Source organism: Pagrus major, chromosome 21 (assembly GCF_040436345.1).
Source record: "Pagrus major chromosome 21, Pma_NU_1.0".
Lineage (NCBI taxonomy): Eukaryota > Metazoa > Chordata > Actinopteri > Spariformes > Sparidae > Pagrus > Pagrus major.
This window is the reverse complement of record NC_133235.1, coordinates 17,269,903-17,329,000: the sequence shown is the minus strand read 5'-3', so window position 1 is coordinate 17,329,000 and position 59,098 is coordinate 17,269,903. Positions and strand designations below refer to the sequence as shown.

The window sequence follows — 59,098 nt, the reverse complement described above, 5'->3', positions numbered from 1 at the left end:
CCACCGGAGGACAGCAGTTGTTGAAGTGATTAGTGGTCACAGCATTTAGTAAAGGCAAACTCTTTAATTACAGAAAACACCAATGGAGGTAAATACTTTGTCATCTGATAGCATCTTGGGTTAAGTAACCCCCCTTCTTCTCGCATCAACACCAAACATTAAGTGCGGGTAATGAAGCTGTAGCCCTGAGGTCCCTCTGTCTCCACTCATCAAGAATGACAATAGAAGTAAACCTCATTTGTATTGTTAAAAAACATTCAGGGAATATGAAACAAGGGTGTTTTTCAGGTGGGAATTTTGATTTAACAAATGCTAGCAAACAGAATTTGATCATTAATTCAGGTAAACTACATAAAGTACACAAAGAAGCCTCCTCTGCTGGAACAACACACATTTGTCACTTACTGTCAAGATGATTTTTTTTGAGACTGGTTAACATCCTGCTAAACATATAAAGTGGTAGAGCTCGCTTTAACCTGCCTCATCCAGCAGCAGCTCCTTTGATGTTGATTCAATTTAACATTCAAGCAGGTTTACTGTTCTCAACCTGCAGTGCTCAACAGGACGTAAAAAAAAAAACCTAGGTCTTCAAACAATAAACAGGTGAAGATAAAGCGAGTTGAAGCCAAAAACTATTAGAAAAGCTTTATGATACGTGGAGTAAGATTTGCCAGCTGGAGCTCCTCAGGCAGGTCTCTCCAAAGCCAAAAGGCAGCTCACCTTTGGTCTTTAACCTTGAAAGAGAAAAAAGTCTCAGGTTGCTTTAAGGAATTAATGGTCCAGAAAGAAAACCGGTGTCAAATGAAACAGCAATGACACAACAGTAATTAATTAAACTTTCCTTATCAAATTTAAAACACAAGAAGGGATATTGAAGGGTCATTTCTAATTAAGGTTAAGATTGTGGTTTTGGTGAAATGTTAATAAAGTTCACATTGTGTCTCGTGCCTTAGGGTAATGCTTAATATTAAAAACCCTTGTAATAAGTGTTAGTTAATAGGTAATAAGGCTTTTATAAGTCCTTATAAGATGCTTATTAGTGCTAAAAAGACAATATAAGCATTATTAATGGCATGATTAACATTTTTATTGTCATTTAATAACACATTTATCAGCACTTATACGAAACTTCGTGCAACGAACTGGCAACCACTTGAGGGGGTAGATGATTGGAACAATCAATTGACGTGAATGCAATGGAAGAGGGGAGACTCCTATCAGTAACACCTTTAACTGTTATGTTGCCATGTTATGTATAACCTATGAACTAATGCTTATTACAAGGACTTTAATATAAGCATTACCAACTTTATAATCAACCAAGACCACACCTTTCCTAAACGTTAACCAAGTGCTGCTGGTGTTTAAACATAACTGTAAGTTTTATCATTTTATCATGTTTTAGTTTCTGGATATTGTTCTGCAAAAGTTGATATTACAGAGAAAATAATTAGAATAATTGGTCATTGAAACTTTTACAAATGCTTCAAGTATGTGACTTGGCAGATGGGAGTGAAAACAACGCTTTCATTAACCAGGTGGCGTCATGTAACTTACAAAACATATCTGCGGTTGAACATTTGTAGTATATAAACCATTACTAGCTGACAGGTTGTTTGCGTAGAGGTTTCCAGACATCTGCTTTGATTTGCTGCCACTCCAATGCACTGGAGGTGTATTTGTTTGTGCTTCTCACGGAACAAAAAAAAAAAAAAGAAAAAGAAAACTGCACATGCAAAGCGTCTTCGCAGGAACCAGTTTATAGGTTACCACAGGTTTTTTCATAAAAAAGGCATTGCAAGAACAAAACAACAAACTATCTGCATGGTTAGATAGAAGCAGTACATGTTCTCTGTTCGGTGAAAACAAATTGCTGCCAACACATGTGAGGTTTTCTCACACTTTCTGTCAAAAACACACAAACAGGACACTGGTTTGAAGACAATAGGCAGTCAATCATATAGAAACTACTTTGTACTGCTGGAATATTCTGGATGCTTGTGCATCATTAAATGTGTGAGAAGATATGAGTGTGTGTATATGTCTGTGGTGCCGGCAGCTCGATTTTTTAGTATGAGTCACCATAACCGCAGCAATGGGTGTGCCGTTTATTATTCTCCCCCCCATCAAAATCTATTTACCAGAGATAACAGAATTTGGTCAAGATGGGAATTTGGATCTTGTGAAAGAGAAATTCTGTCCAAGCTAAGATTGTTTCTTTCTCATTCCCATTTTGTATTTTTAATGGGTCACTTATGTGACCTGGCTGACAGAATAATATTACTTTTGACTTCATTTCTCATTACCTTGGCTCTTTGAGAAACATTAAGCATCAAACCCCTGGATTTTCCTTTCTTCGGAATGAATATAAATAATTTCAGAACAAAAACCGATCCAATCAGTCAGCACTATACACTAAAATTTAATTTAGTGGAGATAAAACATAACTTGAATAGTTTGAGCAAATTTCTCTGACAATTGGACCTATAAACGCTGTTAGATAAGATAAACCACACAAGGAGACCTGCAGATCATTTCTCTGCGGCCTTACACAACTCCTTGGCATGGACTTAATCTCCTCCTGCTGCAGATTAGATTAAAAACTGGCACATCACCAGATTCAATAACTTCTATTGCAAATGTTTTATTTATTCTTAACCTGAGATAAGGCCTCGACTTTTGCAAACAGTTCGCTTTGGGTGATCGTGCGGATTGGAAACAAAAGCGACGTGCAGACTGACTGCAACCCTGCAGGTCACATGAACTTCATAGATGAAACATGTGATAATTACCTAACACTTGCTCTGTAGTCATCGTGTCTGATCCAAACTACGACAATGAGTGAAGACTAAAGTGAGCAGAGCTGTGAATACATGTCGGCCTTCAGAAGATGTGATGGACAGCAAGACGTTATGGAGACAAGTCGCAGCATAGCCGCTGCAGCAATTATCCCTTTTTATTCACGGCTCGTTTCACATTATAATACCTCATGATGAGTAATAAAAAAAATAGCATGTACCATGAGCAGTCTTGTTCTTTTTGCAAACAGCGAGACTGATGAGGAGAATGACTCTCACTCTCTCTGAGTTACTAATGATGCACTGATCATATACTTTGTAAATACAGCATAGAAGGTTCTGGATACAAACCTGCAGTAAATGAATGAATTATTTGGATTGCAGTCACATTCACCAAGAGGACGTGGAAATTAAGAACTAATTTACAAATTAGCAAAAATGGCATACCTAAAATAAAATGGTTATTGATCTCAACCGTTTTGATAAAAGTCCCTATTCAGGTCTCTTCTGCTGGGTAACTCTTTGAAGTTCACTCTCAAGTCAAAATTACTCAAAATGATAACGAACAACAGTTATAGGGGCACAAATACAGGATTGCAATCTTGTTTCCTACAATCTGGGTTCCACAAAAATTTGGACACTGAGGCTCTTTTCACTTTGCATGTTGCAGACATCAAATTCATGAGTGTATATTTGCAAAACAAACAAATAAAGTTTACCATTTTTGAACATTAAATATTTTGTCTTTGTGCTGTATTCAATAGAAAATAGGATTTGCAAGTCATTGCATTAAGTTTAATGTACACAATGTCCAAACTTTTGTGGAAAACGAGTAAATGAATAATAACAATAAGATGCACTTTTATTGATCCCCAATAGGAGAAATTCAATGCAGCAGCATTAGGGAAAAAACAGTATGCAAACAATAACAAAAAGTAGCTGTGTGAAGTAGGAATTAACTGAGAAAAGAATAAAATTATAATAAAATAAAAAATGTACTCTATAAGATAAAGTTGAATGGAAATGCTATATACAATAGATGGATCTGTGTGCATATACCTGTGCAATATTCTTATAAATGTGCAATGTGCAAAGATAATTTTGTTTGCAGAATAAGTCTGGTATTATTCTATTTTCTTAAGTCAACAAATGACATGAAAAGATAGAAAAGAAAACAGGTCACAATTATATAGTTTTACTTTTTTGAAAAAAGGCAAATTTCCTAAAACATCTAGGCACTGTAGCCACTACGACTCACTTATGAGTAAATGTTGCATTTGTTCTGGACTATTTTCAGCTGCGGATTAATACGCATTTGGTGGTCAAAGGAGAATTTCCGGCAGCAGGATGGTTAATGTGGGATTGACTGAAGCTAAATTACAGTGTTCAGTGAAGGAGCATGTCACCCAGAACTGCAGTGTGGCTCTTTTCAATAGATTCAATAGAGCTCTATGGCACAGAGGAATAAACTAGATGGCAGACAAAGCTTGTTATTAGAATGATTTATTGTCAGTTTTAGCCTTTAATAGAATTTGTTGATAATACCGAGCATGTATAATATCACCAGGCGTATCCTTTAAGGTACAGGAAGAGACAGCTACTTGTGTTTTTACTTTTAGTCACTGAAAAAAGGGAAAAAGTGACTTGTGCATGTTCTGCTGGCTTCATTTTTAAAAATAATAATGACCTTGCCTTCCTTCATTGTTGCAGGGCTGATCAGAACATGTACAGTATCTGTTAAAGGAGGGACAACCCAAATATTCTTATTATTCTCACCACACTCATGTCTAAAACATCTGAGAATTACTCATGCAGAGGTTAAAGATCCTATGACTAAGAATTTACTTTCCCCAAAGCACAAAATGGTCATAATACATTTTATATTAAAGGCTCTGATAGAGTTGACAACCAATCCCAATGACTCACAGATTAATTTGCCGGCCTCAGAGAGTTCTGGCTTTTAGAACTCACTCTCTGGCCAGTACTCCATTAAAGTGGAAGAAAAATGCTCCCTGGCGATAAGCATTTCAAGAAACTGCAATTAAAAAAAAATAAAAATAATGGTAATGCTGTTCTGGGTCATTATTTATTATTTCGTGACACAATCAAACACTTAACTATGCACGTACTATTTTATTCCAACAGTGGAAGACAATTTTGAGATAGCAACCAATGCTGCAACACATTTCTGGTTCAATAAATTAAAGGTTGAAGGAATCTTACTTTCATTGTTGCCTCACTTGTTGTTTCTTTTGTGAAAATCTGACTTTCGTGCTCATGTATGACACAGGCCATTATAATCTGACACACATTTATCTAAAACTTGTATTATGGATCGCATAATGTTCCTTTAATCCCTTATTAATGCAAAGACATTCACCGCAGAAAATCCATCTATTGTACAGTAAGTATCTTTAACTAGTTACACCTGTTATACAGAGAACATTGTGTGCCCCTCCGAGTCTTTTCTTGGATGATGTTGGAGCTGGAAACGCTCTCAACTCAAGTCAACGCCTACAGATCATAAAATCCCAAAACTGGACAATGAAGCTTGAGTTGTTAAAAATTTTATAGTGAAATACCCCTGCCTGTTCTCTCAGCCTCGTACGCACAAGCAGAAGTCAAACATTTACTGACCCTAAAAATAAATGTTTTCTGCCGATTGTATAATTACATGGCGCGGGGAGCGGGGATGTTAGCGTGTAATGCGATGCCGTTTTGTGTGTGTTTGTGAAGGGAAGGGGTTTGCGGAAAGGGGAGGGAGATGGGGCGGGGGAGCTTTGGTACAATATAATTAAAATAGGATGGCCTTCGCAGGGCTCAACTTGTTATTGTCTTTTCAACCTCAAAAAGACGGCATATAAAAATAGACATGTGGCAGAGGTTTTTCTTCGTCTTCCTCTATGTATTTTACAAAGATTAGATCAACAAATTCTGCTTTGAGGTGGTGACACTGATATACATCTTGTTATCTAGAGAAATGACAGCCTCAGCACTCGCTCAATCAAGTTTTTGTACCTGCACATACTAGTTTCATGTATGTCCGCTGTAAAGCTGTCAGCACAATAAATCCCCTCTCTTTAAAAAACTTCAGGTAAACCTTCAACCGTCGGTGTTCCCGGAGTTTCACCCCAGTCTGTCCAGTGCTTGGTTTTCCGACTTATGCAATTCCATCAGAGAGGTATTTTATTGAAGTGGTTGCCTATTTGCCCTCACATTAAACGCCTGAGGAATGTGTCCCTGGGTTTGCTGAGGTTGTTTTGATGTGCATTCAAAAAGCCCGTGTGTGCAGAAGGAGCTCATTCACAGCTCGCAGGGACTCAATGGCTTCATTTGTCCTTGAAGGTAAACACTCGCAGAGGAGGCCCTCAAATACGGCCTTTTCAAATGCCAAGGCCCCCTCGGCTCTCCATCTTATGTGACAATGAACAAATTCCTATTCAAAAGCACTTACTGTGCGATAGCGTAGCATTGTGGTGCCTTCAACACACCTGGGTAAATGAATGAAATGCATCACTGTTACACATGGCATGTTTACAGTTTACCTGAGCTGTAAACGTGACGTGTATGCACTTGCGTTGGTCGTGTGACTAGTTTCATTACTCAAAAACCAGTTTGACACATCATTCCAAAATGAAGACTGGGGATTAAAATACTTCTGTTGTGAAGTGTTGTCTGAGTTGGTGGTTCTCAACCTTTTTTGTCTACCCCTCACAACCCAGACAAGCTAAGTAGTCTACCCTTTCAACAACACCACACCCACCATGTTCAAGATCTTTTCGTATGGATGGATTATAAAATGGCTGTCACTGTAATGTACTGATGATGTAAGAAAAAAAGAAAAAAAGAAAAAAGAGGCAGCTGGCAGCAAGGAGCAGCTCCGGAGGATGAGTGACTCCAAGAAGGGCAGCAGAAGACCGAGAGGGAGGCCAAAGTGGTTGGCTTGTTTACCAGGGAAACTAAACCACTGTATCAGAACTGTAGGAAAAACAGAGCTAACCAGAGCTACACTATGAGTTGCAAGAAATCCAGTGGAATCCAAATACCGCAACCGAGCTAGTTATTTGAACTGTCTGTTACATTTAGCTAGCAATTTCAATGTTTTTTTCATTATTTTAAGCACATTTTTAAAACGGTTTATACGTTACTTTTAACAAACTATTTCAGCTGCTTATCTTTTAAACCTAGCAAGCTATTTCAAATGTTTGTTACTTTCAGCTATTTCACCTGCATTTAGGTACCTATTTCAACTGTTTATTCAATGCTTACTATGTCGGCTGTTTATGGTCCCCCTTAACATGGGATACAGCCTACAGTACTTCTTTATCTTAATCACAATTTCTACTTTCTATTTGATTTAGTTGAGCTTGGTTGAGTGAATTATCTTCCCACGTGGCTACTTCCTTGAGTACAAGTGGAAGAAACCACTGGTCTTGGTTGATATATTAGATATTTGTCTCCTTTGTGACCAGGAGTTAAATACCTCCCTGTGTTGGATACCTGTGCATAGACCTTGACGGCGTTGTTGGCTTAAAAAGGTGAAACATTCTGTTATACTTGTGGAATTTGCTTTCAAACACAAACACAAATGACAAGCACAACAAACAAGTCTTCTAAAAATAAATTCAAACCCCTGTGATGATGTCTAGATCTGATAGTCTGATAGTCAGAATACCAAGACACCACAACATATTTCACCTTGCAGGTTCCCAGCTTGCTGCAATGACTCATCACTGCCACCATCTATCTAAGGATGCACCACGCAGTGCAGTGCAGTGTTTTTAAAAGGCATTCCCAGGTGAGGTGTGTGTTTTTGTAATTGCTGTCATGTCTTTCATTGCACCTATTAGACACAGACAGGCCTTGTGAGAACGTGACGGCGTTCTCTGTCAACGCGTCAGACGGAGATATGCCAAATAACTTTAGGTCCAACAACAACTATGAAAGTTTGAGACTGTGTAGGTGTGAAGCTGTTTTTTTTGTAGAGAGGAGCTGTACATTCCCACAGCACCTGTAAAATTCCAGTTGAGATTGTCGTGTTGATGCAGCCAAGTGACATCCCACACAAGCCAACATACTCATACTTTAGATGAAAGACGTGTACTCTTGCGTGACTAGAACCCACAGTGAGCAACATTTTAACCCTTGACAGTTTGTTCTGCCAGCAGACATTCAAACATGTTGCCAGGCTGTGATGTTTTTTTTAAGAGTGTCTCCATTAATGAAAAACGTTGAGTTTGACATGCATCTGTTGATGCATGAATAGTCAAAACACTTAAGTTAGTCTCTGGTTTGATTCCCAACAACTCCTGAGATAAATATCCAGCTCTTTAAAGCTAAAAGCTTTTCTATGGTAAACACTAACTAGCTGCTAACTTTGTAAGACCAAAACAAACAACTGAAAGATGCTAAAACGCTCTGTGAAGCTGTGGAGGTCTGCAGAGTTGGGTGTTAGTTGATGGAGGAAGCTCAGACGAGACACAGAGACTGCATGCATTCACGACATACGTTTTGAAGACACAACATTGTTCTGACGTGCCAAGTTTTGTTTGTAGTTAGCATGTAACGCTAAATTACATTTAACAAATTGTAACAGAAACCTAGAATTTTGGGACAGTTATGTTGCACTCAGAAACGGTGGGGAGCGCCAAATTTGACAAAATCCAAATTTCTACATAATGTTGCTTTAAGAAGCAGCGTATTTACTACTTTAATATAAGTGGTCAGAAACAACTTGCTGTACATATTTTTGGAGGCTAATCTTCTAATCTTGTTGTAAAAGGTTTCATATTTGTATTCAATATTTATTACCATGTTGGACTGAAATTATATTGTTATTGCTTACTTGATATAAAGATTTATGTTCCTGTTTGGCATGTTGTCATTAAAAGTATTTTATTATGTTTCACATCGATCAAACCCATGCACCAGGAATGTCAAATCTTGTCAGATGAATCTTCACAGACTATTTGTGGCGAGGTTAAGATGTTCAAAAACTGTCACTGAGATGTCAATCCAGATGTGGTTTGCTTGTAAATCTGAATGGATTAAGTTTCTCACGTTTTGTTGCTCATTCAGAAAACAGATAGCACGAGACTGGGAACCAGCTATCTGATAAGGGCAAATAAATTCAGTGAATGAGTGACTTTTGCTCTTCAGTGATCCGTTACTGTGTGATAACGCTGCTGTCCTATCACTGACTGAATCAAAAGGTAATTTTCCAATGTAGCTATTGTTTGGATGTATGTACGGTTTGTGTTTTTGTTTTCCTCTGAGCTTGATAAGCCTGTCTCTGACCTTTCAGTTGCTCCACTGACTGAAAACAAAGAAAAAGAAACATCCTGAGTATCCACTGCATCAGCATTGTCTGAGTTCACCCCATCAGCGTGCAAATCATGAAAATTGCAGGGAAGGGTGGGTATGTATGCTGTAATTTCAATGGAATATGTGTGCTTAAATTAGAGCACGGCGTGGTTGGGGGGGCAAATGTACCGAGGCGCTGGGGCCTCTGGCTGGTGATTGGCTGTGTGTTGTGCTAACAGACAGGGCCTTTCCACTGGTCGTGACGGGCGGTTCTGATGTGGCCGACCACGCGGCCCTGATGACGGGGTTGCATGTGTTCCTTGACCCTGACCATAATGGACAACTTTTACCCGCCGGAAGAAAATTACAGCCCCTCAGGAATGTTGCTGTTATTATTTTTCCTTCTTCCTATAAAATAGAAGAGGACATTTCAAAGTGTAAGCCATTATAAAACCATTGCAGCTAACCATCCGCAGAGGGAAATGGGCTCTTCTGTTGTTGTTGTCCATGTAGGAGGGTAATAGATGATTAGGAGGGAGTGCAGATGAGTTTATGGGGATGTTCTGCTAAATTAGACAAGGACATCAACACATTTGACTAATTTCTTCCTCTGTAACCCGCCTACTGCATGGCTGAAATGTATCTGTCACTCAATTTCTGTCAGAAGCAGAGGGAGTGGACGTCGCACATTGTATGGCAGTGTGAGTCAACGAACTGCATACACAGTTTTCATTCTGAGGGAACACATGTTCGAAGACTTTCCCACACAGGCTTCTAACAATATAACTCAAACACTTTAACACATCTCTTGTGGGAGTAGAGCAAGTTAAACTCCCCTGAGTTTTAAATCATCCTCAAAATATATCTCCTGGAGGATTCCTTCAAACCAACCTGTGCACGCTGCTGGTAAAACTAAAAGTGACTCACTAAAGTCGACTCCATATAAACTGAAATTGCTTGATATATTTGGCTCGAGTCTTTTGGGTAAATTTAATGGGGTCTGTAAGAAGCTAAATAGAATTACCACATGGGTCAACACTAAAAGTGAGGCTGGTTTGGCTGCAGCCGATCCAGCATCTGTTTAAAAGCTATGAGCCTGACACAAAAGGGGAACTCTGGCTCACCCTCAGCCTCCCTTGGAAAGCGCAGCCCAAACAGCACACAAACAGGTGGCAGAGCTGAACTGTTTCATCTCTTGGTAGTGAAACTCCTCATTACGATTTAGGAGAAGGGATTCTGTTGAATTTTGAGACACAAAGTGGTTTTTCTTTGGTCCTTTGGTCCTTGTTTTTTTTTTTTCTTTAGTGAGGAGATAAAGATCAGCGAGATTAGCACGGCTTGAATTCAGAGGGATGACTCTGAAGGTCTTTTGGGGCAGGGCAGCGAGGTACCGTCAATGATCATATCTGCTGTGGAGGATCAAAGGAGAGGAGCCTCAGCCCTGAGGGATGCTGTTGCCTCTGTTGCTCCTCACCTCGCTTCACCTTTCCTGTCAGGTGTGTATGTGGAGGACAGGAGAGGAAAAGAAAGAGGTGGGGATATTGAAGCTATTATGTGACGGATGAAGAGAGAAACAAGGAAGGAGGCAGGCGAAGAATTCCCTTCAATCATCAAACATTTTACACAGTGTTGAGGTAATGAAAGATGTCCCGCAGGCAGATCTGGATCCATCATCTAAATCAAGTGGCTGTTGCTCAAACAAACAGCTGAAACGTCCCCTGTGTGGTAATTTCTGGGGAATGCCATGAATCTTAGATGACATATACAGATTCTGGTCCCCACTTCCACCAACAAATAGACACCTTAAAAGACATACCTGTGGTTTAGGTTAAGTGACGTAACATAATTTAGTGATGGATATTTGCCAAATAACAACACAGTGTTTAGACTGACTCAACTTCTAGGGTTACCATAGCTTTCCCTCAAAGTTACGTTATGGTAATGCAGCTATAAGCAGGGACTATTGTGTAAACTCTTGTTGACATATGCTTCAAGATTTAAGGCTACTTGGCAACCAAACAACAATTCTTAGAAAGGACTTAAGTCAAACTTATCCCTTTCAAAACATCCATGTTATCCTTTGGTTCTTTTTCTTGGATGCACCATGGTCCCTCCTCGCCTGTGCATTCCCTTATGACATCCCTTTGGGTCCTGACACAGTTTTTGCAGTGTGTCCTACACGGTTGGCACTAGTCAGCCCTTGTCGGCGGCTTTATGGCCCACTGAGCTTGTAGAATCTGCGGCGGAGCCCGTGGGTGAGAAAAATCACTCTAATTGGCTGTTCAGGTAAAGAAAATCAGTGCGACAAGAGAAATAGAAAAAGACAGGGAAAGCCCATTGATTTCATCCATTTATTGCAGTTTCTTCTTTTTTTTTTTGCCAGTGACATTTGCAACTTTTATATTTTACATAGACATATTCTTAATTAGAAGTGTCTATGCAGTTGACTATCATGTCAGCGGTTTGTATATCTGCAGTCCTGAGTTTCTCTTTTCGAATGATGAATATAGACTACTGCTTACGGGTGGTTTCCTGTTGCATCTCTCACTGGCTACTATCCAATATGGGCAAAGGTACACCAAAATGAATAATACAGTTATAAATAAGGTTATTGCATGGTAGAACTGTGAGCAAGGACTATTTAGGAAAATCTCGTTGGTGAATTCAAGCAAACTTTCCATGCAAGAAAGGACTAAATTCTAAGAGTCCTTTTCACAACATGCATGTTTACCCATTGTTCTTGCACCAACAAGAGAAGTTTTCAAAATGGTCTTTCTTCACACTTCAATGAAACATCTTAGACAACATACCAGAAGCCAGAGATATGTTCATTTTGATGTATGGCACATCTAAATCTTAAGCTTTTTAAGTTAATTTTCATACCTTAGAAATCAGTGCCAGGAAGTTAGAAAATAAATCTAGAAACTCGTGGCATGTTGTGAAAAACCAGTTGCCAGTATTGTAAAGTAGATGTGATTTGTTGTTGATAGGTCTAAAACCACAGATAAGGTACTTTATTATAGTCACACTTGAACAGTTTTTCACACTGAGCAGCTGCACACATATTTAAAGTCAGAGCTCATGTAGTCTTATGAAACTGAGGTAGGATTTCCTGTGTAGCTGACAGAACACATCGGCATGCTGTCCTAAGCTGTGACTCAACTAAGTGTCGTGTTAGGTAGAGCAGTTGCATTCAGGTGATTTGCACGAGTTTTATGATTATTTCCTGTCTATTTATTGAAGACAATACGATGCCAGTGCTAACAGAGGGAGTGAATCATCCCTTGTGTCTCTAAGGTGAGCATGAAGTTATGAGGAAACACATCCTACTGTGACAGTAACACATAAAACAGAAATAGCTGTTAAAAAAATTCCGCGCTGCTGAAATCAAACATTATTTCACAAATATTTCCTGTTCACACACTTGGAGCTGCAGCCTTTGATTCAGGCTTGTAATTTATCGCTTGAGTGCCTTATGATCTCCTGTGGGCATGAGAGTAAATTGCCCCTCTGTGTAGATGTTGAGATAGTGATCACAGCACTACAACCTCAGCTTTGGTGTGCTGACAGGTGGCAGCTGAAGCTTCTAAGACACTTCTGAGTGCTGAGAGTGGAGAAGTCAATTAACCTGGGGTGAAAAGGTCAATTTAAGAGGATCTTTGCACTGACAAATATTCAGGTGTCTCAGATACAGAATGTGTTGAGTTTCCCTTTCTTTAAAAATATAATATGTAACATTCCTGCGCTAAAATGTCTAAGAACAACTATACCTATATTTTTTATAGTACATTATCCTGAATGTTTCCAACAAAGATCAAACCCATAGGAATCCCTAGTTTTGTCCAAGATAATGGAACATTCTTCTTCTAATACCACCTAGATGTCACCCATTGGTTTGCAGGCCAAGCCTCTAGTTTGGCATTAAAGTCGCTGCAAACTTTGTTTTTTGGAGCCAAAAGTCACCATATTTGGACAAGAGGGTGGACCTGGGGGGGATATCCTGATTGGATCTGACAGAAAACCTGAGGACACACCGTGGTAGTGACTTATCGATCACCAGGTGATCAGCCCCTACAGGCCATTAGAACGAATGACACTTCAGAAGCCGGAAGCTCTGTCCACTATTTATCCAGTCTGTAGACTGTGCTTATGTGCTTTGAATTAAATGCTAATGCTAACAATGCTAACATATCAATATTTAGCTTCTTATTTAGCATATCTACCATGTTTACCATCTGAGTTTAGCATGTTAGAATGCTATTCGCACTAAACACAAAGTACAGCTGAGGCTGATGAGAATGCATGTGTTCGTTTTGATGGTATTTGGTCATAAAAGCATTTTAAACCTGATGATGCTATATGGAAAGTTAGGGGATCATGAGTTCATCATCAGTTCACCTTGAAGACATGCACATCTGCACCAAATTTAATTTCCATCCCATCCAATAGTTGATATTTGACTCATAACCACAATAGTGATCAGTCAGGGGATCACTAAAGTCAGTAGGAGTCATCATCTAGGCACCCTGAATGTTTGTAGAAAATTTCACAGCGATACTTCTCATAGTTGAATAATTCAGTCTAGACCAAATGGTGGTCTAGACAAAGCTGTTTCAAACTTACATTGGGATTTATTAATATCCCTGGAAAGCCATTACGCAAAGAGTTTTTTGTGACGTCGTCGTATCAGAGAGTTTAAAGAGCTTACCCAAGTAAACGTTCTGTCGGTACATCTCAGGTTGTCTGCGCAAAAGCATTTGAGCCGTTAATGAACATAATGTACCAATAGTGTTTTTCCATTGTGAAATACTAACTGTTACAATACGCACTAGGCCATAAATCAGGCACAATAATTACAGAGACAGTAATCGCTTTAATTGCCACGAGGTGGGCGAAGGTTGTGTCTCCTGTCTGCACACCACACACCACATTTACGGGTTAATCAACGTGGGAGGCAGCAGGCGGCTGCCACACCTCCTAATATACAGTAGTTACTACATCAGACTGATATGAAGACATGCTGTGCTTGCGCAAAGGCTGATGAAAGAGCATTAGTTAATCTCATTAATCTTGTCTAAGATTAACAATAAGTAGCATTCTCCACACGTGTGTTTATTTTAGGAGCACAGATGTGTGCAATTTACATTTGAAGATGTTATTTTTTAAAAACCAAATGCTGCAGGGTATTTGAATTCTTAAACTCTCTGCGTCTTATGCTGAAGCACACAGTAAGCTAACCACGTGTGCAACCACCCTTCCCCAAATCATAAATGGGGGCAGCTTTTAAAGCTCTCTAGAGAGACCCCATCATTGCACCACCGAAATATATACCCATCAAACAAGCTATTTCTGGTCTGAACCTCTTCATGTGGTTGAATTTCTATTTTTGCCTCACCCTTGAGTTTTAACTGAAGGATATTGTATACCCTGACCGTACTCCCATTGCAAATTATATGAGGGGAATCATCTGCAGATAGGATGAATCACAGTAGGTTATCGTAACCAGCACAAAGTCAAGCACAAGTGGTACTGGATGCGTCTTCAAACCCCTGTCCCGAGGATGCGTCCCAAAGGTTTATTTTTACTCAGCTGTGAATGGTTATGGCAGCAAACCGCCATATGGCTGTAAGATTGAGTGGTCTTGGTGGAAAATGGGGACGGAAATTATAGAGGGAGAGAGCTGGTGTCACACAGGCCTCTCATTCCTCCTCTTCTGCATGAGCTGATTGGGTAAATACACAAGGTTTCTCTGGGACTGGGAAACAGTGACTGGTTGGGTTCATGAGGATACTGGTCACAAGCATCACCTGCTTTTACAACAGGAGAGCTTTTATATGAACATTTCATTCAGAGAGGCACAATGTAGGCCTGCTCTTTTTCAGCAGTATCGTACTTCCCGTTGACATCCAGCTCAGAGTCACAAAATCGGATGAATTCTCTCAAAGATGTAAGTAGCGTGGGATCATGGGAGTTGTTGTATTTGCTGTTAACAACCACCACAGCTGATGAAAATCCCCCTACGTGACTCCGATACTGAAACCGAGATATTTAAAATTGCAACAGTGATATCATGTTAATGATATACATATGATGTTTGACGTGTAAACAATCCAGTGCCTCTTAAATGATTTCTGTTTCTTTCTGTTCTTGCATTCTCAAACAGTAGTAGCTGCACCTTAATGCTGGTTGCCACAAACCATAAAACATTCAAAAGAAGAAGGAGAGGCATAACTAGTCAGCAAGCTACTTCCTCATTGTGTGGCTACGACTACACACAAAATCATGTCAGAGGAGATGACAGATGAGAGCTTGATACTGAATTTTTTTGGAGCGCAAATCTTATACCATGATAGCCCTAGTTCATGTTTAAAGCTGTATTCACGTTACCTTTAGTCACATCTGCCTACTCCCTTCCTCGCTCTCTGACTCTCTCACAGAGGTTATAGTGACAGGCAGTCTTACCGTTGCCTTGAACAAAATTAAGCATTTCTCTGTTTGAACATTGTTGGAAACATTTTAGATAATGTAAGTGCACAACTCAACAAAATATAGCACAAAAGTCTAGTCATTTTTAGACATTTTAACGCAGAGATGTTACATATTATGTCTTTAAGTAGATTTATTATCAGATACTTTACTCAAGTATTATTCATATAGGTGACTTACACTTTAATCAATATTTTAACACAATACTTTAGATGGTACTTACAATGTGACTTTTAGGTACTTTTTACAAAACTCACCAGCAGCACAAATACCCACGTGCATGTCGTGTGAAGAGGTTTCAGTCAAACAAGTACAACAAGTTTACACAAAGTGGATGTTAATCACAAAGGTAATTAAAAGTGAGAGCGATTTAAATCGGGTTTGGTTAGAATGAAGTTTCGGGTTAGAAAAATTAAAACTTTCCTTGCAGTTAAAGTCACAATCTGATGGATTTGAAGGCAAATCCTCCTGAACTCTGTTGTTTTGATTTCTCTTTTTATGTCTCGTTCATGTGATCCTTTTATGTTGGGAAAAGTATCTCTCAGACTTTTACTACACGGGCTGAATTTTAATTCTCGTTTCAAAAGATTTCATAAGAAAAAGTTTAGTGTGACCTAATATTATTTATTAGCTGAAACACACGTCTTAGTCGGTACACATCCACACCTGGGAGCCACTTAGCATTTTTTTCCACTGCATCATCAGCAGCACAGCTGGAGCAATTTGCCTGTTGAGTGTTTTGATTATGAGGTCCTCAACAGTAGTTGTTATGGCAGGACGGAGCTGCTCATTCACTTTCGCCTGCCCAAAGTGTCACTGCTCATCAGATTTCTGAGTACCTCTGTGATTTAAAGTTGCTTATGACTTTGCCCTTTGATGTCGAGCATGTTGTACATGGCTTGACAGTCTTGGAGAGTTTGTTGCGGCACGGGACACGCTGTACTTTGTGCGCGTGTTTACTTTGCTGCTGTCTATCCAGAGCCCTTTTCAAAGAGCTAGTATAAACAGCAGCCCAAACAGATTCAAAATGAGACACAATGAAGGATCCAAAAACCATTTAACCTCAGTAAGCAGGGCTGTCCTCAAACATGAGCTCATTGATTGGACTGTAATTACCGGTGCTCTTTGAAATCAGCCATTGTCACCCGTTTATTTAAGTGGAGTTGCTGCGAGGGGACAATGAAGCCCCACTGCAGAACGTCTAGCGAGTGACACTGATGTCAAACACATGTTTCCCCCCGCAGCCCAACAGAAATAGACAAGCCTATTTAGAGGACTGGTTTGCATGCAGGCTCCAAGGACTGATGTTTGCAATCTGGGAGCCACAGCGGGTTTTTACATGATCAGTAATTCAAAAAGTGGTCGGCCAAAGAATTCATCTTGTGCCTCTTTGTTTTGCTGTTGCCATGCACTTGTGCTAAAATATCATTTGGTGCAACGGGCCGGCATTAAGACAGCAGAAAGTATGTCGGACGGCGTCCAAGGACTATCAAATGTCCAGAGGAGCGAGAGAGGGGAAAACACAAATATTTTCAGTAGCAGTGAGCGAAACCAAAAGGCGCTCTGGTGGACAATCAAAGTGAATTAGGGGGTTTCTCATGGACGCGTCAACGTTTATTACATCTGTGACTGTCCAGATAATATCCAGATGTAGATCCTGAAGATTTGTACTTGGTTTAAAAAGTGTTTTGAAGGACAGGGAGTAGAGGCTTGTCCTCTGTGGTACAGCTGAAGATCTGCAATTGTCATTATCCAGAATGCAAGGTGTCTCTGTGCTTGCTGAGCACTTGTCTGTCTTTTTCCTAATATAAAACAAGAACAGAAGGTTACTGAAAGCTCCCCCAAGCCTTTGAACTTGCATTTAACAGCCAGGTGTCCTGAGCTGTCTCAAAGAGGACACACAAGGATTTTACCCTCCATTGTGCTACGAGAAAAGACTTCTCATTTGGCCTCGAGCAACATTTATTTTGATGGTTTTGTTCAGAGACAGAGAAGAGTGAATGACTTCCTCCTTTGTAATAAAACATAAATGGTGCCCTCTTTTTATGTATTTGATAAAGGAAGACATCTTATTTGACAACACAACTTCCTTCTCATACAAGCCGGACACATCTTTATTTGTTTAGCAGGGGGGTGTTTACTTTAAGACCAGTGCCATCGCAGACAGTTGTCAAAGGAAAACATTATTCAAACTGCTCTGTAGATTTAGCCTCAGGTTGCACAGAACCGTCATTATAGATATATCATTTTCACATAATCCTCCAGCACTGCGGGGCATGTCGTGGCACTGTAACTCCACAGCACAGAGGAAAGACAAACATGTAAATATAGAGAGCTAAAGAACTACCAGGGGGCGTGTTTAGAGAGCTATAGCTCTTGTATTGAGCGCTAAAAGAGGACACATTTACTAACTGACTAAACAAACAGACGTGCCTTTTTTGTTTTGGATGCCAGGACAGTATCCAGGGTAGTTTTCCAGGAATAAAAGCAGCAGAATTCTGAGAGTAAGGCTGAAAAAATAATGAAGTCAGATTTCCAGTTAATGTCAGTGAACTGACTCTGTAATACACACTGTATATTAGTAATGTCTGAGGTTACAGTTTCTGTATATCACATCTGAGTGATTCATGAAATAGTTGGAGCTGTGTTTGATAAGAGATTTTCCCACCAAGCAGCACAGGATGAAATACTGTGTTCGAAAGGTTTTTTTTGTATTGTAACCCCTTAGAATAGAGTGATTAATCGATTACTCAAACCTTTCAATTGTAAGACTTCTCTTTATTTCTCTGTTGTATGTGATAGTAAGTGACCAACTAAGTACGTAATTAAGTAATTTGAAGCCTTTCACAGTGGCTCTGGAAATGTTTTATGGACCTTATGTTCATTCTGACATTTTGATGACTAAACATGGTTGCAGCCTTAAAATGTCTTCTCGACCCCTCACCACAGCTTATGGCCTTAGTGTTTCCCCAATGTGTGAGCAGTTCAAAAACAGCGTATTTTTTCCCCCTGATTTGTCTTATTTGTGTTATTTGAAGGATTTTAGAGGCCTGAAAATGTAAAATTGTCCAGCATATGTCACAAAAATAAGTGATATTTTTTTACCCCATTCTCATTCCTTTTTGGAGGAATAGTTTTGACGAGAAGCAGAGACTTAAACTGGGGGAAGAAGAGAATCCAGAAAGTATCATGGCCCTTGCCAAGAAATAGTTTTGCACATAACCGACTGTAAAATGTCAAATTATTTTTACATTTATGTTTATATGTCTTAATCATTGAGCTATGGAGGCTCTGGCAGGCAGATTCTGTCACCTTTGGACAGAGCCAGGCAAGCTGTTTCCCCCCATTTCCGGTCTTTATGCTAAGCTATGCTAACTGGTTTCCAAACCACAAGACATGAGAGTGGTACTGAGCTTTCTCTTTAATAAAATGTCCCAAAATGTTCAAAAACTATTCCTTTAATCATCCGCTGACCCCTCTGATTCATCTTGGGCCCTCTTGCGGGGTCCGGCCCACAGGCTGGGATCTGCTGCTCTAGTAGTCCATAATAATATGGTCCGTGTACTATGAAATGGGGTTGATAATAAGGTTGTGCGTGCTCTACTGTACTTGCTGATCTGACAGACTTTGGACTCCACTGCTGATGAGTCAGTTTCCAAGGCAAAGACACAACAAAAATACTTGTTAAATGAGATCTCTTAATGGGAAGTAAATATAGCAACGGTGCCAAATGTTTACCCTGTCATGCACTTTGACCCCGTGACGGTACAAGGAACTGAGCCACTGTGAAGGCTGTGATGAGGCTGTGTGACCTACTGTCACGTACTGCTCTGGACTGCCTCAGCACACTATCTGTCAGCGATGTGTGGGCTGGAGACACTGAGAGGTTACAACAGTGTCTCAAGGCCAGCTGGTTTGAACACTCAGCTATAAGCTCTTTAAACCAATATTGTTCCAAGGTCTACACAGGAGGATGGAAACTTCCTTACACTTGAGGAATACCCTGCTGTAGAGCCAGCCCGGACCACACACTGAGCTGTTATTCAACCAGCGTTAAAAACCTATTTCAGGTTTTCGTGGGAGGAAGTCCCTCACATTCCTCGGCTGCACCTATAGTAAAACACCTTTTCTCCAGTTACTGTCTCAAAGTGACTCATCAACTATTTGTATTTCACAACGGAGAGTTAGAGATTTCACACAGGCAATTAAGAGGGGCACTTTAGCGTGCCTGAGAGGGGAACGACCTGTCTTGACGTCACGCAGAGATCAGAGTCCTGATGTGACACAAGGGTTTCCCTCGGTTGCCAGGCGCCGGGGTTCCGTGTGTGTGGATAAACACGAGCTTCCTCGTGTCACACCTGTGTTTGAAGTCGACACTGCCACGCTGTCAGACCTCTTTACCTGTTGCTTCATCACACTGTTGAGTAACCATAGTTATTTTCCATTGACAATAACTACAGTGAGGCATCTGCTATAAAATCAGTGACAATAGTGTGACGTTGGCATGGCAGCCAAATAACTTCCCGAGGGGAAAGGTGAACTTTTACTTTGTTCACCTTTTAGCCTAGTAACACTGCAGGAATGAGATAGCACATTTATTTTGTTTCGTAACATATTAAAGCTATAATTAATTATCATTAAAGTACATTTACTCAAGTACTGAAGTATAATTTTGAGGTACTTGTACTGCACTTGAGTATTTAAATTGAGTATTTTTTGGTATTTCAATTTATGCTACTTTATACTTCCACTTCACTACATTTAGGAGGCAAATACTGCTCTTTTACTCATCTACATTTATTTCAAGTTTAGTTACTAGAATCGATCATGTATACATGTAAATATATGTGTAATTTATTTTGAATTGTACTTTTATTGCCGGAAAGTTACCTTTGATACTTAAGTACATTTAATATCAGATACTTTTAGACTTTTACTAAGTACTTTTCATATGAGAGACTTTCACTTTTACCAGAGTAATATTTTAACATGATATATTTACTTTTTTTCAGGTATGGCTTTTGGGTACTTTTTACAACACTGCTTCCAAGTCAAATTTTGAGGTAGTTTAACTTTGAGTATTCTCATTTTTCTGGTAGAGAAATACTTATTTTTACTCCATTCGTTTGACAGCTAAAGTTACTAGTTACTGTGTAGATTACAATTTTAAATACAAAGCATATGATGAGATAACCAAATACAGTATGATGCATAGCTATAGATTAAACTACTGTATATAAAATGAAAAACTGCTTACACATCAGGACTGATTCAAAAATTTAATATACAACAACAGATAGGGGCCATTCTGTTACAAAATTAGTGTGTTCACTTTTAATACTTAAGAACATATTGCTAATGTAACTTCTGTACTTATGTAACATTTTGAATGCAGGAAAAGGATATTTACATGGGCGTGCCGCTACTTGTACTATTAATCTCAATACTTCTGCTTTGAATGATGATCAGCTTTTATATAATTCGCTTAACTCGACACATTTTTAACATGAATGAGGAACCTGCATCTTTGGGAAACATGTTATGATTACCCTGCGGTTGCTCTTAGATAAGAGAGTATGTGCTTATGGTAAATATTTGTGAACATGAGAGAGGATACTCATGTTTTGCTGCAACCAAGCCCTCTGTAAGCAATCTTGCAACATGAGGTATATGTCAGGTCTCCCCTCGGACTCCTAGGAGGTTGAATTTGCTTGATGAATGCATCCTTCTCATCATGTGCCAAAAACTATACTGCTCTGCCAAGTATCACAGAGACTGATCCCTAGTGAGGGGAAGCACACGTTCACCAGTAAGTGTGTTCTACCAACGGCTGTGCTGCTGGGAATTCAGGACTTCGAGTCGCAGATATTATGTTAAGATACAGATTTTTGTATGATTAGAGGATCATGTAGAAGACTGTCCCCCCCAACACCAGACTGTTAGAAAGGTTGAGGTAAATTTAATCTGGTCTGAGTAGGTGCTATTAACAGTCTCATACCTGACAGTCAGATCACTGCTGGATACGACAAGTATTTGCACGCCAAACTGCAGCAAAGATTAGCTCTGCAAAGCAGCAAAAGTCCTAAAACAGACAAAGAAACTGCCTATTACGACATTATTTGTAGATCACTTTGCTCTTCTCCAAATACAGCCGACTTAACTGACTTGTTTTCTAAGTCAAACTGTTATGACAGGAAATGTCTGCCTGAAATCATATATTATTGAAATATTTAAGATGTTATCTCAGAAAATGTCTGCGTGGTGCAAAACTACGTCTGGAGATGCAAAAAAAAAGATACATCTGAAGATAAGAACAAAACACTAGAAACTCGTATGTTTTGGTTCCAGGCTGGTTAACACTTAACTTGATCTTGATGACTGTCGTGAAAAACATTCTTTGTTTCCATGCTAGGAACAGTTACTGTGTAGGTGTTTCAACAACAACAGGCGCTTGTGAAAATTTCAAGATTAATCTCACTGCAACACCGATGACACAGTCAAATCCATCATGTGACCAGTAATGAGAACAAATCTGGTATTTCAGGTCACGGTGAGAGTAACCTTCAGCACCTGCTCCAAGTGACTCACATGAATTCAGAGTATCACGGTCCCCTTACAAGACAAACTTAAGGAATGACCTCATGCAGGACCACTGCAGTCTGGCTTGGCATGAACAATAGCCAGTCTGTGCTGGTCCATCCTACGTTTCTCTCTCGCATGTCTGTGACCGCTGACCACAGCTTGAGTCACATCCTTCCCAGCTCTCCTGCATGTTTACGGAGTGCTGGCTCTAAACTGCCTATGATATCACGGGCCCTGGGTATTAAGAGTCGCTCTGTTTGAAAAGACCTCCAGGACAGGGTGGAAAGAACCATCCAGGGTTCTGCTACAACCACAGGCCTGATACAGGAAAACCCCTCCTCTGCAGAGTTTTCCTCTGCATTCAGCATTCCTCATTGGTTTGTGGGACAGGTGCCTGTAGATGACACTGTGACAGCTGAGTGTGATGACTCCAGTGACATCACACATGAAATGACGCAAGGAGACGATGGAACAGTTTCTCTAAATAGACATTTAATGATTTAAAATAATGTGGTTACAGACGGGGAGAAGGGAAACAGGTGTTGGGGCGGGAATAGAGGAATTTTACAACTGGTATTCTATTTACCGTGCAACTTAAACTGACCACGTTTCAGTCTTTACTGCAAAGCTGAATGTCAAAAGAGTCTACCAGATGAATAAAAAGCACAACAGCCATGCAGGAAGGCGTCGCTCTGGCACGTATCAATGGCATCACATAGAGGTGATAATACAAAGAAAAGAGAGCTTTTTTAATTTACAAACAAATAACACTGGAGTCCATTAACATGTAACAAATATATACAGATAATCAACAAAGAGGAATTGTGGCAGAACAAAGCAGCTTCATATAAAATACCATACTCAGACTGACCGGCGAGTGTGTTATTAACCTGTGTGAGATGATTACAGTAACTTTAAGAGAGAATTGTAACATACTACCATAATTCTTTTGAACCTTTCTAATAGATTGTGTACGTCTCTGCACCGTCTGGGTTGGATGTAAACATTACTCCTGCTTTTCTTGGCGTTCACTCACATTCGGAGCCACACAGTAGTAAAACATCATTACTTTCCTTCTTTTTTTAAACCTCGTCTAACCAAAGGCTCCATCTAATATTTGCATTGATCAGAAATTAATAAAACTTCAAAGAATACAAAAACAAAACAAAAAGTAGATACTGACAGTCCTCTGGTCTCATGACTGACACCTGCCATTGATAGCACATTAGCGGCTCGACTCCGCCCCCTCTGATTTCCACCTGCCTACTGCCGGCTGAGGCGCTGCCTACTGGGTCCGGAGCTGGTAATCTGAGGAGGAAATGGATGAGACTTAATCAAATGGACAAAGAAAAGGAGCGAATCGGAGAGAAAGCGAGTGGAGGCAGCTGATGCTTTCCACCCAGAATGAATGGAATACAAAGGAAATGAGATGAGGATGTTTGGCAATTAGTGGCAACATTAGCAAAAAGACCAACATGTGCAACCTTGGTAATGTCAGTATGAAGATCAGGGAAGCGCAACAAAAAAAAAGTTCACTTTCTCACATTTCGCAGGACGTTGCCACATTGCCTCATGTTCTTCACTGTATCCCCTTTTCATAGAACTGCATCAGTACAAGGTTGGTTCCCACCACATTGCACTGCATTGCCCAATTGTTGCCTAATAACAGCACATATGGGCACTGTGTGTGAGCACAAGCATTTCTGAACTCTTAACCTACCTCCATTTTGGGTGATGTAGCGCACCCACGGCAGGGCCTGATATCCACTCTTCTCAATGATCTTCAGGTAACGCACCTGTCGAGGGAAAACAAAGATGAATGACAGGTATAAACACGAGTTTGCTGACAGTTTTTCCAAACACTTCTTTGATATGAACAGTTTGCACTGCAAAAAATGATTTAAGTGGCTGGGTTCTAGTGTAACAAACAACACAAAAGCCATCGTTAACATCAAGTAAACTTTTTAGAAAGATAAACTACCTAATCCTTTACATTTTCCATCCATGATCTAAACCTATCCTGTGCAGGATAATGGGGGCACTGGAGCTCATACCAGCATGTACTGGGAAAAAGCCACAATAGACCCTGGACAGGCTGCCAGTCCAACACATACAAAACAAACATAAATACCACCTATGGCAAAATTAGGAGACAACTCGTCTACTGTGCATGTCTATGGACTGTGGAAGGTAGTAGTGAGTACTGGAGCACCCAAAGGAAACTGACACGAGGAGGAAGTGCAAACAGTGCACATGAAGTACTTGAAACAGATGGGTTAGAATCCAGGACTTCTGAACAGCCACTGCCCAACTACCACACTACATACAAATTCTAAGGAGGTTTTGAGCATCTAGTGTGTCCAAACTGGCAAGGTGAATAAAATTTGGTGCACTAACAAACAGCTATTTCTTTTCTGGGGATCAACATGTGGAATTTGTTACCTGCAGAACTTTAACTGGATCCTGACTGGGATTTAAACTCAAAACAGTTTTTGAAGAGGTATCAGACATGAAGTCATGAATGACTGGTGCATCTTGTTTTACAGTGTTTTAATGTATTTTATTACAGTTTGTGTTTCATATTGTATTTTTAAAAAGACCCATCTAGAGACATTCATTGCAAACTAGCTTAGGCTATAAATGCTGTTGTGTGGCATCAGTTTATGCTACATAATCGTCCCAACAAATAGACAATAAATAAATAAACCATTGTCGGTGCAGCATGGTATCATTATATTTTACACATTATCTGTTGTATCTGTATGTATGTGGGTGTATGTTAGAGTATACGTTTGAGGGAATTACATTTGTTCTTTTGCTTATGACACGTAAATGTAAGAAAGTGCACAATAAAGTCTAACATTTTGCACACAGTGAATGTAATTAATATGTACTAAACCTACCTTCTTCCTCCGTCCATTATAACCTCCTCATAGCTCCAGAGTTCTACTGGAAGTTGTATTTTGGTGTTTTAAAGGCTAAATTAGGATTATTTGTAACATTGAACATACAGAGTGAAGATGTTGAAGTGCATTATGCTGCAGGGGTGGTTTAAGATGTTTCTAGGAATATTCTAATTGAGTATTTTGACTTTTCACTTTCTGCTCCTGGGATGTTGGCAAAAGCTACCCATTTTTAAGAGCCACTTTTTAAGCCTATAGACAGGAAGTATTTGACACTCAAAAGATAGATTTTCAGTGAAGTGCTCCTTTAGGCTTTTAGCAAGATGCAAGTTGTAGTAAGAGAAGTGTTGTTGATGAGGAAGCAGTAGTATGAGTCACACTGAGAAGGGGGAAGCAGATACAGAACAGCTTTCAAGGGACACTCAATGTGAATTTACATAACTGTAACATACTGTTTTTCGACGCCAGGGTGGAGGAGAAAAAAAAATGCACATCAGCATAATTGAGATACAACTTTCACAAGGCATTAACTGATATTTCACCAGAGCAGTGTTACCACAGAGCTGAATTTCGAGAATACACTCTAAAAATACCCTGCCAGCCTGTCCACCACTGAACACGATGAGCCATCAGGTGGAGAAAAAAAAACACTTAAAACTTACGCCACTGTGACAATCTGTCCATATTAGTTAGATTTAAAGTGACCAGTTTATAAAAGATGAAATATTGCTTAATTAATATCTTTTCCACAAGGTTAAGAACTTACTCTTCTGCGGTATGTCATTTCATCTTGTGGTAGCAATAACTATCTGTCACTGTACGCTCCAAAAATAATTACAGACATATCTTTCATGCTTCGGTGTGCTTTAGGAGTACCAACTTTCTCACAAACCTCACAAAAGTCTGATCTGTGCTCTCACAATTAAAAGCGATGGGAGTGCTGCCATTTTAAGGCTGACACGACCCCTCTCTGGGAGATGTTGCCGTGCCGTGTCTCCATTGCGCCCGTTCCCAGCTGAAAGCCGGACAGACAGGGCAGGAATTTGTGCGGCGGGCCTCGGTAGTGGCCGCCTTGTTATTACCTTCCACTACACAGTGAGGTCAGAGAGGGAGAGAGAGCGCCGTGGCCAGCAGACACATGACGACAAACACACAGACACGGGATCACCAAGTTTGCCGGCACAGCACTTCTCCCTGAACCCTGCAGCCAAACATGCAGTCGGCCTGACCGTGGGTACGCAGTCAGCAGAAAGCCATCAAAAGCCATCCTCCGCAAAATATCATTATGGCTTGTAAGATGAGAAGGGGAAAGGAGGATGTTTGTTGCATCTCGTTTGGTAAGTACAGACTACATGTGTGGTCTGGATTTATCAGGCTTTTGGTAGAAGCTATGACCCATAATGCATCTGCCAGCTTGTTTGGGTTCCTTCGACATCACCTAAAGACGGGAGATTTGAAAATGTAACTACAGTTCTGCTCTTATTGCCACTCGGGCCAAAGTGTGGGGTTGCTCCATTTCTAGTAAAATTTATAAGGTGCAGTTACGTGCATCATACACACTTCACATGTGCTCTCCCCTACACTTAGTGGTACAGCTAAGAGGAACTTTCTCATGCTTTGATATTGACATGTGTCTAATTAAACTTCACAGCCTCTTCTCACACGTACAGAGTGGTGTTGCTGGCTGCATTAGAGTCTGAGACCCAGTCTGCTTTTGCCCTGTAATAAGGGAAAGGTTACTGGCCTGACACTAGCGTTCAGTGGGAATCTGGCTCTTAATAGGTTGCCTATGAGATGGTCTGTGCACCACAGTGCGGTTGCAAACAGTGAGCAAGAAGTTTTTAAGCTTTTGGTTCGACAGACAGTGGAGGTGCTGTGGAGGCCAACAACAACATGGGAACTGGCAACTACAACTCTAATACTGATAATTTATGTCCACATGTGTAGATCCTAAATGCCAACGGACAACATAATTTCCAGTAATCACTCTTAACTCATTAAACTACGATATGAGTTATTTTATTTCAAATATTAGTAGTCAAAACTACATATTATGGATGGGACTAGAACAGATTTTATCCCAGATCGCAATAAAACACACACAATGAGTCGTGCAGGAGGACCTTATGATTTATGATTCATGATTATTTATTTAAGATTTTCTGATTGTTCACAAAAAACAGAATTGTGTCCTATCTGTGATGCAACAAAAATATTGGTTTCCTAAGAAAATATAAGGTTGAAGTGATTCCAGTATGTTTTAGTGCAATTTTAGTTTTTCGAGTTTTAAGAATATTTTGATGATTGCCAGGATAATATCGTGAATCGCAGTTATGGTGGACAGGATAATTGTGACATTAAATTTTCATATCCTTCCATGCCTACTTCAAATAAATTTTCGGGCTCAACCCTTAAATGGTTGTCTCTACTACTTAAGTCTAGAACTTTTGATTTGTCATGTCATCTTTGTTGTACTTAATTCAAGCTACCTGAGCCATCTCTAGTACTCTAGTAGTACTACTAGTTAAATTAAGTTGGGGCAAAAACAAAAAAGAAAAAAAAAGTCCCCAGGGCGCACTGTGGCTTTCAGAACCAGACCTTTTCAGGTGGCTTCCTTCCAGGAAGTTACCGATTTAACGGAAGAAAAATCATTCGTGACATTAGGCTGTTTCTAGTTTCATAGGTTTCACCATGTATATCTATTTCTATTTAGTGCAGCTTCCAACGGCCAACTGAATTTTTTTAAAAACTACTCAACCAATCAGCTGAAATTTCCTTTAATAGTAATGATAGTATTGCTGAGAAAGTGAATACTGCCTCTGAATACAGTTTTCTGATCATAATCTGTTGTCAATATGATTCATTTTACATTATTCCATTGCATACTTCTTCAAATGATTATATCAGTGTGATTTTTTTCAATGACTGACAACTAAATAAATCCAGGGTGATACTGCTGATACTGTTATTAACCAAAGAAAAAAGCCACATTTAAAAACAATAATGGTTGTTAACTTTGACCACCTCATTCTGATCACCGTGGACAGTAACATCTCTGCCAAAAGGGTGTGTTCAGATTGAAGGAAAGAGGAAATACCCTGTTTTTTTTTATTTGAATACAACTCAGCAATGGTTTTTCAAAAACCACAAAAAGAGGATCCATCAACCAAAGAGATGAGAAAGTATGACCTAGTTCTATAAAGATTGTGCTGCATATCAGGAGACTTTTTGTTGGTTTTATAAGATCTTTAGTTCATTTTCTTTATTTTTTACCTTTAAAAGAAAAAAATGTTTTGTTGTACGAATACATTTTTTACATTGTTATGATCCATAAAAAGAGGTGTGTGAAAACATGTTACTTTAATTCAGTGGCTTGTTGAAAGTTCCATGAAAGAGTTAAGATACCGCTAACATTCATTTTGAAAAGAATAACATGAAAAGTTATCTTTGAAAGAAATGTTTAACACAACATAGGACAAGTCTTTGGTTCATTGATATTCAAAGTGACTCCACACCTGCCTTTATCGTACATGATGACATAACTTGCTTTTTATTCGAGCATCTGTTCATTTATGGTCTGGCAAAAAACGTGAAAGGAAGGAAGGAGCTGCTAAATTACCTTGGAAAATGACATGCATTCTTATACGGCCAAAACCACCCCAATTAAAAGTATTATAGATTTCAATTAACGTGGGATTGAGCGTCTTGTTTCCGAGTGGGCTGCATAATGTCCATACAACCTAATAACGTTTTATTGAGTATCATAGGAAATGTGGAGAAGCTGGAAAATGTGACCTTGTAGCTCTTTTAATGAGAGTTAACCAGAAAGCAGTATGAGAAGTTAACAAATAAATAAAAGTGTGTTAGAAGGAGAGATTCAGGAGCTCAACAGTCAAGAAGAATACAGTTGATCAAAGCGCTTTTTGTTAAAAATACGCTTAAAGTAAGTTTTGAAATAGAACATTTATATAAAACTGAGATGTTTATACAGCTATAAGAATTCATCAGTGATAAGCTTGGCTGCTGTAGGGATCTACTCCCTGCACTTCCTTTAACAGAAACACTTACTAACAGTACGTGAGTAACATGTCATTTTCCGTGTTGAATGTTTGGTTTTGGAATTAGTAATTGTTCAAGAAAATCTATGACGATGACAGCTGCTTCTAAAATCACATTTTGCAATTACAGTGTGATTGCAGTTCATCACATACATATAACTGACTATTCTCAAGAACAATAGTGAGAATCTGAGGGAGGTATTGGTGGAGGAGTTGACTGCGTCTACAGATGTGTAAGCTGAGGATCTGATGTGTCTTCAAAGTGACCTAAGTGTGAAGTTTTAGGGTGAATATTCTACATAAAATCTACACATAATAAATAGAAAATACACAGATCTTTTTCCTGTGATTTTTATTACCACTCTGTTCTATTGAGCTGTACAATCCATAATTTTAAAGTCTGTCTTAGCTGATAATACTCATCTTATGTTATTGGAAAACTAGCATTCAAATGAATGCAGTCAATTAAAACTACTGGTTTGAACAACACTTTCAGTTTAAGAGCTCTTGCTTTAGATAACTAAGTCAAGTGAAATCTGGTTAATGCAGCACTGAGCTGTGAGTGTGTAAAAATGCTGTTTTTTCTCTTCGGGCAAAAATACGACATTTTCAAGCAGAGTTTTTCAAGTTGCCACTGTTTCCTCACATCAAGACATGGGAAAACTTAATTTTGTGTTGCTGTGGTGCTGCACGTATAATCAGAGGACAACTGTGATTATACAGTAAGTGCAGCGTATCTGTGTAAGTCTGTGGTCAGCAAGAGTTTTCATTCAAACATGGAGGAAAAACATTAGCTTCTCCTCTCAGTTTCATGGGAATCACAATCAAAATCCAATGAATCTACTTACCTGTAACTAAGAAAGACATTTTCTATTACTGTGATTAACATAAAAAGCAGAGGGCCATGTCCAAGTTGATGAGCAGCTGCTTTCTGCTTTGCTCAACAGTAGAAATTTTCTCTACCACAGAAGGAATCTAACAGTTTAACAGTGCTCCCTCACTGCCCCCTCTGGCCAAAAACAGGACAAATATGAATTGTTTAAATTCCTGCTCTGGTGAGGGAGTACATTTGGGATACACTGCTACGTGCCACAAATTCTAAATCCAGGATGACAGAGAAACAACAGAAAACCACAAGATATTTGGACTATGCACGCAGGTGCAAATAAACTGCAGCATATGTTTGAATGTGCTGCCAGATGGTTTACTATATCGGAATGATAAACACAGTTTGAGCGACTGTAAACAGATTTAGTGAATGTTCCTGTGATAACATTTTGTCTGAATAGCTTATTTTACCTCTGTCCATGTGCTGCTGCAAGTAGGCTAAACAAATTACTCGTTGAGTTTAACAAAGGTCATGTGGGGATGTGTGTGAGGCATACCTGGATGCCTGAGGTGGTGAAGTACGGGATCTCAAACTTGACACTGATTGGTGGCTTCCCCTCCTTATCTTCAGCCTCTACACTTGGCAGACCGAAGTGGGCCCGCATCAAATACTCCTTTCCACCCTGCGACACAACACAAGTCACAACACAAACTCTATACGACTCTGGAATCTGCATGTGTTAAATCAAGTCTTTATAAGCATTAACTATGGAACAAATGCAGAAACTGACATCGTGGCAGCCAAAACTGCAACCCATATTCTTATTTTGGCGTTACCAAAAAACACAAACATAAGTCAATTTTTAACCATCTTTATGATACTCATGAGTCATATTTTCTGCTCACAGGGAAGGACTTGATCGACCAGACGATCTCGCTGTTCTCAGGCACCCACTTGACGCTGCCCACTGTGGTCTTGAATTTGGGTGAGTCAGCGTCAGTTGGCACTGGAATGTGGATCTCCACGTTGTTGGCTGTGGAACGCCTCTTGAACTGACTCTTCGCCTGAGACGAGAAACAAGCAGGTCAAGTTTAACACGATGTTCCGCCTGAACAGGGTATTAAAACTTAATGATAGTTTTAATTATAGCATTAAACATGGTTTGTTGTGTGAGAACAGGACACTAAATATAAGGAAGACCAAAGTCCCTGAAAATCATTATAATTTACTGCACTTACCTCAAGTCTTTTTTTTACTTGTTCTGTTATGAATAATTACGACAGCGTGTTTATGACAACAACAACGATGCTGAGATAAATGTCATGGCAACTGACCCACCTTGATCATGTACTCGATCCGACTGTGGGAGTGCTTCTCAATAACAGATTCAATCCAGATCAAGGGCTTCACCTAAGATGCAAACAATAGATTTTAAACAAGAGCCTCCATTCCATTTATCACACATGGCAGTTTAAATAACACGTGACACAGTCACCACCTAGTGGACGGCAGGTGTCACTACAACAGGAACCGACAAAATGTTTAGGAATAGAACATACATTTGCTCAGTTTCCAAAACTACCAACAACAACAGCAAGTAGTCACATACTTAAATTTGTATTGTGTGGAATCAGTGTTGTGAGATCTGCGCAAACTTGGGAGGGCTCTTGACAGGCTGTGTAGTTGCGCAACAGGTTTGTGACTGGCCATGACAACGTGGTGTGGAGTCAGTCTATGAAATTAATCAAAACATTTTATGTAAAGGCAAAGTTTGCCTGAATTATCAATGATGTTCACCATGAATTGAGAAGAAGGACAAGTCATGGTTTCTTCGACCAAGGTGAAGATAATCGAGCACAGAGTTCGCTGATTGGTGTGGTGGATAACTGACAGGTAGAGACAGCTGTCTGATCTAAAACCAAAAGCTTGTAGTAAGTAGCTTGCTCCGCTCGTCGCCGTCCTGCCAGTCGAGATGTGTCGATCCCCGATGTAACATGGAGCTTTCTCCTCGATGTTACGCCGCACTTGGGGATCGACTCATCTCGACTGGCAGGACGACTACTGCTACTGCTACTGCTACCATGAGTTGTTCAAAAACCTTCTTTTTAGTAAACTCTGTGTACACAAACAATGTTCTCAATGCTCATGTGAGCACCCTGGTGATACTACGAGCAAAGTTTCATGTTGTGTGGAGTCTTCTTAGTGTTTTAAAAATAGCGATTTTGATGCTACCATACAGCTGCCCCTAGCACGCAATTGAAAATGATTTTGACCCAAAAACGAAACTACGGTAAATCTTAAAAGTGGCTTTTTCGTTGTAATTATGCTTTTACACGAAGGTTTGACTCGAGTACATTCACAAAAAAAGCCTAGGTTGCATTTTGGCGAGAGTTACACTTTAAGGGTTCTAATCTTAATATATCAACTTCAGTGTTGCCATCATATGTATTTTAAAACTAAATATAACTAATCAGTGAGTAATAGTTTTATATTAAAAGTTAACTTGTATTTAATATCTATGAAATTATATTTTATTCATGATATAAATATATTTAACTAATCACTATTAGTTACCGATACATTTTTATAACATCCACCCCTCATAAGATTTGGAGAGTTTTAAATAACCCACTAACAATGTATCAGCTAAATAATGTTTTAACGTGGACAAAAACGTTCATCCTTCAAATTTCTCAGGTTTTTTTGTCATCGTGACCAATATGGATACTGAGCCTTATATTTTACAGTTAAAAAAATGTAATCTGTATTTTCTTTCTGTTGGACACACTACGTAGAAGTTCATTTTGCATTTCTCTACAGCAAATTTTAGTTTTTTCGTTGTGTCTTCAACATATAAAAAGAAACTTATCTTTTCACAATAAACTAATGCTGGCCTATATATCTACCTCTATAGTACATTGAGGGAGAGAGAGAGAACTCAGGCATTACGAAGAACAAAAGAGGTATAGATTCAAAACACTTGTATCGGGTGTATCGGCTATCATGCAGATCAAACCTTTGGATTTTTATGTAAAAAATGCGGCTCACTTGCTATGTTGGTGAGGTTTGAATTAAATTACATGTAAAATAGATTTCATATTGTCGAAACACTTTAAATAAGGAAGAAATGTGTAAACTTTTGTGGTTTCAAGTCTTGCACTTGTTTTTATTTTATCTAAATAACATTACATTTTTAAAATTGTTGTTTCTTGGGTAGTTCATTTCAAATTTTTTTGTGGTAGTTACTGCTTGCTAAAGCTGGAACGACCTCTGCTCCACTGTTCTACTTCCCTTCTCACAGGCTTACTGGAAACCCTATTGTGAAATATTAGTGAGAATTGGATGCCAGTTTAAACTTTTTTAACCTAATGTGCTTCCTTACAGCCTCCTGTATTACTCATTATATTTGATTTTCAACTTCCTTTTATAACTATGCAGTTGGGATTTATAAAGTGAAAGGCCTGGTTCATGATGATGCAATTCAGCCCCACTTGAGAAGAGGCTGGTTTGGCTGAGACCCAATCTCTTTCGGTGTTTCCAGTTTAGAAGTTTTGTGTACAAATATTTAGTTCTTGTACCGACTGTGCCTTGTTGTAAAAAGTTGTTGTAAACATCTTTGTTCATTATTTTTGTAAATATTTACCAGACACCATAGAGAAACTGGCTGAAGTTACTTTGGTGGACTGCTTCACTTATAAGGCCAGAAAAAAAAACATGAAACATGGAACACCACATGTGCTCGAGTCATTATCGTAGTTTATATACTGTCGTATATGTTCATGATTCGCCTGCTTTTATCACAATTTATTTCACACACTGTTGAATTGATGGTCTAGTCAGTGGTTAAAGGAAAGTTTATTTTAACCTGGCGTATTTTCCATAAATTTGACGATTGTGACACACTCGCCATCGCTGTAGAGATTTCAGACTTCAGCAAAACAACATTATTGTTATAAATAATACATTATATCTGTATATCTGTATACATTTCAATACATTATCTGGCAAACTACGTTAGTTGTGCGAGTGAGCAGCATGGACAAAAATGTTGTGGTAACTCAAAAGAGAGTCAGTAAGAAGGGCTGTGAGATTCAATTCTTATTGGAGTTTCTTCTAAATTAAAAAAGTAAAACCTCATTCAAATAAAAGAAGTGAACAAAGATGACGCATTATGAGCTCAACTGTGGGACTGTGCCCAGCCTTGCATAGTACCCTGTAGTCTGGTGACTCCAAATACATTAGCTGCCTGTGTTTCCTACAGCTGACTCATTAGCCCTTTTTAAACAGAGATTCCGTAACACCGTAGCAACGAAGGCTCGCCACTACACCGCCTTTGTTTTTTTACACTGAATCAACCAGCGCTGGCATAACGCCACCCCAGTGTGTCACTTTATATAGCATGCTGGTGTTGCGGTAACAAAAGAGGCGTGATGGTACACATCATAACCTTGCCATCTATGAATTTTTTTTGTGTGTGTGTGCGTTTCTATCTGTAAATCTACAAATGTCTCGGCATTTAATAATCATATGGATGTTGTTTTAATGTGTTGTGATTGAGATCCTGACCCACCATGCATCGTGGAAAGTGACAAAGATACGTTTTTGTTCGAAATTACATCACATTATCGCCATCAGTAAATAGCGGACCTTATCTGGCTCTCACTCCCAAAGAGGGATGCTGTTTTGAAGGGGGGATGTTCATCGAAGAGGGCTGACAGTCGCGGTGATATTAATTTTATATAAATTGCCAAAGACAGTAACTACAACAACACAAAAGTGGAAGGCGACAAAGACATTGTGAGTTAAAGTTTTTTGCTCAAAATCACGTTGCATTATCAGTGCCAGTAAACGGCAGGAGCTGCTTGGCTCTCGCTGCTCAGTATGATGAGAAGGGGGTGGGACAGACAGGGTGACAGCCACTTTTCCACGTATAAATTCAGCATTTTTTCTTCATATTAGTTATCAGACACACTACCTGCTATCACATTACTGTTATCTGGTCTTGTCACGTTGCTTTGTGGGTTAAAGTGTGGGACATTTTTCTTTTATTTTGAAGGTTCTTTTATTTTGAGCAACATCCAGTGAAGGATCTGTTTAGTTGTTGGCCTGTGAAGGTCATCAAAATGTCACACCCTGCCAGCTTACACTTTCACACAGACGTCAATTCACCTCTGTTTTTACTTCTGCTGGCAGATCAGAGGCGGAACGAAACTGTCCCCCCCCATTCTGCCTCTGTAACTTTCATACAGACGGCGAAGTGGAATAACGGTGCAATATTCCAGCCTTGGAGAGGCAGTATAAGGGGGTTTTTGGTTGATATGGCGGCCTGTAATGACCATATATGAGAGCAGGCACATTTTAAAAGGCTACAAGAACCAAAGGAACTTAACTGATATCATCTCAGAAAATCACTTGCGAGTGTGTTATGATTTTGTGCTTGGCATGTGTTATTTCACACCTTACTCTTGTTATGCGTCGGTCTGTGGAACTACCAGACCCTGTTGGAAGAATACAAAAGGGGCTGGAAGGTGTCTGATCCACAGTACTCACGTGAGTGTTGAGGCGGTAAGACATGAGCTCAAACTCTCCGTCTGGAGGAATGAAGGAGATGGTACGGTCATTCTCGAAGCGAGACAGACGGACACACTGATGAAACTTGACATCCTCCAGCTCTACTGATTTACTCTTCCCACCTACAAGATAAAAGAAACAAAACAGATCATTTTAAAAAGGAGAAATAAAAATATAAGAAGAGTGAACCTGCATTGCATTAACTTGTGTAAATCAGAACTAGGTCAAACTGAATTTGCAAATAACTTTAAAAGGTTTTTCCAATCAGCATGAGGGGACAGATGGACAAGGCAGTAAGTGCCAAGAACATCTGTCTGATTTTCACTGTTGTATTCTTTGAAAGGGTAATTAATTATAATCAAAACTCCATTAGGCAGCGCCTCAATTTACTGAATCACTTTTTAATACAATTGGTTAGAACTGAAGAAGCCGCTTGGATGAGAGGTGAAACGTGTTCAAGAAACTGAAACAACACCTAGGTTTACCATGACCTGGATGACTGAGAACCTTCATCACCATTTTTAATACAATATGACCGAAATCTGCTGCAAGAGAGAACTCACGTCCAGTGTTTTCAAACAGAACCTTGTCATTAAGGCCCAAACGCAACTCAGGCATTCCAGACAGGAAGACACGCATCTTAATGGAGCCAACGATCTCACTACGTAGAACATTACCATTGGCACTAACCTGAAAAAAAAGGGATTACAGTGTCAGGGGGTCACAAAGGGACAGAGAAACCCACCAAAGAAAGCGTACAGAAAGTGTGCAGAAATACAGCAACATCAGCCCACTATTGTTGTGACGCACACGGGGAGGAAGTTTACAAAAACTGTGACTGGCTTTCCTTAAGCAACACAGCGCTTCTAAAACAAGGAGTTCCTACCAGGAGGTTGACTGACTCAATGACGTCCAGGAAGACCTCATTCTTCCTGTACTTGATGCCCTCTGACCTCCAGGAGACGGCGTTGGTTACTGTGGCAGGGGGTCGCGGGGCGCCAGTGTCTAGCTTGTGCCCCTCCTGGGTTATGTATCTGAGAGACAAAAATGTAAACACTGAGGCAAAAAACAGAAAAAAGGGGAAATCGACTGTCTGCAGTGGTGAGTTCCCAGAAAGCATCAAAGGAAAACAGAGAGTCTCATGGTTACCGAGGGAGGACTGTCTGACTGATTGCAGTAGTCAGAACACTAGGGGAAATCCAGAGTTAGCTTACTACGTGTCTGCGTCAACCACAGTACTGTAAGTTTTAACGGTCATTTACAGTACAACAAAGGTGAAAGGAGTAACCTGATTTAACGGCTACATAGCAATCAGCGTATAAGATCTTCACACCAGTAGAAAGCTGGATTGACACGTTGTGCTACACGGATTTGTAAAACCCCTGATTTCAGCTGATTAACACATAATTAACACTGACAATTTTGGTAATGTTGAATACCAGGTAAAAATACCGAACTTGTTAATTAAAGCTTTTCAACTGTTATGATTTGCAGCCTTTTAATTGTTTCAAATAATTGTTAAAATTAAGTGCTTAAAGGAATTCAGCAGATTTGACGTTCTTTATAACTTGCTTTGGATGAAAACATCAGCTAAATGAATGTAATGTTAACAATGAATTTGGGTTTTTGATTGACTGTAAGATATTAAGTTCAAGTTTCATTTAGTTGTCATTCTACATACAGAATGGTGCTATGAAGCGCATGTTGTAGTCCCTTTATTCTACAAAAGAAAAAGTATTTTTTTATGATGGAGGCTGAGTGAAAGACGCTGCTCTGTAGTCTGGTATGGTTGCTCATGCTCGAACACAAGCACGGGTGCGCAATGTGGACATGAAGTATAATCATGTGTATTACGCCGCCTTGCATAATCAAAAAATCCAGGAATGTGAGAGGGTGTCTATGAGCAAAATGACACAAAAAAAGCCAAAAAAAGCCCAGTAAAGTCATGTTCTCTTTGTTGTTCTCAATTGTGCAGTGACCGCGCTACGACATGACGACATTTGTACATGAGGTAACTGAAGTCAGGCCCGGTTGCAGCCGGAGCAATGCGAGTTCAGGCCAGTGGGGGGCTGGGGAGGAGGGACAATCGTGCTTCGGCATGGTATGGAGCAACCGGGCCAAGTGTGAGTGCGCCCTTAGCGCCCTTTGGGGTCTGTGCACACACCTCACCCCACTGATATCACTGCTCCTCGGAGATGGGTTATTTGCAGAGATCCAGTTTTACCATGTTGCACATTATATGACATGTTATAAAATAGACTCTTCTTTCCCTTCCTCTTATATAGCTGTATTTTTCACCAAACTTTTTACATTACATATTGTGATTTTTTCACTGATCTATTAGGTACACATGCCATCTGTTGCAAGCCTGTTCCTCCTGGAGGAGCGAGATCCCTCTTCTATCTCTTCCTGAGGTTTCCGTCTTTTCTCATGTTAAAGGGTTTATTTAGGGGGGAGTTTTTCCTTATTCAGATCGAGGGTCTAAGTACGACGTTAGCAGTACAGTACCACAGCGTTGTACGCTGTACAAAAAATAAATAAAATTGGATCGACTGAAATAACAGCCAGAAAACAACTCAAAGATTAATCAAAAATGGCTGTATTCATTCGTTGCACCTTAAATGAATGTAACATCAGGTTAATTGTGGTGAGACTGGGGCTAAGAGGGTACTCACTCTTGCAGAATCTTGCTGTCTGTGGTCTGAGGATAGCCGAAGTCCATCAGCTCATCCATCAGCTCGTATATGATGACAAAGTTATCTCTAATGCTCTCTTCTTCCAATTCTTTGAAGTATTCTGAAAAAACCTGAAGAACACAAACATGTTTTTATAACTATGTTTGTCCATCACTGTAAATATAGAGTGCATGGCTTTGTTAGTCATCTAAATCTGCTGTAGACCAACGCAGGTAAGAGCTTTCAACCCTACCTGGACGATTTTGTACAAGAAGGAGAAAACCAGCGAGACGCTCGCATTTTTCTTGGATGTTGCAACCACTGGTGTGATGTTTGTTAAGAAATTTAACTTCAAGATTTGAAAACCCAATCAGCAAAATAAACATAATACCAAGTATTGAAGAGATGCTTAGGTACAAATATCATTCAGGAACAAGAAGGATACAGTAGAGGTTATTGTGTTTAATCCACATGAAACGGACTCCTCCATGAGCCAGGATGGGAGAGAGTGTCCCCTCCTCCTCTTTGTCCATCAGAAGGGTCATGAAGTGCTCGATCTCTGACATGTCCACATCTCCCCGGTAATTCCGGCATACCAGGACCTGAAAGGAACAGATAGTATTAGTATAGTTTGCAATATCACTGTTACTGTAAATAAACAGTAGCAGCAAAATTATGATATACAGTATTTATATAGTTGTTAAGATGCTGGCAGTAACCAAGGAGGGAAATTTCCATTATAGCCAAATTCTATTATATTTATATATGTTTTCCCTCACACACCAGTACTTTTGTTAATCTTTAAACACTCATTTAGGAGATAAGTTTTGACTCGATACATTTTATGTACAAACAAAAGGGACTTTAGATGGAAAAATCTAACATTTAAATCCTGAGTAAAGCACCTTTACAATATTACCTCGGCATAAAACGTGTCTTGTCTGTGATGCAGGTGCTACTTAAGCTGTTTAACACCTCTGACAGAGCTGTGGGCGGTAGAAGCACACACTGTAAACTTGAGATGCTTCTTAAATTCAATGCATGTCGATGTATAACTTATTCGCCGAATTAACTAGAAGACGTTCACGGTTGAAAACAGGCCGCAGGAGTATACCAAAATGTATGTAATGCCTTGCAAAGAAGCAATGAGAAGTGAAACTTAAGATTTTTTAGGGGAGTTTCGGCAACCTCTTCACATTCGCTGCTGCTAACAGCTGGTCACCAGTTCGTTAGTCAGCTTATCCGTCGTTATTCTTGCGTAGCTTTACGTGGCCTTGTATTTTTCAGTTTTACTCATCACATGAAACCGACCTCTTTGCTTTAGGTGCATCTTTCTGGTCTAAATCACAAGCCGAAACCTTAACACAGCATCAAAAAGCCATGACACGTTAGCAACCCTGCTGCACACTGAACCACATCATAATCTGTCAATGAAGAATGTGGTGGCTAGGCTAACGTTAGCTTAGCAAAGTAGCAGCAGCACTGTTACCTTACCTTTCCTTTTAAATCCAAGACATACACCGCACTCGCAGACATCTTGAACTAATTAACGCGAGCTTAGTTCAGCTCTGTATCAGTACCTTATTGAAAGCGGTCGGTTATTACTATTTCTGGGCTAAAATCATAGGACAGACTTTCATTCATAATACCGAAAAGGAAAAGCCACCCTTCCTTATTCGACACACCATCCATGCATCTGACGAGCGCCCCCTATGGGACGGGAGGGTGTAGTGCTCCAGACAGAAGTAGGACAAATGTGCTTTTCAATCCATAACATTACCCACAAAAAAATATTGAAATATTTATTTTCAAGAGATTTCTTCACAAAGATCTCTCTGTTATTAATGGCTGATGTTTTACCATATAGACACAACATCAGACAAAAATGAAAGTTTGGAGGATGTAATGACATTTATACCAGTATACAGAATGGTGTGTAACATCATCAATGTGTTGTAAATATGAATTTAGAGGAGTGAATGATCTGAAGTGCAATGTTCATTTATTCTGAAAGAACACACTGGATAGATCAGAAATAGGTTCAAATAGAGTCTTAAGTTTGCATTTCTTCAATGGACACATGTTCTTCAAAAATTTCAAGCAGTCTTAGAAGCATCCAGGATTTCTGAGTAGTGTTACAGTAACCTGTGTCTTTGCTGTCATCAACATTGTTTTTTATGTTTTTATCCTGTAGCACCCCCTACTGGATGCATGGCTGATCTGCACCACACAGTTTGTAAGCGTCACTGCTCAGCTGTTCAGATAAAAATGCAATGAAACCTCATAAGGTTGTGGTGAATGGAATATCATGTGGGACAAACACAAATATAACCATATGCAGTTAAGCTATAATCTGAAGAAACACAAACAAGAATAAAAATATCAAAGAGAGCAAAGACTATTAAATAAATCAAGTGACTACGAAGAAATTTAATCACATTTTCCTTGGAGTGTGCATATCAGACTAATTTTTAAAGATTTTAAATTTGTATTACTTAATGTCACTTCTGTTGCCACCAGTGTCCGTCTTCAGTCTTTCTACATGATTTTGGAACCTTGAAACAGGAATTTGTTCCCACTCAGCCACAAGAGTGTTAGTGAGGTTTGGCCCTGATGTTTGGCAATAATGTCTGGATGACAGTCAGCATTCAAGTTTACCTCAAAGGTGTTTGATGAGTTTGTACTCACAGCTCTCTGCAGGCCAGTCAAGTCTTTCCACACCAAACTCTGAAAACATTTCTTGATAGATTTTACTTTGTGCACAAGGGGGTAGTCATGTTACCAGGAAAGGACCTTCCACAAACGACTGCGGCAAAAGTTAGAAGCAGACTACTGTGTCAAGTATCATTTTATATTGTAGCATTAAGATTTCTACAAATTGTAACAAAATGACACAGCCAAGGCCACAAAAAACAAGCCCATACCACAAGAACACAAAAGTATTTTACACAGATTTGAATTAACATAATCCAGTAACAGTAGCTCAGAGGAGGGGTGCATTGTATGTGGATGTAGCAGGTGACGTTTCTGTTATTTTTTTCTGGTTAAAAATAACACAGACCTTGTCTGAAATTGATTCTTTAACTCGCTTCTTAGCTAAAACTTGTCAGTATTTGTCTCCTCCCGGCAAAGTATTGCATTGCTTTTCAATGGGAAAAAAAATCCAAAGCACAAACTATTAATCAATGGCTGAATAGCCTCTCAAGCTGCCTGGCCATGGAAAAACTGACGTATGCTACTAAAAATCCCAAACAGACAGTCCAAGTAAAATGTGGATGCTTTATGCACTATTCAGAAACCAAGTTACCGGATCAACTCTGTACTTTCTGATGAAGAAATGTGGTTTATGCATTACAGAGTTATGAATTATATACATAGAGGTTTTGTTGTTGTTTTTCATTTGTTTTTTTCCTTAATTGTTTTCCTTCTGTGTTTGTGTCTATATGTCTCTTTTGTTTTTGCTTTTTGTGTCCTTATATATTGTGGATAAATATGGAAACCAATAAATATATTCAACAAGTATTGACAGCCTTTCCACATACTTTGTGCCATCAGTTAGCAGGCTTTCATATCCTTTCTTATCCACCTCTTGTTGTGAATCTTACACAGCCAGCAACTCATTATGTGTTTCCACTGAATAAATGCAAATCCGTGTGTTTAAATCCACTAAAATTGAACTCAGACACTTATTCTGCTGCACTGCATTTGAGCAAATCTTCACTGTCATAACCGCTGATATGACCCATATCCTAAATTTACACTGAAACTTGACTAACTAGATCATCTAACTGATTATAACTGCTGATGTGAACATCTTAAACGGCCCCCAAGAAACAAATCCTGACTTCACCAGAGGTGAAAAGTCTCCTGAAACATAAGTAGAAACGACTCTGCTTCATATATCTAAAAATATACCACTGAGTGATATGTTAGTGTATTACAATACACAAAGCCACTGGAGAATTTATTGAGGCAGCACAGGCTTACCATTAAAATAACTTGCTTAAGCACACTAACTGCTGGTACTTTTCACCTCTGTGCATTGTGAACAGAGGCCGGGATCTAAAGTGATGAAGGATAAGACATATAAAATAATACAAATGAACAGCTGGGCAGTTTTGGGAGCATTGACATTTGATAAGGGTAAATATTGAGGTAATTGAAGCAGGGACAGAAAAAAAATCAATACTATGAGTGATGACTGACTACCATCCCGGTTTATTTTCTTCCAAAAACACCACCCCCTCGTTGCCGTGAAAAGCCTTTCAGCAGCATGACAACTGTGTCCCATCAGAGTGACAGATCCCTGATCCCTTGGCTCGTAAGATGGAGTCTAGACATTGTCAGAAGTCGTAGATACAACTGGACTGAGCTACAGAGCCAAATATAACAGTCTGCCACTTCCCTCAGCCACCACCATACACACATACACAGTATTTGTGTGTGTGGGGCTGTAGTTTGGGATCACTGGATGTGATTGCGTAGTTAATGAACATGTTTGTGCAGAAGCCTAAGAGCAGAGCTGACGTGTGTTCACTCTCGTTGCCAAATGGGCTTGTTTGAGTACACTGTGAGTCAGTGAATCACATAGGTGTTACATACTTGATAAATGTGCAGGTGTTGCTCAAGCGAATTTTGCAATATAAGATGTCAAAGATCGTCCCTTTACAACGATTTCTTTAACAAATACATGTGTGGTGTGTAAAACTGATCTAACAGTGGCATCATTGGAGACTGAACTGTAACATCAGTGTCCACATGTCACTTGCATGACATGAAGCACTTAAGACTACTAAAACTGTACTAGTTGTCGTCTTCATGGTAGAGCTCATGCACACTCTAATCTGTTCCACCATTCCCATGGCTTTGTGATTTATACTTAGCAGGACTTTGACTCTACTCCCAAGGCGATCCTGTGGCTTTTGGGGGAATTTTTACCATACAAGGAGAAGAGGAGTTTAGCTCGGTTTCCTGTGGGAGGGTTCTGATTTCTCTCACTCCGCATCTGATTCACTCTGTCTCTATTTCTCTCTCCCTTACCTCCTCTCTCATTCTCCTCTGCTGGTTCTGCTCCAAGCCCCCCTTCCCCTCACTATACAACCCGGAAAAGTCAAAGAATTGTATTAACAGAAAACACCACCAAGATCAATATTTGTATCTGAGCAATCTATTACCATAACACAGTGTGCAGCCAGCATCCCGACAGACCAAATAAGGCACACAGTCACCACTCTTTATCATCGCCGGTCATGATGTAAGCTTGTGTTGACCCCAGGATTTAAAAGCTATCTAACTGCCACTACTTTCATAAAACAAAAATGCCAAAAAAGGCTATGGTTTCCCTCCCCTGCTGAGAAGAATTCTATCAGTCACTTACAGTGCTATAAATCCCAAACTTGCAAAGAGAAGAGAGAAGATTTCTGGATCTATTTATCTGTCGGCATTCAATTTGGCAGTTTTCCTCAAGATGATCCTACTTCTGAAACACATCCCTGCACAACTGGTCCTAACCTCTTTCCAAAAGATCTCAACCAACATGACATGCACTGACTATCTTAAACTATACTAATACTAAAGTAAATATTTTCTCACCACACAAAAATGTAATCCTTTAGTTTTCCTGGAAAAAATGCTAATACACATTTTCTTGTTGCTCAGAATCAATATGCACCTCAAAACCCAAAGTGCCTGCAGAAAACACTGATTCATTTCACTCTTCTTGGACACTGTCCTCTGTGCCAAAGGACAACCAAGAAAACATCTCTATAAGGAATAAAGACACACAAGGTTAGACACACTGCAACAGTGGCAATGCAACATGAAAAACATATGATGCATTTGCCCAAGTTTATCTTCAGATGTCACTTAAATGGATTCTGTATGCCTCACTGTTCTTGTGAGTTTCCTTGTAACCTTTATTTTTAGCCGGGGCAGCTGGCACAGAAGAGTTGAAAGCAAGCAGACAGGTCCATTAGTGCTGATGTCATCAGTGCGCACAAACACACACACATGGACAGACATATGCCTGTCAGACTCACTCAGATAACTCCAAATTTACCAGTTCGCACCAAGATTAATCCAAAATTATACAAAATAAAAACATAAATATCAACCAACATTTATTCTATTTTGCTTTTCTTATAATTTGAAGTCTGATATAAACTTTAATCTGCAAATAAAAAGAATGAAGTGAATGGATGCATGACCTACTTTCCCAATATCTCATAAGTGCATACAATCATAGTCCTGGAAAACATCTCAATAATACAAGTTGCATCCCCCAGTCATTGCTTTTTATATTTCGCGCCACACAAATTACAGTAAGCAGAACTAAATAAAGGTCTGTCAGACCAATAGTAATTAAGAGGATGTTAATTGCAGCAGACCTATGGTTTATGTCTGTGCAGCTCGACTGTAAAGCTCCGGCTGCCTGGTGTAGATCACACGCAGACAGCTCTTTCCCCGAATTTTCTTTGGCTGGATCATTTTCCATACAGCCCTTTTTCATTTAGTGGTAGAATGAAAACTATGTCCCTCTCTAACCAACTCTGGTATTAACATCAATTTGAACATTCCTAAGTAAGAACACAGGCATATAGACATGCAGCCCAAAGGGGGGAGAAAAATGAAGCTACAGTAACTCATATTACAAATGTGAACAATGCCCTTTTGATGTCTGGATCAATCTGCTTCCTTCATATCTGCTATTCCTCTCCTGCTCTGTCCAAAACAAAAAGGCCATGATTCAAATAAGGAGATAGGCTGGATATTGCCAACACATCGACACCACTCTGTCCCCACAGAGAGCGTTCAAGAGGTGAAGTTTAGATTAGGGAGGGGGGCACAGTATAGAGTAGCCAAGGCGGGGAGTGGTTGAAGGGGTGAACGGTGGGAAAGGGCTGTCACAAGAGACTGGGGCTGTCTCCAAACCTCCAGTCAAGTTTAAATCACATAGAGCTCCTCCGACTCTCAGTTTGCATCCTCCTCTCCTCTCCTCTCCTCTCCTCTCCGCTCACTCCCTCTCTCCTCCTTTCTGCATCTGCTGGCTGCTCCCCTTCTTCTTCAACCTTGTGAGAGTCGTCTTCATCTGAACATCTGCACCAGCTCTTCACCCAAAGAGATAAAAAACTTTCTTTTTTTGAAGCCACTGAGACCCAACTGTCACCATGGAGGCCATCAAGAAGAAGATGCAGATGCTGAAGTTGGACAAGGAGAACGCCATCGACAGGGCAGAGCAGGCTGAGTCCGACAAGAAGGCAGCAGAGGATAAATGCAAGCAGGTGAGACGAGGCTGATGAGTTTTAATTGGAACACGTGATGGATGTGATCTACTGACAGGGAAATGTGTCCTCTTGAATGAGGATGATATGTGAGCTTTAAAAAAATTTAAACACTTTCTACATTAAGAGCATCTATAATATACAACAAGCACTGAAAAGCAAAATGATAAAGTACTAAATGTTATTATATAGAGGTTATATACCAGTGTTGTAAGTACCCAAACATTATACTTGAGTAAATGTAAAGAAGTGAAAGTCACCTATATGAATAGTGGTTGAGTAAAGGTCTTATCAAATGTACTTGATACTAGCATCAAAAGTACAAGTAAAAGTAAAGTATAAATATATTTTTATGTATCTAGATACTGTATACTACAGGTCGACCATGTAATCTGCAAAGTTACTTACGTTTTTCAAATACTTGTAAAAAGTACAATATTTGCCTCTAAGTTGTGGTGGAGTGGAAGTATAAAGTTACAGAAAATTGAAAGTACCTCAAAATTGTCAAAAAGTACAGTACTTGAGTAAATGTACTTACTTTACTTACATTCCATCACTGACTATAACTAAAAAGTGGGTACAATAAAATTAGTTTTTGTGTGATGTACTGTATAACAATGGAAAAAGTGGCTTATTTTGTATATGATTTTGTTCATATTTGCTTTGTCATCGATATCAAAAAGTATTATTTATAAGGTTGTGATATTGATTTCATGCATATTGCAAAGCCCTATCTTGAAATAGGTTATTGTGACACCAAAGCTGGAAATAGTTTCCAGTTGAAAGTCTCTTTCATCCTCTGATAAACCAAATTGAATTTACTGGTGGGATTATTTTGTTAGATCAGCTTGATGCGATTAATTTAATAGTCACATCTCAGATTAACATACTGATAATGTGGTCTAAAACAAATAAATAAATACCAAACCACTTGTGCAGGATACAGAGGGGCTCAACATGAAATGTCGAGTATTTCCCAAAGGCACCAAATGCTGAATAACAGAGAGCAGCTGATACTGAGCCCCTGGGCCTGGTCTGTTGGTGGGCGGGTGGAGGTGGTGGAGGATGTCCACAGGGATGCACAAACGGAATGGCAGAGTGCCGACTGCTGGACATGTTATCCACCGTGAACCAGAGGGTGAAACAACCAGAAGTTAAAACATCCACTCCATGGGAGCAGTTTCTCTGGGAGAGTACTGCATTTCCCAGCATCCTTATGTGAATTTTAAGTCAAAGCAAACCTCACAAATTCCAAACATCCATATTTGGTGCTGAACTGTGAGAGCCTCAGACAGCTCGATACTTAAACAGCTAACTTAATGATAGCTTACTTGTACCACTTGATACAAGCGAAGTAGAATCCAGAGATGTAATAGGATATTTGAGGTTTCTAAATAGAGGCAATTATTGCACGGTGGGAGGTGGTCTCATCATCTCGGCGGTACGAGAGGAATGCCAGAGAGCAGGCAGTTGTACAAAGCTGGGAGCTACAGTAAAGCAAGTGGAAAGAATCCTGTATCTGTTGGCTAATGCCCCGATCATACCCTCAGAGAGCACACAAGGAGTGACAGTTGTCAGTGGCACTGCACATATGGACCCTCAGCATTCTTCCACATCAAGGAGCAGGCAGCATGAAATCCTAGAAGATTATGCAGAGCTCTTTAGTTTGTTTGGATGGCGGTGATACCAGCAGCGCTAAGAGATGCTTTCTTTGCTATTCTTGGCACGACGAGTTAGGCTGATGGAACACACTGAAAATACACAAAACTAATACTCAGTATCAACAGACATTACAGACAGCAGGCTCCAGCAGCAATTAAAGGATCGGTTCACCCAAATTACAAAAGAATTTTAAAAATTCAGCAGCAATTTGCTTCAGAAACGATGTCCCAGACGCTCTTGATGATCCACAGAACTCAAAATCGAGAGTTTACTTTCTACTGAAGAAATAGTCCTGATGAAAACATTTGACAGTAGGTTCTGTATATTATCAAGAATGGTGGGAGCTGAATTATTAGGTGTGCTAGCAAAGTTTCTAGTCATTCATCACTTTGCTGCCAGGGATAAATATTTAATGAACGGTAAGATGGATTGCCCTGAAATTGTGTTCAGACATTCATAGTTCCCAGACGATGAATCCTAACGATACTGGTGGTCCCCTGATGTTTTTTTCACGTGCCACCATTAGGTTTATATGTAACTAAGTACATTTACTCAAGTACTTTACTCAAATACAATTTTGGGGTACTTGTACTTTACTTTAGAATTTACATTTTCTGCTACTTTATACTTCCACTTCACTACGTTTTGGATGCAAATGTTGTACTTTTAACACCCTGCAATTATTTGCTAACTTCAGTTACTAGTTACTTTGGGTACTTTTTACAACACTGGGTTTATATTTGTGGTTTAAAGTAAAATATCTCTATCAGATGGATTGCCAGGAGATTTGGTACAGAAATTCATGACTATTGAGAATAGACAGCAATAACTTTGGTGATCCTCTGACTTTTAAGTTTTTTAATTTGTCAAATACTTTGGTTTATAACCAACAGCTGTAACACTGAGACTCCCATCAGCCCCAGCTGAACCAAATTTAAATGGTGAACAGGGCCACGAATAGTCTTGCTTGTACCATGGACAAGATAATCTCCAAAGGCCCCATCAGAAGATTATTGTAAGGGTTGTAAGGGTTCAGGTCCTCCCATGACCCAGGGCCCAGGACAACTGACCTGGTGTTCCCCACGTGTCGGCAGCCCTGGTGATGTAAACATTATACCTGCTAGACATCAGCTCGTTGCCATAATCCTTGTGAGTGTGTCAGCATTCAGCTCAAGCAAGACTGGGTCAGATCACTTTCAAATGGAGTCAGCCACTGAGTAGAAATCACATGGATTTTTTGTAATTAGTATGTTAATCCACTGGATTATAAAAAGATTCAATCTAATCTGAATACTTTTGGATCAAACACTAGAAATATTGTACTCCACTACAAATCTTTTTTTTTGTTGTATTTAAACATTTGCAGGTGTACTGTGTGTACTACAACATCTGGGTGCTGTTTTAAACAAAATTATATATTTTACAGTCATAATCAAAAATGTAATCAAGTAATCCTTGACAACATAACTCTAATCTAATTATACATGTTCTCAAATGTAGTCTGGACTAATAGTAATTTAATTTTGGGAACTGATCCCAATTACATATTACCTGTTTCTCTCCAACCCTGAGTTCAAAGCACGACTGTACCTAAACCTCACAGACCCATTGGCAGGTCTGTGGACTTTTTTAAAGAGCAGAAACATGGTTTGGTTTTGCTGTTATCTTTCGTGACTCTCTGTCATATTCGTCTTCTTTCAGCTGGAGGATGAGCTGCTCGGTCTGCAGAAGAAACTGAAGGGAACGGAGGATGAGCTGGACAAGTACTCGGAGGCCCTGAAGGATGCTCAGGAGAAACTGGAACTGTCGGAGAAAAAGGCCACAGATGTGAGTTAACCACAAAGTCGCCATCTGAAACACATTATCCACATTACAGAGTGGGACACCACAACTTCTAAGTTTCAGTGTGGTAAGGTATTGATCACCATTCTTTTAGATGGACCGAACTAAATATCCCCCATGACTGAAAAAAGGACCAGTGGTAGATATAAATGCAGGTTTTGTTAACAGAACATTTGAACTTTCTTGAGACTTTCTTCAGAAATACTGCTGAATTACGTGCTGATAACACTCAGTCTGAGTGTTGCTTCCCCTGCTTACACTCCCAAAAAAGGCCATGCCTGGACTCGTCTTATGGGTTTACCGTAACGCCTGCTCATTTCTAGGGTGATGAAACACAGCAGCAGAGTGGTTAAACCACTGATATTAAGAAAATATAATAAATAAAAACATTTTTTAGTTAAGTGTCCAGTTATAATCATGTAAACTAAGGGCACGATCTTTAAAAGTCCCTTTGTTTCTACAATTTTAACAAAAAAAAGGGCATAAAAGAATTCAGTCAAGAGGACTTTCATGCCGGCAATTCAACCATGAGATTAAATTTAAAAATCCCCTTCTGTCTGTCACACACAGACTGGTACTGTACTATACAATATGCCGGAAACAATTTACACTAAATTCCTACTTTCGATCTGCTACCCAACACCTACTGATCAACCACAGCGTAGATCTAAAAACCCTGAAAAGAGTCCTGAAATGACTCTACTAACCCAGATAGTGTTGAAAATCACTGAGTTACTGGTGTCTGACTGTGTTCTGTAACTAAGCTATTTCTCAAGCACAGACGAAACTCGGCCAGCCTGCAGCCCACCAGGAATCCCAGGAATGCGGCTTAAGCAAACAGAGAACCCCATACTGCAGTGTCTAATGAAATCAATGCTCTGGCCTTTTTTGGGTGTGGAGATATTACACTCTGCTCTTTCTGGACTTACAGTACTTGAAACTGAAACAATGGTGAATGACCGGTCACCTTTAGAGAGCATCCCACTTCATTTATGATCTCTCTTTTACAGTAATATCTCACCTGGAAAAGACGAGATCTGATCAGATGTTGTCTTTAATCTAAAGCAAAAGGTTCAGTGGAAAAATCTGGAGACAGACAGACTGGACTTAGTTTGTTTTTAAGGGCAGAAAAAGGACCAATATTATTTGTATGACACCAGAAATACTTTTCTGATGTGGTTTTAACAGTGACACACAATGATTTTCTTCTTTCTTGTCTCAAATTGTTAGGACAATGGATCACCCAGGAGTAACAAGAGCTCTTGTTGTTTTGTGCGCGTGCATAATTACTAAAATGTAACACTTAAAACACAACTACAGTACATGATCCAGTGCTTGACCTCTGATATCCCTTATGTAGAGGGTTCAGGTGTTATGGACCTTTTAAGTGGAATGAGCCGCAAATGACCCTCAACCTGGAGTCTTTTAAAGCTCTTAATTAACTCATTGTATTGTTTCTCTTGATTGATTATTGATTGCCTCGTCTCAGTTGCTGATTGTGTGCTTCTGCTCTTGAAAAAGAGATCTTAATCTCAGTGAGACTACCTGATTAAATAATGATTATATTACAATGAGAAGGGAACATGGTACAAAATGTAAACCATACCTTGTGGTTTAATTTTTAGCTCTTTACTTAAGATTTCATCAACCTTTATCTTTTTTTTTTCTTTTTAAATAGAAAATAAAACAAAACACTGACAAAGAGAAGGATCTTGGGTATTTGGCTCAATACGCATTACTATTAAAATGATTTTCATTATTGATTCATCAGCTGATTATTGGCTTGATTATTTAGTATCTCAGTTAATCGTTTTGTCTAGAAAATGTCATAAAATAATAATAATAATCACAATTATTTTACAAACAGCCATTGTGTGACTAAGTTCGGATACAAACTCACTCTTTAAAACACCAGGGTCACACAATAACACAAACAAACTAATCAATTGAGGCAGCAGTAGATCATCAACTCCAATGTTCTGCAAGGTAAAATTAAGGTTTTTGTCAATGGAGTCTGGTGGTTTTTGAACAGAGCTGTTTCTGGGGATACAAAAAGGATCTTACTTTTTAAAGAATATCGTACTAACCACCAGTTTCCTAAATTATAGCAGGCCTTATTTTGTCTGACCAATTGATCTATGTTACTTTTAGGCTACATAAAGATTTTAAAAAGCAGCAAATTCTCATAATATAGACAAAAGAGCTGCTAACGAATTTGCTAGTTAATGTTTCAGCTTTGACCATTAGACTAAAATTGAACTAAATATATACCATTAAATAAAAGTAACCCCCACAACAGTGTCTTTAAGACTACCAGTAAAAGCAGATGAGAAAAGGCCCCAAAGGCTAAAGGTCAGATTACAAGTGATTTCTGTCTCTGATGACCTATCAGATGCCCACAGATCTACTTTTTGCAGGTTTATCCACGTCTACATCTTCTGCTAATGTGTTTCACACTGCTTATGAGGGATGCTGATACACATAAATGTGATACAAGGAGGACAGAAGGAGAAAATAACTGCAGTGAGGTCACACAATAACACAAACAAATTAACTGATTGAAGCAGCGGTACCCAGCAACTCCTGTGTTCTGCAAGGTAAAATTAAGGTTTTTCTCAATGAAGTCTGGTGGTTTTTGAACAGGGGGATGTAACGGCTGTTTCTGGGGAAACAAAAAGGACTGAACTCTTTAAAAAATATTACATTTACCACCAGTTCCCTAAAGTATAGCATGACATCTTTTGTCTGACCAACAGAACAAAAAAAACCCCAAATTTTATTTGTGTTACTTTTAGGATACACAAAGCTGATGATGCTGATGAATTTGCTGATAATCTATTAATGCTTCAGCTTTGGCAATTAGACCAAACTTGAACTAAATATATATAATCAAATGAAAATAGTCCAGACAGTGTGTCTTAAACTACCAGTGAAAGCAGGTGAGATAAGGCCCCAAAGGTTAAAGGTCAGACTACAAGTGATTTCTGTCTCTGATGACCTATCAGATGCCCACAGAAATGCTTTTTGCAGGTTCATCCACCTCTACACCTTCTTCTAATGTGTTTCACACTGCTTATGAGGGATGCTGATACGTATAAATGTGATACAAGGAGGACAGAAGGAGAAAATAACTGCAGTGAGATGAAAAGTAAGGAGGGGGAGGAGGAGGAGGAAGAGGAGGTGGTGGCAGAAGGGGGCGCTGAAGGAATGTGTCGCCACCCGATGGCTGCCGGTCATGTCTGCAACCAAATCAATTTACATTCCAGTCCACTGCAGGTCATCAACCCCAGCTGAAGAGGATTATTACCGCCCCACCCCACCCTGAACCACCCCCCTCATAGAAGTAAATCTATGGCCTTTTGGATTTCTCTTTTTTTTTTACGCACACATACTTCCACTGTTCTCCTCTTTAATCCTCCACAAAAAAACACATCCAGCCACGCGTCATGATTCACATTCATACATCTTGACTCAGACTGGTGAATCAGATGCACTCTTCCTCACTTGATCTGCCTCCAATCAGAGCAGGAAAAAAATGCAGCCTAAGCAACACCTTACGTTTGCCATATAAGTCCACAATAGAAAACTCCAGGCTCTCTTGACTTTTACACACCTCTTTTGTGGAGGAAAAGAGCAGTGCCGTCCCCTCCTAAATCCTGTGATGTCATCCGAGACCAGGCTTCTTCACAGGATTGGACGATCTCGCCATAAATTTCCTGAAAACTCCCTGCCCTTTTTTTTCTCCCCCCCCATCCCAACACTGCACGTCCCTGACTTCCTGCCCGAGAGAAAAAAAAAAGTTTTCCTCGGAGCTTGAAACTTTGACGCAAATCATAGACTTTTCAAGGAGTCTAGCTACACTGTTTTTGGTGCTCCTTCGTCGCTTTTGAGGAAACGAGGCAATCGCAATCATGGAGATGGTAAAGAAGAAAATCCAGACCCTCCAGCTACAAGTTGATGAGGCAGAGGAGCGTGAACTGGCGGTACAAAGGGAGTTGGACACTGAGCGAGAACTGCGCGAAAAAGTGAGATCATCCTATCATTTCTCCAAATTCATTCTCATTTCTTCTCATTCATCTGTACTCCTCACATACCTGTCGATCATCTTTTGGTGGGGATTGTTAAGAACTTACACGCAGTATTGGTCGAACAGGTAGCGGTAATGATTCTCATACAACGCCCCTGGAGGAATTTATAACTTCCGCTGCGTATCCCATTTGTAAATGTGTAATTTTTATCTTCTTATGTGTCAATGTAGTCGATTTAAGCGCTTATGGGAACTTGAGGCATCATTATAGCGACACTCCCTGGTCGACTTTTGTTCGGCTATGTTATCTAACTGAAACCCGCCCTATATCGTCACAAACACCTTGAAAAGCGACGGGGGCCCCTCGGTATTACATTAACTGTCAGCGTGGTTGCTTAAACATTAAATACAGAGGCAGGGTTATGTTTTAAACTCTTGGAAGACAGTGGGAAAATGGTTCCTTCCTGTTTTGTCAAGCATCCAGCTGTCTTTGTCTCTGCTCGTCCTTTTTGACTTAACAACATTTGGCACATTATCTGAAATTAGGAGCTGCAATCCTCCCTCCTCCTCCTCCTCCTCCTCAGCCTCCACACAGGAAGAAGAGAGCAGACTGGTTATCTGTGATAATGGTCTCACAGGAAACAGGCCGAGGAGGAGAAGCAATCTGCTGTCCCCCGAACATACATGGGTTTACATTACAGACGGCTTTAGATATTACAGGGTTAAATCTGCCGTGCTGTTCTACATCAGCAGTTCTCAAAGTGTCTGTACAAGCTTCAAAGTCCAGAACTCATCACGGCCATTAAGACTGAAACTGATTACATGTAAGAAATCTGACGCGCTGGACAGGAAGTAAAGAAAAAAGCAGGAGTTATAAAACGTATAACTTATAGAACAAATAGACCCAAGACCGTTTGACTGCAAGGCAACCAAACCCAACTGCAGTATTAGTGAGACACTCAAAGCCAAAAAACCCTTTTAAAAAATCAATGATTTCATATTGTATAGCTGGATTCCAACGTGCAGCTCAGTCGGCCTATCCTCCCTCTTGTGGCAGCAGCATGTTTCCTGGCTGACCTCTGACCCGTGACCTCTCTCTCTCTTCCTCTCCTTGTTGCTGTAGGCGGAGGGCGATGTGGCATCTTTGAACCGCAGGATCCAGCTGGTGGAGGAGGAGTTGGACCGCGCTCAGGAGAGACTGGCCACGGCCCTGCAGAAACTGGAGGAGGCTGAGAAGGCTGCGGATGAGAGTGAAAGGTGAGAATAATTAGACAAACTGATACACGTAGATTTTAACCACCTTGTACCTGCAGAGAGAGCCGTCGGAAGTAACATGGTTTACTTATAACAACTTGTGCCATACGTTTGGATTCAAAGGGTCCAGTAGACCAGGATTGTAGTCGTATAAAGTGGACAAGGTAGCAGAGCTTTCTTTGCATTCAAAGCTTTTATTTAGCTTTCTGAATGAAGCTTTTATTGTCTGTCTTCATATTTTATGACCTCATCTCCCTGTAAATCCTCAATCAAAATCCTCAATTTGAATAAAGTGATTCATCATTGAATGGAGCGCATAGCTCCCAGTGAATGCAGGTACACAATATGATCCTTTTTTTATGATGGTTTCAGAGCTGAAATAGATTTTTCGTTATTGTGGTTATTTGTAATGTTTAAAATTTTTAGGTGTACATTTTCTGTTTAGTTTTTTTTCCATTGTTTTATGTCTGATGACAATAATATCTATCTGGCTTATTCATAGATTGAGTTTGAGTGTAGGAGTATTCATACTTACAGTTCATAACTGAATAGAAGCAGAATTTGCAGTAATATGATAAAGATATATCTACACATAATCATAAACATAGACAATTATACATACAGTATATCCACATGCACCCTTACATCCATAGTCCTACGCACACATTTACAGCCATAAAACCTGCATACAATCATGCATACATTTTAAAATACACATAAAAAAACAATATACAACACAAACGCGCTGAAAGAACAAAAAACAACCCCAAGCACTACAGCTACCCTAGCTTTCTAGTTTTCATGGAGAGCAGCATGCCAGCAAAAACAGAATCCCATCATCTGCATATTGTTGAGGCTGAAACCACAGAATATGCATAAACGGTCATAAGGAAAGGAAAATCGAAAACATTGGTGCCTAAATTTGTGTTGTCTTGTTGAACTGAAGCCTGTCCGTCTTTTTGATCATCAGAGGCATGAAGGTGATCGAGAACAGAGCCATGAAAGACGAGGAGAAGATGGAGATCCAGGAGATGCAGCTCAAAGAGGCCAAACACATCGCTGAGGAGGCGGACCGCAAATATGAGGAGGTGCAGACACAGAAAAAATTTCAGCTGACTTTCAGTTTTCACATGACTCTGATGTCGTTTCTGTTTTTGCTCAACTGTGACTTTATATCGTTTTAATGCCAGGTTGCCCGTAAACTGGTAATCCTTGAGGGTGAGCTGGAGAGAGCAGAAGAGAGGGCAGAGATCGCAGAGCTGTAAGTATGAATACATTAATGCAGTTACATGCACACTCTCAGGCATCATTCAACTAAATGTCAAACTCATTCAGAAAACTTAAATACTGCACATTTCTCTTTTTATACAGTAAGTGTGGTGACCTGGAAGAGGAGCTGAAGAACGTCACCAACAACCTGAAGTCACTAGAGGCTCAGTCTGATAAGGTAAGTGTTGTGAATCTATCCTGAAGATTTGTTTAAGGGTAACTACCCCAAATTTACACATTAAAGGTGACAGAGATGTCACCTTTTTTGTTCCGCACATTCTCCTTCCTCTTCAAAACCTGGTGCATACATTACCCACAATGCCGTTTACCCACCGAGTAGCATCACTGGAGATGTTTTATCAGATTAAACGCAGCTTCCTCTGGAGCCACAATAGGCTGTATACTACTTTTTTCACATATGCACTCATCAAAAAAGTGGGGAAAAAATGAAATTAAAATAAAGTTGGTGGAGTTACCCTTTAATTAGAGCAAGTCTTACCCATTGAGTTAATCATGAAAACGTGGAACAAAAAACTTATTGTTCTGGCAATTAATTTCTTGTGTTTTTCTGTCTCTACAGTACTCTGAGAAAGAGGACAAATACGAGGAGGAGATTAAAGTCCTGAATGACAGACTTAAGGAGGTAAGTTCATGTCTGCCTTCGTTTTATTCTCTGAGGGAAGCTGTGTCTGGGTGATTAATGTTTTTTTGTCTTTTCAAAGGCGGAAACGCGTGCAGAATTCGCAGAAAGGACAGTGGCCAAGCTGGAAAAGACCATAGATGACTTAGAAGGTACACTTCATTTTAATCCTTCTTTTCAATCCTGTTTCTTTACTTTATTCAAATCTTCATCATTCTTAATTTCCTGATTCTTTATCTCTGATCTGATTTCTCTCTTTTTCCTCCTGATTCCCTTTCATGGTCTGCACAATTCTGCATTTTTCCTCCGCCTGCTCTCTCTCTGCCCTTCGACCTGCAGACGAACTGTACACTCAGAAGCTGAAATTCAAGGCTATCAGCGAGGAGCTGGATAATGCCCTCAATGATATGAACACCTTGTAAACCTTAAAAGCATTAAGCTCATGATGTCACGTTCTCGTTGCTTCAGCTGATTGGAAGCACTTTGTCTCTTTTCTTCTCCCTTTGCTCTCACTGCCCCTTGCTCCTTTTGCATTCAACTAAAGCACAATAAAGATATTTTTCTCTTTTACTCTCTTGTCTGCTGTCATTTCAGTTTTCACCTCTGCAGCTGTAACAGTCAGTTTCTATATTTATCAGCCGCTATGAAAAGGCCAAATTTGTAGGTTTACATATTATAAGCCAGCTCTTTTCTTTCACTTTTGGTGCTCTAAGTGACCCTTATTTTATTATATTTATATTGCACTCGTGCAATAAATTCATCTGTTCGCTGACACACCCATTGCATTTAATATCTGCTGATACTTTTTTATTGCAGAGAACCTATCGACTGCAAAAGAGGAGAATGTTGGAATGCACCAAGTCCTGGACCAAACACTGCAGGAGCTCAACAGCTTGTAAAATGCCAAGAAGAACATCAAACAAACAAAAAAAACATTTGTTTTGTCAAAGAAATTTTTCTACATGCCATCCATTTTCTGTAATTTCACCCTTATTCCCGTTTAAAGACAAATGTACCCCTTTTTACATATTTATGGTTCTTTTTGTTTCTTTTTCCTTTTTTAAAAAATGGTTTTGGGTCCATATGATATTCAGTTTTCGGTGCTAGAAATTGTGTTGTAGACCAAACTGAGCACAAATAAAACTGATGATGATGATTTTGATGAAGTGAGTTTTATGGGTTTGGTTGACTGAGTTTGTCCTCAGATCTGCGTATGTGTTTGTGTGTGTGCGTCAGGGAGTTGCAACACAAGGGAGCAGAATGAGCTCACCCTCTAGTCTTCATGTGCTAACATGCTCTGTGTTTTCTGTTCTGCTCGGCTAAGACAGTGAATTCCTCAAACACGAAAGTAGAGATCTTGCTGAGCTGCTGGCCCTTCTGTCCCACAAAGACTAATGTCACTGACTGAACGACATATAACCACATAGGGTGAATGTTAAAGGTCCAGTATGTAGGAATTAGAGGTATCTAGCAGTGAATTTGTAGATTGTAACTAGCTGAATACCCCTCCCCTTACCTATCCCTTCGAAGCAAAAAAAGAAGAACCTACTTTGGCCACTAAAAGTGCAAAAGGCCCTCTCTAGAGCCAGTGTTTGGTTTGTCTGTTCTAGGCTACTGTAGAAACGTGGCAGTGCAACATGGGGTACTGTAGAAGAGGACCTACTCCCTCTGTTGTACTAAAAGGCTAATTGTAATGTAACAAAAAAGCAACTTTTATTAGTTTCAGGTGATTATACACTATTGAAAACATGATTTTGAATATAATATTCTGTTTCTGCCAATAGATCACTCTAAATCCTATAAACTGGAACTTAAAAGATGATGTTCTCAAAAAGTAGTATGTTGGCCATCAGTTTTTCTGTTAGCTAAATGAGACATTTTCATCATTCATTCATTCATTCATTCATTCGTGAACACATAAGGGCAAAGGTAATAAATACTAAACCATAGTAGCTAGATAACTACACCACCGCCAAGACAACTGAGCAACTCTATCTGCTGAGAAAGGCCATGTGATTTAGTTTTTCATAAAGGAGAACGAACTGATCTCCACAGCTAATCCTAAGATGATAGAAGTACATATTATGCAAAATGGCCCCCTTTCAGTTTCATTATTACCTGCGCCAATTACGTTATGATTTCACCTGCGTTCATTCATTTGTTGGTTTGTCAGCAGGCTTGCACAAAAACTACCGAATAGATTTCAGTGAAACTTGGATGAAGGGTGGGTCTCTGTCTTGAATAGACCCCATTAACTTGACAGGGCCGTGCAGAGACCTTTAGCGGGGCAGGTGCTCAAAGTTAAAAAGGGGCACATGGAACTAGACCTGCAACGATTAATTGATTATACGATCGAAAGAACTTTGCTGATCAACTATTCATTTAGGCCATTTTTCAAACCCAAATGTCAAACATTTGTTGGTTCCAGCTCCTTGTTTCAATCCCCGCTCTCTACAAGGCATCTCTGCCCTGCGGAATAAAATATATTGATAAATACAAAATATGATAAATATGAAAACAATTGAGAAAATACACATAATTAATACTGCGTAAAATTGCATAGTCAACTATTAATGAAGAAAATCATGGGTATTTAGGTGGTTGGTATCTATGAGTGAGTACAATTTGATGCTAGCTCTGGTGGGCTTACGGGTAGTTTAAAATTTGGTGTGATTCAGGGCTATCGAGTATCGTATTAAGCTTGACTGAATGAAAAGAGACGGGCCTCGGTGGAGGTATGCACTCTACTGAGTGCCAGTCTATTTGTATATATTATATAAGTGTATAGGTAATATGTGTGCATTATTGTGTAAGCAGCATTTTAATGTTGGGATGCACCATATTTTCTGTATTTCACATGTGTTTTGCAAATAAAATCTGCATAGCAACTAGCAGCCCAATCATAGCTGCATGATAAAT

At 39.6% G+C, this 59,098-nt stretch overlaps 2 protein-coding genes across 5 annotated transcripts; one reads left to right on the top strand and one right to left on the bottom strand.

Moving 5' to 3' along the window:
* Positions 1–22,639: 22,639 nt before the first annotated feature.
* Positions 22,640–39,891, bottom strand: ap1m1 (adaptor related protein complex 1 subunit mu 1). The gene is made up of 12 exons (XM_073491922.1): positions 39,700–39,891; positions 38,651–38,807; positions 38,459–38,526; positions 38,206–38,336; positions 36,417–36,564; positions 36,094–36,220; positions 35,510–35,652; positions 31,298–31,369; positions 30,865–31,023; positions 30,516–30,641; positions 23,890–23,965; positions 22,640–23,477 (listed from the first exon to the last, which is right to left on the bottom strand). The coding sequence occupies exons 1-12, from the start codon at positions 39,739–39,741 to the stop codon at positions 23,455–23,457; spliced, it is 1,272 nt and encodes a 423-aa protein (XP_073348023.1). The 5' UTR covers positions 39,742–39,891; the 3' UTR covers positions 22,640–23,454.
* A 5,390-nt stretch (positions 39,892–45,281) lies between these two features.
* Positions 45,282–57,335, top strand: LOC141016562 (tropomyosin beta chain). Of its 4 annotated transcripts, none has more exons than XM_073491001.1 (9): positions 45,282–45,485; positions 48,849–48,974; positions 54,140–54,273; positions 55,241–55,358; positions 55,461–55,531; positions 55,642–55,717; positions 56,120–56,182; positions 56,262–56,331; positions 56,996–57,335. In XM_073491001.1, exons 1-9 carry the CDS (start codon positions 45,372–45,374, stop codon positions 57,076–57,078), a joined length of 855 nt encoding a protein of 284 aa, XP_073347102.1. In that variant the 5' UTR covers positions 45,282–45,371; the 3' UTR covers positions 57,079–57,335. The 4 variants fall into 4 exon arrangements, with proteins under 4 accessions (XP_073347102.1, XP_073347104.1, XP_073347103.1 ...); XM_073491003.1 differs by lacking the exon at positions 56,996–57,335 and adding an exon at positions 56,519–56,616; XM_073491002.1 differs by lacking the exons at positions 45,282–45,485; positions 48,849–48,974 and adding an exon at positions 52,646–53,014.
* Positions 57,336–59,098: the final 1,763 nt, after the last annotated feature.

Bases quoted from the DNA above. Each gene is read 5' to 3' on its own strand.
- ap1m1 (XM_073491922.1), bottom strand. From the start codon at position 39,741: ATGTCTGCGAGTGCGGTGTATGTCTTGGATTTAAAAGGAAAG. The intron at 38,337-38,458 runs GTAGGGTTGAAA...TGTGTTCTTCAG, and splicing joins TCTTGTACAAAATCGTCCAG to GTTTTTTCAGAATACTTCAA. The intron at 23,966-30,515 runs GTATGCCTCACA...TTCCCTCGACAG, and splicing joins TCACCACCTCAGGCATCCAG to GTGCGTTACCTGAAGATCAT.
- LOC141016562 (XM_073491001.1), top strand. From the start codon at position 45,372: ATGGAGGCCATCAAGAAGAAGATGCAGATGCTGAAGTTGGACAAGGAG. The intron at 55,718-56,119 runs GTAAGTGTTGTG...CTGTCTCTACAG, and splicing joins TAGAGGCTCAGTCTGATAAG to TACTCTGAGAAAGAGGACAA. The intron at 56,183-56,261 runs GTAAGTTCATGT...GTCTTTTCAAAG, and splicing joins TGAATGACAGACTTAAGGAG to GCGGAAACGCGTGCAGAATT.